The sequence below is a fragment of the Mus caroli genome, unplaced genomic scaffold, assembly GCF_978045245.1.
Source record: "Mus caroli unplaced genomic scaffold, Mus_caroli_1 scaffold_8, whole genome shotgun sequence".
In the NCBI taxonomy this organism is placed as follows: domain Eukaryota; kingdom Metazoa; phylum Chordata; class Mammalia; order Rodentia; family Muridae; genus Mus; species Mus caroli.
This window is the reverse complement of record NW_028227263.1, coordinates 4,411,865-4,470,871: the sequence shown is the minus strand read 5'-3', so window position 1 is coordinate 4,470,871 and position 59,007 is coordinate 4,411,865. Positions and strand designations below refer to the sequence as shown.

The 59,007-nt window shown below is 48.5% G+C and overlaps 4 protein-coding genes and 1 long non-coding RNA gene across 5 annotated transcripts; 2 read left to right on the top strand and 3 right to left on the bottom strand.

Annotated features, from left to right (window-relative positions):
- Positions 1-1,176: 1,176 nt before the first annotated feature.
- On the top strand, positions 1,177-23,722 carry Nlrp6 (NLR family pyrin domain containing 6). The gene is made up of 13 exons (XM_021168629.3): positions 1,177-1,231; positions 1,642-1,815; positions 2,396-2,488; positions 11,178-11,401; positions 12,892-13,111; positions 15,408-15,571; positions 17,404-17,675; positions 17,922-17,957; positions 18,164-19,916; positions 20,883-20,975; positions 21,945-22,115; positions 22,193-22,360; positions 22,962-23,722. The coding sequence occupies exons 7-13, from the start codon at positions 17,432-17,434 to the stop codon at positions 23,053-23,055; spliced, it is 2,559 nt and encodes an 852-aa protein (XP_021024288.2). The 5' UTR covers positions 1,177-1,231; positions 1,642-1,815; positions 2,396-2,488; positions 11,178-11,401; positions 12,892-13,111; positions 15,408-15,571; positions 17,404-17,431; the 3' UTR covers positions 23,056-23,722.
- On the bottom strand, positions 16,171-18,249 carry LOC147002825 (uncharacterized). The gene is made up of 2 exons (XR_015047795.1): positions 18,181-18,249; positions 16,171-18,078 (listed from the first exon to the last, which is right to left on the bottom strand). It is a non-coding gene; the product is annotated as an uncharacterized LOC147002825 (long non-coding RNA).
- A 15,342-nt stretch (positions 23,723-39,064) lies between the features above and the next one.
- Positions 39,065-45,156, top strand: Pgghg (protein-glucosylgalactosylhydroxylysine glucosidase). Its single transcript, XM_021168613.3, is given in 15 exon segments — positions 39,065-39,159; positions 39,809-40,089; positions 40,531-40,741; positions 40,822-41,257; positions 42,163-42,282; positions 42,469-42,600; positions 42,746-42,857; positions 42,963-43,035; positions 43,133-43,269; positions 43,391-43,524; positions 43,618-43,713; positions 43,836-43,933; positions 44,007-44,218; positions 44,294-44,341; positions 44,344-45,156. Coding segments are annotated over 14 exon segments (2,100 nt in total). The 5' UTR covers positions 39,065-39,159; positions 39,809-39,833; the 3' UTR covers positions 44,379-45,156.
- Positions 45,157-46,503: 1,347 nt separating this feature from the next.
- Positions 46,504-47,899, bottom strand: Ifitm5 (interferon induced transmembrane protein 5). Its single transcript, XM_021169091.3, has 2 exons — positions 47,526-47,899; positions 46,504-46,948 (listed from the first exon to the last, which is right to left on the bottom strand). The coding sequence occupies exons 1-2, from the start codon at positions 47,715-47,717 to the stop codon at positions 46,736-46,738; spliced, it is 405 nt and encodes a 134-aa protein (XP_021024750.1). The 5' UTR covers positions 47,718-47,899; the 3' UTR covers positions 46,504-46,735.
- Positions 47,900-52,602: 4,703 nt separating this feature from the next.
- LOC110298553 (interferon-induced transmembrane protein 2) lies at positions 52,603-53,771 on the bottom strand. The gene is made up of 2 exons (XM_021167874.3): positions 53,421-53,771; positions 52,603-52,940 (listed from the first exon to the last, which is right to left on the bottom strand). Exons 1-2 carry the CDS (start codon positions 53,664-53,666, stop codon positions 52,752-52,754), a joined length of 435 nt encoding a protein of 144 aa, XP_021023533.1. The 5' UTR covers positions 53,667-53,771; the 3' UTR covers positions 52,603-52,751.
- Positions 53,772-59,007: the final 5,236 nt, after the last annotated feature.

Sequence of the window (59,007 nt, the reverse complement as noted above, 5' to 3'; positions counted from 1 at the left end):
CATGAGGATGCTAGCCTAGGATGCAAGACATCCTGTTCCCAAAACCTATAAAACAGCAGCCAGCGAGATGGAGGGCGTTCAGTCCCTACTAAGAAGCGCCATGACAGAGGGAGGAAACAGACACCCACAGTTATACCCTGACCTCCACAGGTTATGCTATGGCTTGTGCATGCCCCCCAACTAAGTAAGTGTGATGGTTTGTATACTCTTGGACCAGGGAGTGGCACCATTTGGAGATGTGGCCTTGTTGGAATAGGTGTGTCACTGTGGGTATGGGCTTTAGACCCTCACCCTAGTTGCCTGGAAGTCAGTCTTCCACTAGCAGCCTTCAAATGAAGACGTAGAACTCTCAGCTCTGCCTGCGCCATGCCTGCCTGGATGCTGCCATGCTCCCACCTTGTTGATAATGGACTGAACCTCTGAACCTGTAAGCCAACCCCCAAATAAATGTTGGTTTTTTTTAATAAGACTTGCCCTGGTCATGGTGTCTGTTCACAGCAGTAAAACCCTAAGACAGTAAATAAATAAATAAATAAATAAATAAATAAATAAATAAATTTTAAAAGATAAATTCAAACACTAAAAAGGATTTAAAATTTGGGTGCCCAGCACTCAGGAGGCGGAGGCAGGTGGATTTCTGCGTTCGAGGCCAACCTGGTCTACAGAGTGAGTTCCAGGACAGCCAGGGCTACACAGAGAAGCCTTGTCTCAAAAACAAAAAGAAAAAAAATTAAAGCAGCTCTTATCCAGGGCATAGTTTTTCTCTGCTGCCTGGCTCGCTCTGCCGCAGTGTATCTAATAAGCTGCAGTGTATCTAATAAGCTGCCCCGGTCTGGCTCTGGTAATCTCATTCTGCTACAGTGTTATCTAATAAGCAGCTGTGCCTTCTGTCTCTGGTAACTGTATTCCCAGCCTGTCATTAGCCTGTTTAGCGAGGGTTCTCAGCACAGCACTTCTAACCCTTGTACATTGTATGCTATGGTTCCCTTTCATGATGGACAAACTGACTCAAGCTCACTCCACAGGCATGTGCCCTATGGACCTGCCACAGGGCTTCAAAACCCCGTCTGTTTTGTTAATGTAATGGTTAACTTTATGTGTCAACTTGACTGGACTCTGAAGTCAAGCTATTTGGTCAAACATTATTCTTGATATCTTTCCAAGACTGTTTTGGGGGTGAGATTAACAGGCAAGTTGGTGAGCTTTGGTGAAGCAAACAGCCTTACATGATGTGAGTAGTCCTTGTGCCCAGTTGAAGCCATGAGTAAAACAAAGTCTGACGTAGCCTTGAGCAAGAGAGAACTCTACCTCCAGACAACTTCGGGGGCAGGTGCAAAGTTAGCGCTGCCCTGGGTCTCTAGCTGCCAGCTTCCCCAACAGGCTCCAGGCGCCCCAAGCCCCACAATCAAGGAATCCAGTTTCTAAAATTAACCTACCTCTCTCTTTTCCCCTCCCTCCTCCCGCTCTTCCTCACTCTTCCTCCCGCTAGTTCTGTGGCCCTGCAGACCCCTGACTGAACTAACAGAGTTGGGGAGAATGAGCTGTAAAAAGGGGAGCTTTTCTGTCCTTTCACTTTGCACTGAAGCCCCATCCATCCTCCCTTTCTGCTTGCCATGGTAAATGGTGTCCAACGTATCACAGATGCACTGTGCACTGGAGAGGCAGAGCATCCTGCCTTCCACAGCCGTGCACACCGAGGTACCAGGGAACACCAGGAACTGGTGAGTTCCTGTGCAGCAAGTGGCCACCCACCCAGCGACTCGACATGATGTGCTTATCAAAATCTCTGTTTCTGTGGGCCAGAGCCAAATCCAGGTAAGCTGGGTCCCTCCTTGGGTCCACCGAGTGATTCACAGTATCTGCCACACTGTGTATCCTGCCAGGCCTAAGGTCCGCTTCCCAGCAGAGCCCTCGCTGTTGACACACTAAAATGAGCCCCGTTTCCTAGCAGGATATTGACAGACATCCTTACTGGTAAGGTTGTCTGGGAATTTCAGTGAAAGGACCAGCCATGTGTGACTCCAGGTGGTGCTAGATCAAGCTGAGCAAGTGAATCTCTCATACTTCAGATCCCTCAAGGTTCTTGAAAAGTTTGGGAGTTTGTTTGTTTGTTTGTTGTTTTTATTCTTGTTTTGTTTTGTTTTGTTTTTTGAGCAGGGTTTCTCTGTGTAGCTTTGGCTGTCCTGGAACTCACTCTGTAGACCAGGCTGACCTCGAATTCACAAAGATGCACCTGCTTCTGCCTCCAGGGCGCTGGAATCAAAGGCGAACGCCACCACTGCCCGGCCTTGTTTTGTTTTTAAAGACAGTTTTCGGCACACAGAGAAGCTGTAAGTTAGGACAGGTTTTTCTTGCCGTTGCCACCATTCTCATTGACACGTTATGCTGCACACAGCAGAGCCCCATCCTGAATGCCCAGCAGTGCCCACAGCAAGGAGAAGCATTCGATGTGTGACGACTCATCTCCTGCATCAGATATTCTCTAAAGGTTAGTGTTCTAAGTATGACCTTGAGGGTATTCTTGGATAAGATAAATATCCAAATCTGCAAAACAATGGCAGCTTCTGGAGCATCAGAAATATCAGCTGCAAGACGTGTGACAAATGCACAAAATATTCCAGAGAAAAGTAAATGAAGCCATAAATAGTTGTGTTCATGAACTTTAAAAAATGTGATTTTTTTTTTACCACTGCCAGTTCCCATAGATTATACCATGGCTTAGTGAGTGCAATTCTAAGACAATCCGTGGGAGTTTCAAAGTGGGTTCTCAGACAAACATGGGGAGGACTGAGGCAGGCTTGGACACGCACAGAATCAGACAACGAAGGTATGGGTTTCTTATGTTAGCTTTTCATATCATTTATTAAGATAATTTCTAATTTCATATGTATACTTAAAACTGATACATACAGGGCTGAGGAGATGGCTCAGCGGTAAAGAGCACTGACTGCTCTTAGAAAGCAGTTTTAACTCAGACTGGTCCTGAGTTCAAATCCCAACAACCACATGGTGGCTCCGTAATGATATCTGGTGCCCTCTTTTGGGGTGTCTGAAGACAGCTACAGTGTTCTTACATATAATAAATAAATAAATCTTTAAAAACAAAAACTGATACAAACAGCTACTGCTTATAAGATTCGAAATGTCTCCATTTTGGGGCTGCAGAGATGGCTAAGTGGGTACCGCACTTGTTTGCTGTGGCAGAGGACCCAGGTTGTGTTCCCAGCACCCTCACAATGGCAACTCCAGTTCCATGTCCTTCTGTCCTCTGATGGCAACTTGCACACATGCAGTACACACAAATACATGCAAGCCACACAACCATAAATCCATCTTTAAAAATGTCTTTTGATTTAAAATGTCAGGCTCAGCTTCTTGCCCCTGCCACCTTTTGCCAGCCAGTCTTGCCACTGCTCCCAGCCATAAGGCCAAATAAACTGTGTTAACAAACAACAAAGTTAAATGTCACAGGGGCAAATTCATCCTCCCCTGGCTGTTGGAACCACTAGTCTCGCTTGTGCAACAACACAGCTTTTGTTCCTACAGCCCACAGTGACTGTGCCTGTAAACAAAACAAAACAGGAGGTGTAGTGGAGCTGAGAGTGACAGGACAACCAGGTTTCCAACCTTGTCCCCCTAAGTGCTATCTGAGACATGAGCCAAGGAAGAGTCAGGAGGTGCTGAGAGTCTCTTTGAGGAACAGAAATAATAGGATGCTCTGAGGGGAGGAGAAATCCACCTCTTTGCTGCAAATATCCCTAACCCTAACCTCATAAAATGAAGCCTGCAACCCAGGAATTCTCCTTTGCAGGAATTCTCCCTGCAGGAGGCGCTGTCGAACCTTGGAGCGTGTCTGACCTTGGAGATCACCAGCAGAACATGGAGTGTGGGCAGGGTTCAAAGAAGTCTGAGTTCAGAGTGCAAGAGTGTGTGTGCCCAAGTGCTGGGGGAACTGCAGGGCGCGCTGCAGGAGAAGGCAAATCACAGGGTACAGGCGCAGAGGCTGAGAGCGCTCCGCAAAGTTCACACAGATGGCATAGTCTGTGACCGACAGCTACAGGTCCTTGCGGTGACAGTGACAGAAACAGGGCTCTCTCTGCACAGAGGCACTACTGCAGGAGAGCGGTGTGAGAGGACTTGATAGACTGGACGGGCAGAAACACAGATGCTGTTCCAAAGAGTGGAGGTCACCAGTGCGCTTGCGGCGGGGAGGGGACGGCAGTGGGAGGATGGAGGCGGTGTTAGTGAGGGTGAAAGCACGAAGCTTGTTTTTGCCATTTTTTTTTTTTTTAAAGATTTATTTATTTATTATATGTAAGTACACTGTAGCTGTCTTCAGACATTCCAGAAGAGGGCGCCAGATCTCGTTGTGGATGGTTGTGAGCCACCATGTGGTTGCTGGGATCCGAACTCTGGACCTTCGGAAGAACAGTCGGGTGCTCTTACCCACTGAGCCATCTCACCAGCCCCTGTTTTTGCCATTTTAAGTGTACAGTTCAATGGCGTTAACAGCACCCAAAATATTGTTCAGTCATTACTACTATTTATTAAACTCTTATTACCCCAAACAGAAACCCCTTACCCATAAAGTAATAGCTTCAGGTTCTCTCGGTTTTCTGTCACGCCTTTGTTTTGTTTTGGTTGATGCTGTTGTTTGTGGGTTTTGGTTGTCGATGTTTGCTTGCTTGAGATGAGGGCCTACTATGTACCCTAGACTGGCCTCAGATGCACTCTTTAGTCCAGGCTGGCCTCTAAATCAAAGAGATTCTCAGATCTCAACCTCTTGCTACTTCCTCTCTGAGTGTGTCTGTTCTGTGTGCTTCACTTCTGGAGAGTCATCGATTTCTACATCTGCTCCTTTGTCCTTGACTCGCTCAAGGTTTGCCCTGAATCCCTTGACTTTTGAGGCGGAACGATATCCCCGTTGGTCCTGACCTTTTCTGACAATCTGTTCCTTTGTGATAAGCAGTTTGGATTCAGTGAGTGTAGCTCCTCACTCAGAAACTACAAGGATATGAATTCCTAGTTTCATTTCTTTTCAACAATCACAGACTTACCACAGTGGCTGCATCTGGTTTCTGTGAGTTTGACATCTTCTTCTTTTCTTTTCTTCTTTTTTTCTATTTGTGCTTTATTTTATATTATTCTATTTTGAGACCAGGTCTCTTTGTTCTGTAACTTGCTGTGTAGATCAGGCTGGACTCAACTTTACAGGGATCTGCCTGCTTCTGCCTCTTCCCTCTGACCCCTTCTCCTGGCCCCTGGCCCCTTCTCCTGCTTCCCTGTGATGGGATTCATGGCATACATCACCATGCCCTACTGTTTTTTTTTTTTTTTCAATGATGGTCTTCCTCCAGTAGATATGTCCATTAGAGTCTGTTGCCTTTTTCTTTTTCACCATTTAAATAATACTTCATGAGGGCCCAGAGAGATGGCTCAGCAGTTAAGAGTACTAGCTACTCTTCCAAAGGACCTGACTTTGATTTCCAGCACCCATTTCTCTGCTCAAAAATGTCTATAACTCCAGTTCCAGAGGTTCAGAAGCGCTCTCCTGGCTTTCTTGGGTATAAGAGCTTTTGTCCCCACCGGCAAGAACACGCTCAGGACAACTGGAATCTTCTGCGGCAAAAGCTTTATTGCTTACTTCTTCAGGAGCCAGTGGAGAAGAGAGGGAAAATGGCGAAGCCCCGTCCCTTTTATGGAGGATTGTCCTCCGCCTAGGTCGTGTCGCTCCCTGATTGGCTGCAGCCCATGACCGGAGTTGTCGTCACGGGGAAGGCAGAGCACATGGAATGGAAAACTACCCCAGCACATGCGCAGCTTGCTTGTTTACTACTTAGAACATGGGTGTAAGCGCCATCTTGTAATGGCGAATGTGAGGGCAACTCCCCACACTTGGGTACCAGGAACACACAAGGTACACAGGCTTACATGTAGGCAAAACAATCAAAACACACAGTAATAATAATAATAATAATTTAAAGAGCACACACTGCTCAGAATTTTAATTTTTATTTATTGTTTGCTTGCTTAAGTGTATGTGCAGACTAGTGTTTTGTCAACTTGACACCACTAGAATCATTTGTAATGAGGGAACCTCAACTGAGAAAATGTTCCCCCTCTGGATTGGCCTGTGGGCCAGTTTTTGACTGGGATTGATGGAAGGCCCAGCCCTTGGTGGATTGTGCCAGTCCTAGGCAGATAGCCCTGAGCTGTAAGAGCAGACTGAGCAAGTCATGGGAAGCAAGCCAGCAAGAAGCATCCCTTGGTGGCTTCTGCTCTAGATCTCACTTACAGCTCACTGCTTTGAGCTCCTGCCCTGCCTTCCCCAGTTACAGAGAATGACCTGAGAGGTTTTTTTTTGTTTTGTTTTGGTTTGGTTTTGGTTTTTTGAGACAGGGTGTAGCTCTGGCTGTCCTGGAACTCACTCTGTAGACCAGGCTGACCTCGAACTCAAAAATCTGCCTGCCTCTGCCTCCCAAGAGCTGGGACTAAAGGCGTGCGCCACCACTGCCTGGCTGACATGAGAGTTTTAAGATGAAATAAACTCTTTACTCCAAGTTGTTTTTGGTCATGGTGTTTTATCCCAGGAATAGAAACCCTAACTAAAACAGTATATAACAGTTTTGTCCAAATGTGCACAAGTGTCCTGCATTGAATGCCTGGTGCCCTTGGAGGTCAGAAGAGGGCATCGACCCCTCTAGAACTAAAGTTACAGGTGATGTAAGCCACGACGTGGGTGTGGGAAACAACACCGGGTCCTCTCCAAGAGGAACAAGTGCTATTAACTCCTGAGCCATCTCTCCAATCCCCTTTCACCAATTTTTTAAGTTGGGTTGTTGGGGGAGGGGTTGATACTGACTGGGAGGCATTATTCATGTCTTCTGGGTATTAATCTCATGGCAAGTGGATGGATTCAAAGTTTTCTTTTTCTCCTGGGCTTTCTTGTCTTTCCAGTGTCCTCTTATGCGCCGTGTTTTTTATTCTGATGAAATACCTTCTGTGTACCAGTTACTTTTCTATTACTGTTAAAACACCATGACCAAGGCAACTTATAAAAGAAAGCGCTTAGTGGGGGGCTTGCATGGAGTTCAGAGAGTCCATGACCATCATGGCAGGGATCATGGCAGCAGGCAGGCAAGAATGGCTCTGGAGCAGTAGCTAAGACCTTACATCCGATCTACAGGCAAAGGGGTGGGACAGGTGGGGTGAGAGAAGAAAGAGCACTAACTGGGAATGATGTGGGCTTGTGGAACCCTGGAGCACACTGTCCTCGACACACCTCCTCCAAGATGCAAACATCCATGCATCTGAGCCTGTGGAGGCCATTCTCATTCAAACCATCACTTTACTAATCTTGAGACAGGGTCTCCTGAAGTCAGGTCTAGCCTTGAACTTGCTATGTAGCTGTAGGGTGATCTTGAACTCTCGTTCCCTTATTGCATCCTCCCACTGAGGAGATAGTTCAGTGGGCATTAATTACATTTAAAATATTATAAAAACATATTCTTAAATTCTTATCAGCACAGAGAGCCTTTACTATCAAGCAATAACTTCAGTTCAGATAACTCATATTTTAAAGTTATTATTATCATTATTTATATGTACATGAATGTGCATCCTTATGTCACACACATGTGTGGGAGACGGAGAAAAACACCTTATGTGGCTTTGGGGCATCCAGCTCAGGCTGTGTGACTGACTACCTCTGTTATCTACTGAGATTCTCATGGGCCATTTACCAATGCTGTAACTACTGGGTCTGAGAATTTACTGTCAAATCCAGACAAGATCTTCCTGTGTTCTTTACTAAGGGTTCTGTGGTTTTAAATATTGACTACAGGGCATTGGTCTATGCTGAGCTGATTTCTATGGTGTGGGCTGAGGGACACTTTCATTCAGGAACAGATCTCAGCTGCTTCAGTGTTCCTTCTTTCAAATTCACAATCAAAGAGAGGAACTGCCATGACTCCAGCCCAGGCAGGTCAGGAGAACCTCACAAGTCACAGATCAGCCAATGAACAGCAGAACCCCACATCAGATCTAGCTGCCCACTCAGCAGTATTGAAGGGAAACTTGGGTGTAGGAGCCAGAGACCTCTAGGGATGAGGTGGGTGTGAGCAGAGAGGAATGAAGGGAGCGCCTTGGCGAACACGGGAAGACACAGCTTTAAGGTGGGAAGAGACGTGTAAGGCTGGGTGCTTGCCACCTTCACACTGCAGTCAGAGTGCCATCCTGAGATGAGATGCCCACAAGACCCCAGGGGGTGGAGGACAAGGCAGAGGCCCTGAACACTGAACTCTGTGATGAAGGGGAGGCTGGCGTTTGTCCCTTGGGGTGGTCTCCCTGTATAATAGAAAAGAGTCCCCATAATTTTAGCAGCTCAGAGATCCTCATTCCTGCTGTATATAACATGGGGAACGGTTGGTTCCCTCACCTCAAGGAAAGGCTCTGTGTACCCTGAGGGCATTCTGCCCTGGTGTTACCAGGCTACCTGTTCCCACCCTTTGTCCTAAGACATAAAAGGGACTGGTCCAGGGCACTTTAAAGGAAGCTCTCTTCTGTTCACCTGCTAAGGCAAACAAGGGAGGTCTGTTCTCAGAAGCTTCAAATCTGGCTCCCTTGAAAACAAACACCTCCCATGACCCCGACCCACAGACAGTGCCAGTTGATGGAAGTGCTTTGTGGCAATGGTACTTATTCATTCAGCCTTGAGGAGGGTTCAGGGTCCTTGCCAACCTACACTAAGTGAAAGGCAGGCATGGACTTGCTCCTGCCCTCTGAACGTGATAACAATTGACTTTATGGCCCTGTTCTCCCAGTGGGACAGCACAATTACTGTACCCAAGGTCTTGGTTTCAGCCTTCAGTTAGACATGCAACAGGGGCACTAGGGAGAACACTCAAGCTAATAATTGACCAGACTGTGTGTGTACTGCTCCTTTTGTATTCTTTATTCATTGGTGGTGCTTGGGGCAGGATCCAGGGTCTTGGGCACGTACAGCATGCAATCTACCAAGGAGCTACATTTGATTATAGTAAATTACATTAGCAGGAGTTTCCCCCAGTCTTAGAGAAAAATAAACTCTTATCACTTACAGGATAGAGGTACAGCTGAAAATTATTATCTGAAGTATCCCCAGATTTCGAAAGCAAATACTGGGGGTTGGGGATTTAGCTCAGTGGTAGAGCAAGCGCAAGGCCCTGGGTTCGGTCCTCTGCTCTGGACAAAAAAAAAAAAGAAAGAAAAATAGAAAGCAAATACTGCATGCTTTCTCTTCTGTGGATCCTGACTCTAACTTGTCTGTGTGTGTGTCTGTGTGTGTGTGTCTGTGTGTGTGTGTGTGATGAGGGAACTAAAGTAGAGGTCAAGATACTGGAAAGTGGACCATGAGAGGGAGAAAAGCAATCCTAAGGAAGAGAAGAATATGGGCAGGGGGAGGAGGGGGTAAAAACAAAATAACAGACCACATGACACAAAGGCAGAGTCAGTGAAGGAGGAGCAGCGGAATGGGGCAGGCAGAGACGAACATCAGCAAAAACAAAGGAATCCTATAATGAAACTCATGGCCTCCTACATATTTTTAAAAAGATTTACTTATTTTCAGTTTAAGAGTTTAGGTGTGAGGTATGTGTGTGTACCCATGCCTGGACGACAGGGGAGGCCATCAGGTCTCCTGGAGCTGGGGTTATAGGCAGCTGCAAGCCACCATGCAGGTTCTGAGAACTGAACCTGGGTCCTCTGCAAGAGCAACCATTGCTCTTACTTAACCACTGAGCAATCTCTTCTCGCCCCTCTTACATTTTTTTTAAACCAGCAAAACATAAAAAGGTTCTGAACCAGCAAGATGGCTGCGTGGGTAAAGGCCACTGTGGCCTGATTACCTGAATCCAGTTGCCAGAACTCACGTGTACACAGAGAAAACTGACTCCTGCATGTTATCCTTTGACCTCTGCCTGCACACTGTGGGGTGTGTGCTCACACCACCACACTCACATGGGCACACAAACACTCTCACAAATAAATAATAAAAACACACTTTGCCCATCTTGCTCACATCTAGGTTCACAGCTCCGTGTCAGGAAGGCGCATTCACAGGGCAGTGCGGCCATTGCCACCATCCACCTCAGAACTTGCCTCAGAACTCTTCAAAAGCTGAACTCTGTCCTCATTAAGCATGGGCCGCCCCACCCCACACCTAGCCTCCCAGCCCCTGGCACCCAATCTCAGTTTCTGTTTTGTAGCTCTGAGGATTCCAGGAAACTTCTAGAATAACTCTACAGTACTTGTCCTGCATCTGGATTGTGCCCTCAGTGTGCTATCCTCAAGGCCCATCAGGGTTGAAGCATGGGTTCCTTCTTTCTAATGTTGTCCTTTATTTTACCTCATTTTTTACTGATTTTACTCATTTAGCCGTGCTAGGGTTCACAGGATCAAATCCAGGCGTGTGCTAGGCAAGTGATTTACCACAGAGCTATAGCTCAGACCAAGGTTGTCTGAAGACATTAGGTCCTCTCATTGAGGCTACTTGGCAGCCCTTGTCTGGTCGGAGAGAGGACAGAGACAGTCTGAAGAGACATGAAAGTGAGCTCTGAGGACAAGGATTTTCTTGGGGGACATTCTCTGGCCTGGAAAGATGCTTGGATGCAGGGACCACGATGCCCCAAGGCTGAAACCTGGACCAAGGGTTCTAGAGGAGGTCATAACCTTTTCCATGAGACTATTCAGAATATGTGGGTCTCCCTGAAGCAACCTCCAGGATGCTGCCTCTCAAACTGGCACTCTACTCCTGAGCTGGGGAGCACACCTCCAGCAACACTCAGGCTAGAACCCATGTGGACTCCCCAGAGTGGAATCCATGGGGCCATCGAGTATGTTCAAGAGCGACAAGAGTCAGAAATGTGACATTTTGAGAGACAGGTTTGTGATGGAGCCAGCCTTGTGACACTTAGGCTGGCACATCTCTGGTAGGCCAGGAGTGATTCGGTCCCAAGGCAAGCAGAAGCAACCTGTGTGAATCTTGCTTGTGCCCTACATGGAAAGGCGGCCATGCCCCTCTCCTCCCTTTTTCTCTACTGGCTTGAGGCTTGGTCCCCAGAAGAGGGAGCTGCCCCAGATGGACACAGCTAGTACCTGACCCTGTGCTGCTCAGGCCCAATTGTTTGGCTTAATCTCAGGCGACAGAGCTGTCACCGAGCGGAGCTGGCAGTCCAGCTGCAGATCTGTAGGTCTGCTGCATGGAGACTGAGTCTTCCCAGGCCTTCTGTGATCACTGGATTTCGTCATGGGAAACCCTCATGTAACTGCAAACCGGACACAGTCTTCTGAAACCATCAGGAGAGCGTGCCTCGCCTGCTGTCAAGTCGCTTCATCCTTCCATGGAAGCTAAGACCACACTGAGGTGAGGCCCTCCCTGCATCCAGACACTAACACCACAGCCAGAGGTCCTCACCCTGGCCTCCTTTTCCGAGGTGCCTGCATCTACTCCACCTTCATCTTGTAGTGCGTCAGTAACGGGCAGAGGGTGAGATCCTTGCCCTGTCTTAAAGCAAACTTTAAAATTTAAAGTAATTTACATTTAAATTACTTAAATAAGTAAATTTTTAAAAAACAAAACAAAAGAGGTAGAGATACAGTAAGCAGTGGCACACTCCAGGTAGCACACACAAGGCTCTGGGTTCTATCGTCAGAACTCAAAGGCAAGGACCCACAATGAAACTGTAACAGCTGGGGTCAATGCTCAGCCACTTTAGCCTGGCTTATTCGCAAAAGCCCCGGTCAGCATCAACATGGGGAGCCTCACCTGCACCACAAGAGCAGATAGACCAGGTAGCCCGAGGTTCACGTGCTGGAGCCTCACCAGAAGACAGCCCTGCCCTCCATACCAAGGCTGCCTCAGCTGAGGGAAAGAACACAGACGCGAAGGAAAGGAGAATCTGAGGTGTCTCAATGACAACATGGACCTTAGGCTTTGACTAAATCTCTTTTGTTAACACAATACAAAGCTGGTTCTCTGCTTTCAAATCTTTCACTGGGCAGGGGTGGCACATGCCTTTAATCCAAGCACTTGGGAGGCAGAGGCAGGCAGATTTCTGAGTTTGAGACCAGCGTGGTCTACAGTGTGGATTCCAGGACAACCAGGGCTACACAGAGAAACCCTTTCTCAAAAACTCAAAAAAAAAAAAATCTTTGCAAATATGTAACTTACAAGCTATAAACATTCCATTTTCTGTGAAGAACTCCGTGTGGGTTTGGTTGCTATTGAACATTGCAAGAGCTGAGCCCTCCCTTCTGGAGCCCTGGCTGGCTTGGAACTACGTAGACCAGTCTGACTTTGGACCCAGAGAGACCCTCTTCCCTCTACCTCCTAAGATGGGATTAAAGGCATGCACCACCACACCCAACAACATTTTGACATTTGAAGAAATGTTTTAGAAAATCGTTTTCTAAGATGGCTGGGCCATTTCCCACAACAACCAGAACTCTGTGAGAACATGGATTTCCTCACACGCCTGCCATCATGTCTTACTGTCTACCAGTCTGTCTTTCTCTCTTCTCCTCCTCCTCCTCTTCTACCTCTTCTTCCTCTCCCTCTGTTTTAAGACAGGGTTTTACTGTGTGCTGTGAAGGTCAGAGACAAACCTTTTCTTACTTTCAGTTTCTCAGGCGAATGTTCCAGTTTGTTAACACTGAGCAGGATGTTAACTATAGGTGTCTCCCAGATATTCTTCACCAAGCTGGGGAAGTTCCATTTTATACATACTCTACAAAAAAAAATGTTTTATTTGTTTGTTTTTAAGTAAGAACACTTGTTAAGTTTTCACTTTGTTTTGGACAGAGTTTTACCATGTACCAAAGGCCAGCCTCAAACTTTCCATTTTTATCTTTCAGCTTCCTGAAAACTGACAGTACGCGTCCAGCCTCAAATTCCTTCCTGCCTCTGTGGATGCCATCACGGGATGCAATGGGCTTAATGGATATCTGATGTGAAACCTACTTTGTTGTTAGAGGAAAAACTTGATTGTAGTATATACTTTATTTACACAAGGTGGACCCGACTTATTGGTTAACGGAAGACCTGCACCTGCGTCTGTGTTCCCACGATATAGAGGTCTACGGTTAACCAGTCTTGAGATCTCTGTTACGTCTGCACATTAAGGCATTAGTGGCTTCCTTGGGTGCTTTAGGAAACGTTTCTTCTCTCATATTTAGAGAACTCTTTTGTTGCTGGTGGTGGTGATGGCCTAGGTTTTTTGTTAGTTCGGTTTGGTTTGGTTTTTGAGACAGGATTTATCTGTGTAACAGCTCTAGCTGTCTTAGAACTTGCTCTGTAGACCAAGCTGGCCTCAAAGTCACAGAGATCCACCTGTCTTTACCTTCTGAGTGCTGGCACTAAAGGCACATGCCTCCACACACACAGAATTTAGAGACTTCTATTCTCTCCTTCAAATGTTTCACAGAGTTCATCAGAAACAATAGGAGCCCATGCTTATGTTTGCAAAGTCACAAGGTATTGCCTGATTTTGTTTATCAATGGATAAAAGCTATATTAGTAACTTTTTCATTGCTGTGCTAAAATACCATGATCCAGGCAACTTACAGAAGAAAGGGTTTATTATTTATTAGGGGCATATGGTTCCAGAGAATCCATAATGGAGCCATAATGTTGGGGACAGCAGGTAGCAGACATGTCAGCTGAAGCTGGAAACTAAGAGCTCACATTTTAAACTGCAAGCACAAAGCAGAGAAAGCCAACTCAGAATAGTTCTTAAAACCTATCCCCGGTCACATACTTCCTCCCTCAAGTATCCTGCCTAAAGAGGGCTGCCAAATGTGGCTAAGCAGTGAAAAACTAAAAAGCATGGAGGACATCTTATCAAACCACCTCTTGTCTGGGTTTGGAAGATTTTATTCTTCAAAACACTGGCACATAGCCAGGCTTGGTGGTGCTTGTCTTTAATCCTAGCCCTTGGGAGCAGAGATAGGTGGATCTCTTGTGTTCAATGCCAGCCTGTTCTACATAGCAAGGTTCAGACCAACCAGGGCTCATGGTGGAACCCTGTCTCAAAACAAGGAGGAGAAGGAGGAGGAAAAGGAAGAGGAGGGAGAGGGGGAGGGGGAGGGGAGGGGAGGGGAGGGGGAGGGGGGAAAGGGAGGGGGAGGGGGAGGGGGAGGGGAGGGGGAGGGGGAGGGGGAGGGGGGAGGGGGAGGGGGAGAGGGAGGGGAAGGGGGGAGGGGGAGGGGGAGAGGGAGGGGAAGGGGAGGGGGAGGGGGAGGGGAGGGGAGGGGGAGGGGGAGAGGGAGGGGGAGAGGGAGGGGAAGGGGAGGGGAGGGGGAGGGGGAGGGGAGGGGAGGGGGAGAGGGAGGGGGAGAGGGAGGGGAGGAGGAGGAGAAGAAGGAGGAGAATGGCACATTTTGATAAATTTATAGACAGAGAGTTGTTCAGAGTGCTCCCTGAATAGTCTTTAGTTCATGGAATCAATTGTGATTAACTCTTTCCAGGTCTAATACTAGTAACTTATATCTTACCTCCTTTTCCCTCCTCTGTTTGGCTAGGATTTTATGATATTCCCAAAGAGTTAGCTTGATTTTTTTTTTCAGCTTGATTTTTATTGATTTCTTACTGTCAGTTTCCTTGATTTCTATTCTGATTTTTATTCTTTTCTTTTTTCCCTAATTACTTTGAACTTAATTTGCCTTTGCTCTTCCAGTTTCTTTTTTAAAACCATTATTATTTTATGTGTATGGTCATATTTGTATGTGTGTGCCTGGTGCCCACAGAGATCAGGAGAAGGTCAGTTGGGTCCCCTGGAACTGTCTTTCCACGGCTTAACGTTATCAGCAATCCTGAGAATGCATGGGGCACAAAGTTCAGAGGGTTCCTCTAAAGCAGATGAGTTGTCTAGCCACCACCTTGGGGTCCCAGGTCCCAGACTCCCGTGGCAGATGCCCAAGAGCCAAATCGGTGCTGGCCTTCAGTCTCAAGACTGTAGTCTCAGTCTCTCTGACAACAGGAAAGAACATTTGAACGACAGTGGTAAGGGCTGGTGAGGGTGAAAGAGAATTGGAGCTGAGTCAGGTTTAGAAACCCAGCATTCTCTGTAAACCAGAAAACAGGACTTCTAAGGAACCATGTGGGAAAGCCACCTAGCGAATGTCACCATGACACTTCATATCTTGTGGGTTATCACGCCTTTTTAAAAAAAAAGTGGATTCTGGGGACTGAAACTCTGTTCCTCAAACTTATGCTAGACTCACAATGAAACTGCTGTACAGACAGAGCCATCTCCCCGGACCTTATACGTCAAGCCACGTAAAGTGAATACCATAAGTGTTTCTTCTTCTTTTTTTTTTTTTTAATTTATCTTGTGTCTATGTGTATTTTGCTTGCATGGATGTCTGTGTAGCCTGTGCATTCCCGGTGTCTGCAGAGGCCAGAAGAGTTCACATCTCCTGGAACTGGACTTACAGATAGTTTTGCACACCATGCTGATGCTAGAAATTGAACCTGGGTCTCCTGGAAGAACAGTCCATGTTTTAACTGCTGAGCCATTTCTCCAACCTCCTATGAGTGAGTGCTTTACTTCAAGAACAAGAAATAGAGGCATAGAGGCTAAACAAACTGTACAAGGTCACACAGATGTTGAGTAGTGTACTTGAGACCAGCTTGGCTTTGTATTTCTTCCCTTCTTCCTTTTTATGTAGACGTGTGTGTTTTACACACACACACACACACACACACACACACACACGCACACACCTGTATAGGAGTTGGATAGCCTGAAGCTAAAGTCATAAGTGGTTGATAGCTACTTCGTGTGGGATCAGGAAACCAGAGTCAGTCTCTTTGTGAGAGACAGATAACCCTAAGTGTTATCTATCTCTCCAGCCTCCCTCTATCCCTATCACCTTGAAACATTTGATATTTGAGAGCACGGTGGCACGCATTCCACAGATTGGGTGTGGAGGCCAGAGGACAACTTCGTGGACTTGTTCTCTTCCCACTTTTCTGTGGGTTCCAGAGTTAGAACTCGAGCTGCCAGGCAAGGCCCTTTACCCTCTGAGCCATCTCACTGGCCCTGGCCTCACATTTTCCACCTTCAATAATGATGACAAGGAGACAAAGAAGTCTTGTTTTCCAGAATTTATAAAAATAAATAAACACATCCATGCCTGTGTGAACTGTGTCTTCATGGGCTTTATTTAGTCTACGACAAACAGTCACTTAAGTACATTAACTTAGTCATGTGGAGGTGTATACACGTGCCTTTACACACGTCCGTGCCAGCCACACAGTGAAACTCCATATCCCTGTAGTCACTTGCAGGGCCTAGGGTCAGAAACATCCGATCTCTGCCCTAGAGCTGGATGTGGGAGGATTAACTGACTGCAGAGCTGAGGACCTGGTTCCCTTTCTCTATCCACCCTTATCCCTGCCCACAGGCACCTGCCCCCTTGATTTTCACACCTTGTGTGCAAAATTTAAAGCACCTTAAGGCCATTTCTGAAGACCTGGTTGTGAGTCAGCTATTTAATCTGAACCACCTCACAGCTGCATAGGATGCCACACCCAGGAGGAGGAGTATTGATAGAATAAAATAGAAGAAAACCAAAGGTCGATAGTCCAGCACATATATGATGTTACAACCCGTGCTTAACTTGGGAGCCTCTTGACTGTCAGCAAGAGTACACCTGAGCTAGAATGAACAAGACTGAGAAACACACACACACACACACAGAATGAGACCAGTTTAACCCAGGAAGGATCACCTCTGCTCCCAGCTTCTGCATCTGAGAGTTAGATCCTGAGATAAGACTCCATGGATGCCGCTGGAGTCTCCTGCTCCAGGTGAGTGTGGTTTCCAGAGAGAACTTTCAAGTTAAGTGGGCTCACCTCTAGAGCAGGTCTTGTGCTGGAATTCCAAAGCCATCTTCTATGCCCACCCTGCAAACCAGGGCACTTAAGAGTGTGCTCCCCACAAGGGACTCAGACTCAGTCCCTGGTGTAGGTGGTCCAGAAAAGGCTCACCAAAGTGTGCTATGTATGAGCTTGGAGCAGAGAATTCAGGAAGCCTACCAGGGCCTGGCCTGTCTGAGTTGAGCAGAGCTGGAGCCCTATCAGAGGATGTGACAAGGGAGAGCACAGACCCATGTAGGGAAGCTAACTGGCTTTATCTCGTGTGGCCAGAAAGGAAAGACGCAGGAAGACTAGCCATGGAGTGATCCACTTCACCACAGTCAGTAATTTAAGGTGAAGCCTTGGAACACCCGGTGGGTCTCTACAATGTATTGCCCTGGGGCTCCATGTGGAGAATGTGCAATGTGTGACCTGGGGTGCTTTGGAGGTTCAGGGACAGGTCCTATTCAGGTCGCATCAGTGATGATAACCCTTCTCATCCCCAGCGTGGATGCAGTGGCAAGGGAGCTGCTTATGGCTACACTGGAGGAGCTGAGCCAGGAGCAGCTGAAGCGCTTCCGCCACAAGCTACGGGATGCGCCCCTGGATGGCCGCAGCATCCCGTGGGGGCGACTGGAACGTTCAGACGCTGTGGACCTTGTCGACAAGCTCATTGAGTTCTATGAGCCAGTGCCAGCTGTAGAAATGACCCGGCAGGTCCTGAAGAGGTCGGATATTCGAGATGTGGCCTCGCGACTTAAACAGCAGCAGCTGCAGAGTAAGCTGGGCAGAGTAGGATGGGGCTGAATCCCGTGGCTCGGCCTTAATCCTCCCAGCTCTCCTTGGGAAGATCAACTTTGTCCACTCTACCACTTCCTGAGACTCCCCTTCCCGGAAACCAGCCCAAAGTTTCATTCGCGGGGGGGGGGGGGGGGGCTGGGGCGGGTAGTTCCATAAGCTCCCATGGAAATGCCTTGCCTCATCTCTCATGCTCAGAGAGCCTCATGTCGGGTTTGCCTTCCAGAGCTCGGCCCCACCTCGGTGCTTCTCTCCGTGTCAGGTATGTTCGGTCGGGCACACAGGTGAAACGTCCTATTGGACTCCTTATAGAGCCCAAGTTTCCTGGACGCTGCTTGGGGATCCTTGGGTGTGAGATGGCTGGAGAAGGAAGCTATAGCACACTAGAGGAAAGGGAGCCCAGATTTAGAAAGGCAGAGCGTTGCTTTCATAGTGGCGGCAAGCCCATCCCTGTCTTTCGCGTTCCAGCGTTCAAGAAGAAGTACCGGGAGCACGTGCTACGACAGCATGCTAAGGTGAAGGAGAGGAATGCTCGCTCTGTGAAGATCAACAAGCGCTTCACCAAGCTGCTCATCGCTCCGGGGACCGGCGCTGTGGAGGACGAGCTGCTGGGGCCGTTGGGGGAGCCGGAGCCCGAACGCGCTCGGCGCTCGGACACGCACACTTTTAATCGGCTCTTCCGGGGAAATGAGGAAGAGAGCTCGCAGCCGCTGACCGTGGTGCTGCAGGGCCCGGCAGGCATCGGCAAAACCATGGCCGCCAAGAAAATCCTCTATGACTGGGCAGCAGGTAAGCTATACCACAGCCAGGTGGACTTTGCCTTCTTCATGCCGTGCGGCGAGCTGCTGGAGCGGCCGGGTACGCGCAGCTTGGCGGACCTGGTGCTGGACCAGTGCCCGGACCGCGCTTGGCCAGTGAAGCGGATACTGGCACAACCCAATCGCCTACTGTTCATCCTGGACGGTGCAGATGAACTGCCTACTTTAGCATCCTCAGAGGCCACTCCCTGCAAAGACCCTATGGAGGCTACAAGTGGCTTGAGAGTGCTGAGCGGGCTGCTGAGCCAGGAGTTGTTACCAGGAGCTCGCTTGCTGGTGACTACACGCAATGCCGCTACCGGGAGGCTGCAGGGCAGATTGTGCTCTCCACAGTGCGCAGAAATACGCGGCTTCTCAGACAAAGACAAAAAAAAGTATTTCTTCAAGTTCTTCCGGGACGAGAGGAAGGCAGAGCGCGCTTACCGCTTCGTGAAAGAGAACGAGACGCTGTTTGCACTGTGCTTTGTGCCCTTCGTGTGCTGGATCGTGTGCACAGTGCTGCAGCAGCAGCTAGAGCTGGGCCGGGATCTCTCTCGTACCTCCAAGACCACTACTTCTGTGTACCTGCTCTTCATCACCAGCATGCTGAAGTCTGCAGGCACCAATGGACCCCGGGTTCAGGGAGAGCTGCGAACGCTGTGTCGCCTGGCCCGGGAGGGCATCCTGGATCATCATAAAGCACAATTCTCAGAAGAGGACCTGGAGAAATTGAAGCTTCGGGGTTCCCAAGTTCAGACAATATTTCTCAACAAGAAGGAGATACCAGGAGTGCTAAAAACTGAGGTCACCTACCAGTTCATTGACCAGAGCTTCCAGGAGTTCTTGGCTGCGTTGTCATACCTACTAGAAGCTGAGCGAACTCCAGGGACGCCCGCAGGTGGTGTGCAGAAGCTCCTGAACTCTGACGCGGAGCTACGTGGTCATCTTGCACTGACCACCCGATTCCTCTTTGGCCTGCTAAATACAGAGGGGATTCGTGACATTGGAAACCATTTTGGCTGTGTGGTGCCAGATCATGTGAAAAAGGACACCCTGCAGTGGGTACAAGGACAGAGCCACCCCAAGGGGCCACCAGCAGGGGCAAAAAAGAATGCTGAGCTGGAGGACATCGAGGAAGCAGAGGAGGAGGAGGAGGAGGAGGAAGAGGAGGATCTCAATTTTGGACTGGAGCTGCTGTACTGCCTGTATGAGACACAGGACGAGGATTTTGTTCGACAGGCTCTCAGCAGCCTTCCAGAGATAGTACTGGAGCGAGTTAGGTTGACCCGTATGGACCTTGAGGTTCTGAATTACTGCGTGCAGTGCTGCCCAGATGGTCAGGCTCTGAGACTGGTGAGCTGTGGGCTGGTGGCGGCAAAGGAGAAGAAGAAGAAGAAGAAGAGCCTGGTGAAGCGGCTGAAGGGGTGAGTCTAGAGGGTAAGGTTGTCCTCACTGATGCTATTTGTGTCCACACACTGCCTATTAGGCTGGGAAGCGGTCCACACCTGATAACCCAAATGGCAGAGCGGACCTCAGGACTGCTTTACCCATTCCTTGCAAGGCAGCTGTCTCTATTCCTCATCAAGTGACCTCACCATGACCACATTTTTAAAATTTTGTTTATTTATTCATTTATTTATTTAATGTGAATGAGTACACTGTAGCTGTCTTCAGACACACCAGAAGAGAGCATCAGACCCCATTACAGATGGTTGTGAGCCACCATGTAGTTGCTGGGAATTGAACTCAGGACCTCTGGAAGAGCAGTCGGTGCTCTTAACCACTGAGCCATCTCTCCAGCCCACCATGACAACTTTTAACCATCCAGATCAAGGCAACCCTCCAAGCTCCGCCAATATAGTTCCATGAAGCAGCCTAGCCCCATCTCTGATGCACTTTCTCATACATTCTGGAATATGTCATGTCCTCTATTTGCTGAGCCTTGTACCTGCTGTTCCCTCCATCCCAACACTATTTGCTGTCTGTCTTCAAAGCCCACTCTGGCTCCACCACTTGGGTCCAACTACTGGCCCCAAGGTGCCCTCATTGACCACATTATTCCATATCCTCTTCCCTGCCCATCCTCCACCTGATCCTAGGTTCCTACGCCAACATGGGCATTTGCTTTCTATGAATTCAGCTGTACTCAGTACTTGTCCCAAGGCTCACCTACTGTTGAGAGTATACACCAGGATAACGGCAGGACCTGGTCCTAGGGACCTGCAGCCCACACATGGGTTTTGTTCAAATTTGTTGGGGAGGGGATGCAAGGAAAGCAAGGGATGTGGGATAACTGATAGTTCTAGAACCTCAGGACCTTAGGTAGGAAGGATTGAGGCCTTTACAAGGTTGAGCGTTACAGACATCAACCTTGTTCTTTCTCTCTACAGCTCTCAAAGCACCAAGAAACAACCCCCAGTCTCCTTGCTGCGTCCACTCTGTGAGACAATGACTACCCCGAAATGTCATCTGAGTGTTCTGATGTGAGTCGCTGTTCTCCAGCATGGAAGGGATTTACACCGGGGTGGCCTGTACAGAGACAGAATTTGCCTTCTAGGGAAGGCTAAGGACATAGGCCTACCTGGGTTCCACCACTATTAGGGGCTGCAAGGGAAGGACTGGTGCTAGACCTCGTGGGAGTCAGAGCGCAGCACAGCCTTTGGGGACCGACTGAGAAAGCAACAGTGGTTTTCTTCTGAAGGCAGCTGCCAAGTGCTGATGGACATGGCCTGGGCATCCCTCTGTAGGAAAGCGTTCAGGGAGATTAGCAGCTGGTGCACCCCGCCTCTCTGTGCCTTTCAGCAAGTCAGTCTGCCCATGTGTTGGTTTCCTCCCTGTAAGATACCCAGATGATCCGAGCTCAGAGGACTGAAGCTTCACGGGTAGAGTTCTTAGGATATGCTAGGTTTCTATTACGTTAGCTATCACCCGCATTCAGAGAGTAAGAAGAGTTCTAGGAACTGATAGAGGCAGGCCATGGTGAAGCAGATAGTCAGGCATACATCAATAGAGGATGAGGAAGAAAACTGGCTTCATGGGAGTCAGGGTCCAACAACATGAAAATGAAACGAAAGGAGCCAAAAAGACAGTCACATTTGGCCCAGGAATTCTACTAGAAAACCAGATACACAGAGGGGCTCCCGTCATGATTTGTAATAGGAAAAAAAAAAAATCAGAAACAGCAGAGCAGTTCAGCCACTGGGGATGACTGCTTAGCCACTGGGGATGACTGATCAGCCACTGGGGATGACTGCTCAGCCACTGGATGACTGCTCAGCTATTGGGGATGACTGATCAGCCACTGGGAACGACAGACAGCCCATCCAAACCAAATTATGAAAACTGTATATTTCTAGACTGAACACCAGGCTACCAGAGAATAGGTAGTTTGTTCCACTGGAGGTAGAGAAATGACCAGTCTTGCAACCAATCTACATGCTTCTTGCCCACAGCTTGTCACACTGCAAACTCCCTGATGCAGTTTGTCGAGACCTTTCTGAGGCCCTGAAGGTAGCTCCTGCCCTAAGGGAGTTGGGCCTCCTCCAGAGCCGGCTCACCAACACAGGCCTGCGTTTACTGTGCGAAGGCCTGGCTTGGCCCAAGTGCCAGGTGAAGACACTCAGGTGAGGCCTGGTTTTGAAGGGATGGGGGTGGGGAACCATTACCTCCAGCAACCTCTGAGGTCAGCTCTTCCCCACAGGATACAGCTGCCTGACCTCCAAGAGGTGGTCAATTACTTGGTCATCGTGCTCCAGCAGAGCCCAGTCCTGACCACTCTGGACCTCAGTGGCTGTCAGCTGCCTGGCGTCATAGTGGAACCTCTGTGTGCAGCCCTGAAGCACCCTAAATGCTGCCTAAAGACCCTCAGGTAAAGGCAGGGGGAGGCATGGTACTGAGGACATAGCCTGTGAACCCTAGGTGGGAACAGGTGCTTAGGAGTCCTCTCTGAGTGAGATCTCAAACATGATGGAACTCACACACAAATCTGGGTGCCCAGCCTATAAAGACTTACCTTCTGTGGGCCTATCCAAAGCTCTAGGTCTCAAACAACTATCCCTCAGCTGTGGAGACAGTCTGAGCCCTCTCCTATATTCCCTCAAAGAGCCTCCACTTGTGTGTGTGTGTGTGTGTGTTTGGTTTTTCCAGACAGGGTTTCTCTGTATAGCACTGGCTGTCCTGGCACTCACTCTGTAGACCAGGCTGGCCTCAAACTCAGAAATCCACCTGCCTCTGCCTCCCGAGTGCTGGGATTAAAAGGCATGTGCCACCGCTGCCCTGCAAGCCTCCACTTTTAATAGATTCCAACTGACTGTCTTCTGGTACTTGTTAAATCCTAATCAGGCAGCTCCAATCAAGACACTCTCACCTCCAGCCCTGGGTTCCCCCCACCCCATGCGCACCTCCCCCAGCCAATTGGCCTTTGCCCCTGATCGACCCTTGTCCCTTCTGTCTTTCGCATGTGGCTGCAGTCTGACCTCTGTGGAGCTGAGTGAGAACTCACTGAGGGATCTTCAGGCTGTGAAGACATCAAAGCCAGATCTGTCCATCATATATTCAAAATAAGGCACACCTCACCGGCCTCGGAAGGGTGAGGCAGTGTCTTCTGAGGCCCTGGAGTCCAGAACACGATGGAAGATGCTGTAGCCAAAGTCCCTCTGAATATGACCTCCCCATTCAAAAGCAAGAAGATGCCAGCTTCTCCCTCCAGGCAAGTCTTTCAAGCCAAGAAGCCACAGAAGGGCAAGCAAAAGACCCAGGTAGATACAGGCCCTTGATAGCTCCTGATAGACCTGGCACATGCCCTGCCCTGGACACTCTGCGGTTGGTCTTCCCTCAGTCCCACAACCAGCAATGCCTTCCTTTCTGAGCCTACCATTCTGTCCCTTGACGATAATCCCAACAGTAATAGAAGCATTCAGCAACTGAGCGTGTTGTTGAGTGTTGTCACTCATGTGTGATCTGGCCCCCAGCTGTCATATGAGTGAACATAGGTTCCCAGAGTTCTGCCCTCTGTAGGCAGAAGATAGGTGGATTACCATTGCCATCTGGAATGTTGGGAGCTGGCTTTTGGGAGGATGCCGTCCCTGAAACCTTAGGCCTTTAGTCAGGAGGGATCCACTTGCTGCCTGAGAGATACAGGAAAGGAGCCAGAAGAGTGACAGTTTCCACTGATGGTGGGAGCTAGCACAGCACAGTGAATCTCTCCCAACATAATAAATTTTCTTTTGGATTCCCTTTTGTTGATCTCTGTAACACTTGTCAAGGTACCAAAGTAGGTGTTAACATCATCTTCCCTATAAGCACAAATACAAGCCAAGGTTAATCCGCAGTCCACCACTGAAGAAACAGGGTTGGCATACTGGCCTGAGCACAGAAAGTCTTCAAGAAAGGCTTGGCCTTCAGAGCTGGGGCGAGCCATGAATACCCCAGACCTGAGTCTTCTCTGCCCAGGACTGCTGGCTCAGAGCACTCTGCAGTGAGCCCCTTTACTTCCCAGGGGAAATTCCCTCCACAATCCCACAATCCCAATAAATGCATCCCTTCATCCTTCCAAACCTCCTGTTTTTGTTCCTTTTCCATTACTGTGATAAAATACCGTGATCTGAAACAACTCACAGAATCCAGAGTGGACTTTAGCTGACAGTTCCGAGGGATAAGGGGTCAGCATAGCTGAGAAGTAAGGTAACAAAACAACTGGAGCAGAAGCTGAGGGTTCACATCTTGAATTGCAGGCACAGAGCAAAGAATGGAGTGGGAATGGACATGTCTTCAAGCTCTCAAAGCCACCTCCAGTGACAAACTTTCTCTAAGCAAGCCAGGCCCTCTAAGCCTCCCCAAACAGTGCCATCAACTGAAAATTAAGTGTGCAAATATTTTGGTAGTTTGAATGAGAAGCCCCCCCATAGGCTCAAATATTTGAACGCCTACTTCCCAGTTGGTGGAACTGTTTGGGAAGGATTAGAAAGTGTGCTGTTAGAGACATGTCATTGGAGCTAGGGCAGAGGTTGAGCTGTCAAAAGCCTATGCCAGGCCCACCTTTGCTTTCTGTCTACCTCCGACTTGCAAATCAGAAGTGAGGTCTAAGCTACAGCTACAGCGCCATGCCTGCTGCTATACCACTCGCTACTCGCCATGATGATCATGGACTGATCCTCAGAAAGTCTAAGCAAGGCCCAATTAAATGTTTTCTTCTGCCGGGCGTGGTGGCGCACGCCTTTAATCCCAGCACTCGGGAGGCAGAGGCAGGCGGATTTCTGAGTTCGAGGCCAGCCTGGTCTACAGAGTGAGTGCCAGGACAGCCAGGGCTACATAGAGAAACCCTGTCTTGAAAAAACCAAAAAAAAAAAAAAAATGTTTTCTTCTATAACCTGTCTTGGTCATGGTGCCTCTTCACTGCAGTAGAACAGTAGCTAATACAAATATGCAAGCCCACATGGGACATCTGTCGTTAAAAGCACCTCGTGGCTCCAGAAGGGTAAGAATCCTTGATGGGAAAGCAGGGTAGCAGTTGGCAGGCTTGGCCACGGGAACAGGAAGCTGAGAGCTCACATCTTCAAAGGCAAGCATGAAGCAGAGAGAAGAAACTGAGAGTAGGGAAAGAACGCAATCTCCCAAAACCTTCCTCCATACTGTTTCGTCAAGGATGCCCCCACTAAGCCTACCTCAAGCAACACCTCGACACTCTTCATTCAAACCACGATGTTCCACTCCCTGGCCCCCTGTTGCGGCCGGCCAGCAGCTCGCAACGAACGGTTCAACTGAGATGGCAACTCGAGCTGAAAGAGAGGAACTAGACGGGGCGAAAGAAGAAACGGAGCCAAGACAGTTTCATTCTGATCAAAGCTCCCTTTTACTTGTTCTGACACTCAGTTATAAAGGAAGGGGGAAGGGACCCGATTCCCGCCAAATAGTCTCGGGGTCCAGTAGCAGGGTGAGCACGTGTGTGGCTCCAAACAGCAAAGCGGCTCGGTCCAGCAGTGGGCGTGGCAGAACGAATGAGCAGGAAACTCCACCCCTGAGCAAGCAGGTTCCAGGCTGGGGGAGGGGAGACTATAGCCCCCTTAAACACATTATTATGTGAAATACATTTAGTCCAACTTCAAAAGGCTCTATAGACCTTCATAGTCTCACCACTGTCTAAAAGTCTAAAGTCTCTTCTGAGACTCAAGGCAGTCTCTTAATTAGTCCCCTGCAAAATCAGAAAGCAAATTACAAACTTCTCAACATAGATTGGCACAGAATACACCTTACTATTGCAAGAGGAAAGAATCTGGCATAGTGACAAAATATTAGGCCAAAACAAAACCATCACTCAGCAGGGAAAACATCAAAATTCAGTGTCTGGGACTAAAGTTTTGGTTTTTTTTTTTTTAATTGAATTTTAGGACCTCTGCTCGCTCCGGTTGGCCCGCTTGCTCTGGCCCAAAGATTTATTTATTATTATACATAACTACACTGTAGCTGTCTTCAGATGCACCAGAAGAGGGTGATCAGATCTCATTACAGGTGTTGTGAGCCACCATGTGGTTGCTGGGATTCGAACTCACAACCTTCGGGAGAGCAGATGGTGCTCTTACCCGCTGAGCCATCTCGCCAGCCTGGGACTAAAGTTTTAAGGAACTTACATTGTTTTGAGGCTGGGCATGGTGGTGCACGCCTTTAATCCCAGCACTCAGGAGGCAGAAGCAGGCGGATTTCTGAGTTTGAGGCCAGCCTGGTCTACAAAGTGAGCTCCAGGACAGCCAGGGCTACACAGAGAAACCCTGTCTCAGAAAAAAAAAAAAAAAAAAAAAAAAACATTGTTTTGCCCCTCCGGTTTTGTGGCCTGCAACATGTGTCTCTCCATTGGGCTGGTTAGACTTGCTGTATGCAGCTTTCCTTGGTAGATGTCTCTCAACTTTAGATCGCCAACATCTTGAGATCTCCTCTGCAACCCAGGCCTCACTTTTATAGCTTCACAAAATGTTCTCTCACTGTCCCTTTGTAGGGAATTCCTTGCCACATGTTGCCCAGCCATGGTGTCTCTCTGAAACTACTGAGTAAGAATTCATGATCCCTGGGACCAGAGAGATGGCTCAGCAGTTAGGAACATTTGCTGCTATCCCAGAGGACCCAGGTTCATTTCTTGGCACCCATATGGCAGCTCACAACTGGCCTGTAACTCTTTTTCCATATGATCCAGTGTGCTCTCTCTCTCTCTCTCTCTCTCTCTCTCTCTCTCTCTCTCTCTCTCTCTCCTCTGTAGGCACCAGGCACACACATGGTGCACAGACATATGTGCAGGCAAAACATCCGTTCATACTAAATAAAAATTTAAAATTATAAAAAAGAATTCACGACCCCCTTTACATGTGCATCCTTCTTGTTCAACTACATGAAGTGCTACATGGACAACTGCCAGGATTGGCCTGGATCACATTCACAGATATTGTTTGTTTGTTTTAAGTTAAATTGCTTTTTGGGAACACAAAACTCATTAGTTGGGAGCTTCGCTGGATAAGGTCTTGTCCTAAATGTACCCTCTCTATGTTCCAGGGCAGAGTAGTTCTCTCCTTTCCCCCCTCCCCTTCTCCCTCTTGCTCTGGCCCCTCGCTGGCTCCAGGCCCATAGTGTGGTTGCTAGGATTTGAACTCATGGCCTCCAGAAGAGCAGTCAGGGCTCTTAACCACTGAGCCATCTCTTCAGCCTGCGTGGTCCTCTCTTTAATAGCACTTCTTTAACAATTATAGTCTCAGACAGGTGGTGTGGCACATACCTTTAAAATCTCAGGATTCAGGAGGCAGAAGCAGGCAATCTCTGTGGGTTCAGTGTCAGCCTTGGTCTAAAGAGGGAGTTCCCGAAGAGCCAGGGCTATCCAGAGAAAACTTGTCTTGAAAAGCCAAAATCAAACAACAACAACGCCGGGCGTGGTGGCGCACGCCTTTAATCCCAGCACTTGGGAGGCAGAGGCAGGCGGATTTCTGAGTTCGAGGCCAGCCTGGTCTACAAAGTGAGTGCCAGGACAGCCAGGGCTACACAGAGAAACCCTGTCTCGAAAAACAAAAACAAACAAACAACAACAACTAACAATTACAGCTTCTCTTCCCTAGGTACATCAGGCTTCTCAGTGTTTCCGCGCAAACCGTATGTATTGTAATTACTTTTGCCCACCTGCTCTTTTCCACGGTAGACCTGCATAAGCGCTATCAGTAACAACCACGCACAGATGCAATATTATCTTGTCTCAAATTTTTCCTCCAGAAAATTAAGGCCATTGCTTCAAAATTTAACCTCAGACAAGTTCTTAGGACAAGAGCAGAGAAGGCAGCTAGATTTTTTTTTTCTTTGCCAAAAATATGGCAAAAATGTTTTCTGCCCAGTTGGCAACATTGTTCCCCTCTGAAATCTCTTGAGCTGGGCCTCTACAATCTAAATTGTTCTCAGCACTGTTCTCAGACCCCTCACAGGGTCTGACTAGAATGACTCTTTTTTTTTTTTTTTTTAAAACAGTGGGAGCCAGGACCATGGCTGGTTCCTTGCAGGCATTCTGACCCAGAGGGGAGGGCTCGTTTGCCACCTGTCAATCATCAGCCATTCTGGCTCCCAGGCCTCTGCTTTTTTTTTTTTTTTTTTTTTTTTTTTTTTTTAAGATCTATTTATTTATTATATGTAAGTACACTGTAGCTGTCTTCAGACACTCCAGAAGAGGGCGCCAGATCTTGTTACGGATGGTTGTGAGCCACCATGTGGTTGCTGGGATTTGAACTCTGGACCTTTGGAAGAGCAGTCGGGTGCTCTTACCCACTGAGCCATCTCACCAGCCCTAGAATGACTCTTTAAGCGCCACTTACAACATTCAGCCACTTTTCTAGGCCAGACGAGTCTTCCACATCCCAGAACCTAACACAGTCAAGTTCTCTGAAGAAAAACCCTCTCCCTGGTACCAACTTCTATATTAGTTACTTTTCTGCTGCTGTGATTAAACAAACAAACAAGCAAACCAGCAACAGAAAACAACCACAAAAACATAATCAAAGGCAACCGAAGGAGGGCAGGGCTTATTTTTGTTTATTGTTCCAGAGGAATAAGAGTTCATCATGGCAGGGCAGCATAGCAGCAGTTGGCAGGCACAGTGGTGGGAACGGGATGCTGAGAGCTAAATAAATCTTCTGCAGCAAGCATGAATCAGAGAGTGCAAATTGGAGGTAGTGCAAGGATATACTCTCTCAGAGCCCACCCCCAGTGACACACTTCTTCTGGCAAGGCTGCAAGGCTGCACGGCTGCACGGCTGCACCGCCTGCACTTTCTCAGTACCGCTAACTGGGGACCAAGTGTCCAAACAACTGAATCTATGGGGGAAATTCCCAATTAATACCACCACACCTGTCTTCCTGGGCCTGGTGTTCCTGACCTAGAATAGAGGCAGACAAAAAGCACAGAGGTGGTATTATGAATTTCATTCAGTAAAGATAAACATATAATATGTAGATGTGCATGATGTATATGTGACACATAAAATATGGCAAATATCTATATTATACCATGTCATAAATGGCATTTATTAACTCTGTCGATCAGTTCTTAATATGTCCTCAGGGGGCGTTTCACTTGGCCACATTCCCCTGGTGCATCATGTGTAATGGAGACCTCCTGTTCAGTCTGCCTTCCTTCTCCTTCTCCCTCTTTCTCCCTTTCCTCATGATCCCTACCTACCTGCAGCCCCAGATTAGCCCCCAACAATACAGAAACAAAATATAGTAAATATATAGGATATAATACACAAAATGTCTGTATGAAACACAAAATAAATGAGTGTGTGATATAGCAAGTATATGTTCAATACACAAGCAAGTTTCAGTGTGACACACAGGCAGATGTGATAGATTAATACATAAATACATGCAGGGAGACTGGGAAAATTAAAACGGCACGGAATGTTGTAGGATATTTGATCACACTGTCAACCCTGAGATTGTGTTATTTACTGAAAAAAAAAAAACCTGTTTCTAACTGTGATGTGGCTCAGCCTTAGAACACACCTTTAATCCCAAACAACAAAGATAAAGTTAATTTGTAGAAGGAAACACACATGTTTGAAAGTGATGTCTAATTGAGTGGCAGACAAACTGATGGATCAGAGAAAGATTTGACCGAATAGGATATGCCCAACTCTCGCGAGAAGACAAAGGAAAGAGAAGCTACTTAAGAGGCAGTGCATAAGAGAGAGGTCAGTTTTACCAGGAGAGTTTTACAGAGAAAGGCTGCAGAGAGAGAACAAGCTAGACACAGGTGAGGAGGACAAAAGGAGTCAGAGAATGAGAAGGAGCCAGGTTAGAACATATTGTCAAAGTTATTATGAGGCCATGCAAAGCAATTCAGGAGAGGCCACGAAAGAGAAGCCAGATTGAATCGGTGAGTGTGGAGAGGAGTTTGAGTCAGAACAGCTGAGTTGAGCCATTCAGCCAGAGCCAGAAAGAACTAGGACAGGGTTAGTCTCAGCAGCAAGGCTTAGAGGCTGAAAACATTCTAGACCTACAATAGATGGTACGGTACGGAGGCTAGAAGCTTCCAGGACTAGGCCTGGGTTAACAGACAGGGAGGAGTGAGCCTTGGAGATGACAAATAGAGGAAATAAAAGTTACTTTTACAATGAAAAGGGAAAGAGAGGCCGGGCATGGTGGCCCAAGCCTTTAATCTCAGCACTTGGGAGGCAGAGGCAGGTGAATTTCTGAGTTAACTTTTTTTTCAGCCTAGCTGTAGCCTTTGAGCAATGTAATTTCAAAAGCTACAAAATCATACATAGCTATTGCTAGTGTTAACTGAGAATTTGGAGTTCCTGTTCCTGAGTTCTTAGTCTCCTTAAAAATAGACTCTGAAGGAAGCTAGAGAACAATTTGGCTAGGAATTTGAGAGAAAAATCGACAGGGCAAGTCAGGGTTCTTCAGAGGAACAGAACATACAGAATGAATGTTAGAATGAATATATATAATGAATATATTCATTTTATATATATTATAGATAGAATATGTTATATATTAATTATAATTATTGTATATATGTTTATTTATTTATGTGTTTATTTATTAGAGTAACCACCTATCTATACCTTCCCAAATAGTCACACCAACTGTTCAAATACCCAAGTCTATAAGGCACACATTCCTCATTAAAACAACCACATCTTTCTTTCTGGAGCTGTTGTTCTGTCTCTAGCAAAGAGACAGATATAAGTATATAGATGACATACAAATATCATCCAGTGAATATGTGATATATAAATATATAGTAGGTAAACATATAGTATGTTATTTAAGAATGATACAGGTTCCTGTATCATATAGGTATTTACCATGAGTTGTGTAAGCCTGTATCAAATAGGTATTTACCATGTGTTATGTATCATGACTGTGGTCCAGCTAGTTCAGCAATGGCTATCTCCTAAAGGAGAGGCCAGGACTCTGGTCATTGTTCAGCCCTTGAGGTTGCATGTCTCAGCTGGTCTCAGCTGGTTTCAGTCCCAAGTTTGGCAGAAGGTATGGTTCAGATTTAAGGTGGATCTTCTTCATCAAATATCCCAGATTCAGGATGGGTCTTCCACATCAAAGGATTCAGTCAAGAAATCCCTTCACAGTCATACCCAACTGCTTGGGTTTTAGTTGATTCCAGATTAATCAAGTTGACAACCAAGATTAGCTATCACAGTGGGCAGGCTGTAAATCTTACAGGAAAAGGGAGATGGAGAAAAGAGAATAAGTCAATCTTTTTTGTCTTAGGGTCAACGAAAGCTGGCGGGTTCAGTCATGGAGGTCAGCAAGTAGCAGAAAGCAATGGGGATTCGAATGGGGAAGGTAGGAGATGGATGACTTCAGCAAAAGAGTGGGCACATCCAGAGGGGCAGGAGCCATAATGGGACAAGCTAATAACTAGCAGGTGATCTTCCTGAAATGGTCTGCCTCGGATTATTATATAATCTGCGACAGGTGAGCCCTCATTAAACAAAGCTGTGAGGGACTAATTTTAGGAAAAATTCCTGCTATTATTATGTTTTTCCTGTTATTAGTAAACATATATAACAATCACTAAATAATAGCACACCCCCTTGGAAGCAGATCTCTGCAGATCCATGGAGATGTACTATCTTGTAGTGATGCTATATAGACAAATAAATGACTTAAGTCTTAATGATGATCCTATAAGAATTCCTAAAATTATATCTGTGATTCTGTGATTATTAAGCTCTTTTATTAATGGGACTGCTATTAGGTCCTTTTCAGATAGTCAAAGCTGCCATGAGAACTCTGCCAATCTCCCAAGTGTCACCAGTTAATTGCTCTTAGAGAGTATCTAGACTTTCCCTACTCAGAGCACATTCCAAGAGATTGTAAAACAATTAACCAAAGGTCATTAAAAGGCAACTAACAACTTATTGTAGGTGCGAGGACAGAAGATAAAATACCGACTGGGTTTATCTATACAAAACTTCACTAATAAGTTAGTTATGGTCTTAAACCTTCAGTGAACCTGTGGAGCTGAGACAGGTGATGGATGTTTAGCCAGATAATTACTCCTAATGGATATGCATGTAAACATTTGCTGCTGTAAACTTCTACTTCAATTTATGATTTGATTTTTTGTGTGAACTTGTGATGAACTTTGTAACATGTGATCATGTATTCTGAAAGATGTATAAGTACTGAGGACAAAGAGATCACGGGGGAACTAAGATTAATGGAAAGCTAAGATCAATAGAGGAGACTTTTTTCCCTTTCCCCACTTAGACTGGAATCTTTTCCCTTCACCCACTTAGGATCTTTCTGCTTTCCCCCTTAGATAGCTTTCATAGGAAACTTTTTACAACTTGGTAATAAACTCTATAATCACTTCTTATCTGAGTGTCTTCTTAGGTGTCTTCTCTTCCTGTGACTTCCGACTAGAAGGCTGAAAGTTAGAGCCCAGCATTTTCTGCTGATATAGAACAAAGGTCGCATTGCTTAATCCTCCCCTGTTAGGCTACAGATGTCAACCACCTAAGCCAGCAGTCTTTTAACCTCAGAAAGAACAAGAAAGTTTTTAGGACTTTTTAGAAGTCTTATCATCAGCATTTCAGTATAATTAGGGAGCTAGAAAGCCCCGAGACCCTCAGACTTTAAAGCCATCACCAGAGTCCTACTCTGTCACTCCACCGCTACCCTGGCCCGGCCCGGGAGGCTCCCAGCAGGAGAGAGTTTATTTTAAAAGGCCAGTGAGTAGCCGGGCGTGGTGGCGCACGCCTTTAATCCCAGCACTGGGGAGGCAGAGGCAGGTGGATTTCTGAGTTCGAGGCCAGCCTGGTCTACAAAGTGAGTGCCAGGACAGCCAGGGCTACACAGAGAAACCTTGTCTCGAAAAAACCAAAAAAAAAAAAAAAAAAAAAAAAAAGGGCTGGTGAGATGGCTCAGTGGGTAAGAGCACCCGACTGCTCTTCCGAAGGTCCAGAGTTCAAATCCCAGCAACCACATGGTGGCTCACAACCATCCGCAGCGAGATTTGGCGCCCTCTTCTGGAGTGTCTGAAGACAGCTACAGTGTACTTACATATAATAAATAAATAAATCTTTAAAAAAAAATAAAATAAATAAAAGGCCAGTGAGCCCACTTGGTGGGAAAAGCACTTGCTGCCACGTCTTCCTGTCCGAGTTAGATCCCTGGAACCCACATGGAGGAAGAATTGGACCAACTCCCTCAGGTTGACTTCCCGATACATAAAAGCACATAAGTGCATACCCCGCCCCAACACACACTAAATAAATACAGTACGAATTTTGGTTTCTTTAAAAACCCAGTTATGTTCCATGAACATGGTTTTGTTTTAACCCCAGGTGTGGGACAATGGCTGCTTCACAGCAGGTGACCAGGGTTGCTCTTGTACACTAGGACAGGCGTGATTTTTTTCCCAGCTGCAGAGAGTTTATGTTTGGAATTCTGGGAACTTTTGAGAGGGTACAAATGCCTGAGCTGGAGGCCAGAGGTGCTCTGAGGAGGCTGCAGAGGCTGGTTCCTGTTGTCGCTCTTTGGCAAGGGATCATGATTAAAGAGATGAGAAGAAGACGTTGTCGATATCCTGACGAGAAGGCTAGGCTGGGCACCCCTAGTCAGCAGGAAGAAGTCTAAAGAGGTCTAGGCACCTTTCCCCTCTAACCTTTTTCTCCTACCTGTGCTGGGGATTGGAAGGATGGTAGATATAAGAACCCAATAAAGTAGCCAAAAAAAAAAAAACAGTGCCAACAAATAAATAACTATAGTAAAAATATTAAAAAATCCCGTGTGGGGTTTCTACCCACCTCTGACCATTTATGTTCCCAGATGAAAGACACACACAGCCTTTATATTTTTAAATATTCCTTGGGCAGCACAATAACGAGGCAGCGGCCCACCCTCATGCTGTTATAATCTGCCTTCCTAGCAATAACCCCGAATTATCACTTACTATGTTTCATTGTTCCATCTGAGCTGCTCTTAGCTCCAATTGGCTAGCCCATGTGGCCATGGTCTCTCGGCCTTTAGCCTACGGCAGCTCAGGCTCTCCCTCCTGTACATTCTTCTTCTGTGGCTGCTTCCTTCTTTTCTCTCTTCTCCCCTCCTCATGGTCTACTCTTCCTAAGCCCAAGAAAATCTCCTCCCCACCTACATCTCTTCTCCCCAACTATGGGCTGTCCGCATCTTTATTCACCAATCAGAATTCACTTTGGGGCAGGGTCCCAGGAGCTACATGCAAACTCCAGGTTTTGGGAGACCACACTTAGCATTACAATAGACAGTAAAAGACAAAGCCTCAACAAATAAGTATACAAATTTTTAATAAAAACGAGGACAGCAAATTGGCTCAGTGGGTAAAGGAGCTTGCTACCAAGACTGGTGCCTCTGAGTTTGATCCCGGAACCCACACAGTGGAAGGAGAGAACTGACTCATGAAAGCTGTCCTCTTGTTAGAATAACAACCTCCTGGCCAAGAGAATTGAATCTACATCCATGGTGGAGACCAAGTATTCTGGTTGGGTGTGTTATTCTTCTGCCAGGCCCAAGGACAGCAGCAGGCTCATCTTAAGCTAGGAGACTGAACAAATACGTCATGCAATGGGATACTGAACTCTTCCTTCACAGAATCCCTGTCCCCAATGACATAGCTTAGAGCCATGTCAACCCAATCTTCTGAATTATTGAAAAAAGTATAGTGACTTTTTTTTCTTTCTTCTACCTCTATTTTTTGTTTGTTTTTTGAGACACAGTTTGTTTTCTGTGTAGTCCTAGCTGTCCTGGAACCTGCTCTGTAGACCGGCCTGGCCTCGAACTCACAAAGATTCACCTGCCTCTGCCTCCCAAGTGCTGGGATTAAAGGCGTGCACCACCACTGCCCAGCTTCTTCTCTTTATGTTTTCCTTAATACTCTGGGCTTCTTCGATATTTGGACTTTCTCTAAAGCCTCCCTCCTCCCCTGCCACATGGCTGCTTGTTAGCATGGCTTCTCCCCTTCTCTTCTCCAACCTCCTCCTTTGGATAGTTGCTGAGGTTTGCCGCTGGCCTGACCTGGAATTTTCTTTTAAATTCTAGTAAAAGTGTCCTTGAGCTTCCATTTCTGTCTATTCTTAGATTCTTTTACTACTGAGACCAAAAAAACACAAAATCTGGGACTGGAGAGATAGCACAGATGTTAAGGGTCCATGGTACAATGGCAGAGGACCCAGCTTCAGTTCCTAGAACCCATCTGATGACTCACAAGCATCTGTAACTCCAATTCCAGAGGACTCAACGCCTTCTTCCGGCCTCTGCAGGCACCAGGCATGAAAGTGGTGCACAGACGCACATCAGGCAAAACACTCAGACACATAAAGTAAAATAGAAATAAACTTTTAACCGGGCATGGTGGCTCATGCCTTTAGTCCCAGCACTCGGGAGGCAAAGGCAGGCGGATTTCTGAGTTCGAGGCCAGCCTGGTCTACAAAGTGAGTTCCAGGACAGCCAGAGCTATACAGAGAAACCCTGTCTCGAAAAACTGGAAAAAAAAAAAGAAAGAAAGAAAGAAAGAAAGAAAGAAAGAAAGAAAGAAAGAAAGAAAGAAAGAAAGAAGCTTTTAAAAAATGTTAAAAAGGGGCTGGTGAGATGGCTCAGTGGGTAAGAGCACCCGACTGCTCTTCCGAAGGTCCAGAGTTCAAATCCCAGCAACCACATGGTGGCTCACAACCATCCGTAACGAGATCTGGCGCCCTCTTCTGGAGTGTCTGAAGACAGCTACAGTGTACTTACATATAATAAATAAATAAAAAAAAATAATCCACATCATGGATTTAAAAAAAAATGTTAAAAAGAACCCCAAAAAGGGACCCTGATTTCCCCCTGTATCACTCTGACCTCTACTGAAGCACTGTGGCACATACACATAAACAAAAATAAAATCGGGAAGAGACATGACCCAGAGGCAAGAGCACTTGCTGCTCTTCCAGAAGATCTTGGTTTGGGTTTGATTCGCAGCATCTTCAGTGTGGCTAACAAGCACCTGTTTCTCCAGTCCCAGAGAATCTAGTGCCCTCTTCTGCCCTCCATGGGTACTGAACACACATAGGGAACAGACATCCATGCAGTCATAACATTCATACCCATAAAATAAAATCTCAGAAAAAAAAAAAAAAACAGAAATCTCTTCCGACCAGGAACCCCATAACTACCACAAGTAGCACAGACCCAGGTAAGAGCCGGTCTCATCCCTCATCAAATGTGAGGATGCAGGAAAGAGACTCAGTGAAGCCCCAGGCTGAAAGGGGAAAGTTTATTCCACACAACCAAGGCTATCGCTTGGGAAAGCAGAGAATGGGGTGGGAGAGGCATATATATCTAGAGTTATAAGAGGGGAGCCTGTGATCTGAGGTGACTTTGAAGTGTATAACAAGTACTTTGTGAGTAGGAACTGAGGGACCCTCGAAGCTAGCATAGACTGTAATATGCTAATAGGGACCACAAGCATATGTTTATGGAACAGTCAGAGGTCCTTTTTATCCAAGTAAGGAGTCCCTTTAGCAAGCAAGGACTATATTGGCTTTTGTCTATGTGCCAGACTTTGGGAAATGGAATTTCTTGGCACCTGACAAGAGGAGGACATTTTGGAAAGCCACAACTTGTCAAAATGCAGAGGGTAACTGCTGGATGGACAGCCCCAACGGATATATTTATAGCATAACTCCTGCACTTAAGGCTCAAGATACATCAAGGAACAGGGCCAGGGAGGGGCTTGTAAGAGCCTGATGACCAAGCCATCTGCTGTGAAATTATGCATTCCTGTTGTGTTGGGGAAGCTACACCCAGGAAATCTCAACAATACAGATGCCTAAAGACTGCACAATTTCAACAACTGAAGTATATATAATGCCAGGAGCTGGTATATAGTGGGCCCATGCCAAGGTATGCCCGTGTGTAATTATGCCATGCAACAGATCTGGTATAAAAGAGGTTTACTGGGGAAAGGAAGAGGAGTGAGGACCTGGAGCAGGGGTAGAGGCAGACAAGTGGACAGGCAGACAGACCAGGGCAGAGCCATGGGGGAGGGGGCAGGGGGCGCAGGGAGGGACAGAAAGGAGAGAGGGAGGGGAGGGAGAGGGGAGGGGAGGGGGGAGGGCGAGAGGGAGACGGAGAGGGGGAGACGGAGAGGGGGAGACGGAGAGGGAGAGGGAGGAGGAGAGTGAGGGAGAGCAAGAGAGCAGTCCTGTCACCTAGCAGCGCTGGCCTTTGCTAGGTCCCTGGGAGGAGCCTAGTGGAAGCCAGCTAGCTAGGGAAAGCTCATGGGGCCCCTCCCCTAGATGAAGAGCTACAATCAATTAACTATTGCAGGAGGGAGAATTAGTCTTCCCCAGGGATGAGCCTCTTTTAGACCTGGGGGAGGAGGAGGGGGGAGGGATGGAAACAAACAATTCCTGAGTGTCTGATTAAAGCAAGCTGTATTTACAACTGGCCAGCTGGCTGTCTCTCCTAAAGTCAGGATTTCAGAGAGCAGCCCCTCACTGGCTTTTGAGGTTCCTTTTATGGAGAAAGGTTGGGGCTGATAGAAAACAGATGTCAGGATAATTGGCTGTTAGAAAGGAGGCAATAAAAATAAGTGCAAGAAAACATCACGTGGAAAGGGAGTCATCAAGGTATCTAGGAAGACATTTTCATAAGGCAAAAGGATAACCGTATCACAGGTTCGGGAGTTTAGCAAGGCAAAGGGGTGGGCACACATGATGGAGTCACAAGTTCAGCACAGGTTGGAAAACAAGGTTTGCAGGATGCATTAGGCTTAAGAAACAGAAACGGATTCTTGTGGGAGACTTAATAACAATGTGTAACAATGTGGCTCTTTAACATCAACCTGGCACCTGTTCTGGTTTACACCTCCTATTGGTGTTCCAGTACCAAGTGGCCAGCCCCATAAACATATACTCACTCAAATGCAGCCCCATAAACATATACTCAAATGCAACACTGAACAGACTCAAAGGTGGTGTTTATCTATTTATTCCTTATATGTATATGTAACAACAAGAGTCCCAGGGGTTGGAGAGATGGCTCAGTGGTTAAGAGCACTGGCTGTTCTTCTGGAGGTCCTGAGTTCAATTCCCAACAACCACATGGTGGCTTACAATCATCTGCAATAAGTTCTGATGTCCTCTTCTAACATGGAAGTGAACGTGCAGATAGAGCACTCATTTACATAAAAACACACATTTAAAAAGAAAAAAGAAAAAAGAAACTCTTCAAAAAAAATACTCGCTCCCACCCACAGAGCCTTCTTACACCCGGATCCCCGCACTGAGTGGAGAGGGCAGCAGTGAGTTACAAAAACAGCCCACACTCTTCTCCAACCCTCCCTCACCTGTGCCTGGCAATGGTGGCGCACTCCTTTAATCCCAGCACTTGGGAGGTAGAGGCAGTTGGATTTCTGAGTTTGAGGCCAGCCTGGTCTACAGAGTGAGTTCCAGGACAGCCAGGACTACACAGAGAAACCCTGTCTGGAACCCCCCCCTCCCAAAAAAAGAGAGATCCTGTGAATGTGGGTGGGACATACATGGGAGGAGTAGGAGGAAATGGTGTAACTATATTTTAATTAAATCAAAATAAATAAATACTGCTCAGTGTAGTGTGCACATCTTTAACCCTAACACTGAGGAGGCAGAAGTAGGTTGGAGCTCTGTGAGTTTGAGGACAGCTGGGTTTGCATACCAAGTTCCAGGCCAACCACTCAAAAATAGGATAAAACATAAAAATGAAATTATTTCCCTAAATAGGAAAGGTCCCGTGAGCTAAGAGGAAAGTCTGAAAAGCATTCGGCTGTGGAACTTTTACACAGCACCCACCTCTTTCAGGTTTGCATGAGGTAGGCTTTTCTTACACGCGTCCTGTTCCTTAAATAGCCAGGGTCCTTTCTAGTCACTAAACGTCACTGTAGAGTGGGATCTCAGGTCTATCCCAGCCTTGCATACATCTTAGAGCCAAAGCTCAACTAACCCCTAGTCCTATTGCGTGGTCTCTTCCCCAAAACCATGACAGTTTCCCAGGTCCCGCCTAAACTCAGACCCGCCCACCTGCCACGCGGCAGGGCCGCTTCTTCTTCCTGCCGCCGGGGGCAGCTCGCACCCACAGAGCCTTCTTACACCCGGATCCCCGCACTGAGTGGAGAGGGCAGGGGTGAGTTACAAAAAGAGCCCACACTCTTCTCCAACCCGCCCTCACCCTCTTTCACCGAGTACTCTGAACTCTTTTTCGTCCCTTTATTCCCTAGTCTCTCTTCCCGACAACCCGCGATCGACCCCCCTCTCCGCACCCCACCCCTACACGGGCTTCCTCTTTCCATTTCCCGGGCAAGTCCCGCTACTCCCCAGTTGCGGACCCACCCCACCCCACCCCATCGTCATCATCCACCCCATCCGGTTCCTCCTCCCCAATCCCAACGCCTCTGCTTGCTGTCCCTCTCCAAATCTCCGGGTTCCTCTTCCTCCACCGTCCGACCTCACCCTCCCTGAGGATTTAGGGCCCGCGCAGAACTCCCTGATTCCTTCCTCAGCAGTTCTTACTTCAGGAAGCTGGCTCAGGAGCTCACAAGAGGGAGGTCGGCGGTGGGTGCTGAGGGAACTTGTTTACAGATTCAGTTGAGTTCCTGGCAGTCTTCTTAATTTAAGAATGTTCTTGGTACCCGCAACCCTTACTTAGGGTAGCTACCCAGCTAGGCCCCTACTCCCCTCACCAACGCCTGTGGGGATTGGCCAAGTTTGAGGGTTTACTGTCAGTGTGCATGCGGAGGGAAGTCCAGCTAGTCACTGTTAACTGTCTCCTCCAGGCCGTCTGGACTGAGGCAGCTTTCCATGGACTGCTCTGAAGATGACCCGACCATATTCAGTGCCCACTGTCTGCCCAGTGACCCCAGGCTCTGGGCCACTGTAACGAACTCATACCTAGGTACACGTGTGTATCGTGACACCATCCATATAAATGGTGTATACAATGGAGCTGGCGGGGACACTCACCGGGCCATTCTGCCCAGCCCCCTCAATGTCCAGCTGGAGGCCCCTGCAGGGACAGAACAGCTGACAGAGACCTTTACCCTGGACACCAACACAGGTTAGCTGTCACCAACCCGTGCCAACCTATCGCTCTGGGGGAGAGGGACTCCTCACTTATCCATGAAGCTGGGAAAGGGGCCGCAACCACCAGTGTGTGCCTCAGGCCCGTAACCTTGGCACTGGTACCAGGAAGGTTGAGGCAGGAAGAGGGAGAGTTGGAGCTCAGCCGCCAGTACACTTTAAGACGCATCTCAAAAATATGTAAACAAATGGCCTTTAATTTAAGGAAGAAGAAGAAGAAGAAGAAAAAAAAAACATGAAAAAGCCGCCTCCCAAAATGAGGCCTCTGTGGTTGGTCTTGCTTTCTTTTCATCTGGGTGGGCCCACTCCACAGTGGGGAGAGGCAGCCTGAGGTCTGAAGGACCCCACTCCCAGCCCAGGAAGGTAATGGTACTCTGTGGTATTAAGAGTGTGACTGCCTTTCCCCAACCCTCCCTAGGTTCCTTCCTCCACACCCTGGAAGGCCCCAGCTTCCGGGCTTCCCAGCGGATCTATGCTCACCGTGTGTTACCCCATGTCCTGGTCTTCAGCGTGTCCATTGCACGCTTGACCACAGGGAACAAGTCCATCACAGTGCCGTTACAGGCAGACTTCTCCCCAGAAAGCCCAGACCTGGACCTGCATGTGGGGCCTGACTTCCAGGGACTCCGGTAAGAATTACACTGGGTAAATCTAGGTAGCCCAGAAAGCAGAGTGAGTCCTTTCTTAAGACTCAGCTATGCCCTTGCAGGTACCTGCATGGTCACATACTTAACCCTGAGCAGCCTGGAGAGCCACAGCAGGAAGTGCATATGCTATGGATGCCTGTCCCCCCAGCCTTGACCCTTGGGGAAGAGGAGAAGGACAGGACCTGGGAGTTTCTGACTGTTGTGGGTAGCAGCCAGGCTGAAGCCCAGGACTGCTTTGCTGAGGCCCTACAGCTGCAGACCAGGGGTGTTCTGTATACAATCCATGCAGACTCCTGGGGCCAGCTCTGGGCAGGCTGTGGCCTGGATGTGGCTGGGCCCCTGGCCCTACGCCAGGCCCTTCGTGGCTCTCTCTATTACCTGTTCAGTGAGCTTCCCCAGCCTGGCACTCAAGGATTCATCAGCCATGGGCTTAGCCCCGGAGGCCTCTCCAATGGGAGTCAGGAAGAATGCTACTGGGGCCATATCTTCTGGGATCAGGTACATCCTACCCTGCACTGGTTACACAGGGGGAGTTGCATGCAAAGATTCTGGGCATTGCCTTTGCACTACCTGAGATCAAGACCAAACATGGGAGCTCTAGATAGGAGGGCTTCCTGGAAGAGGTGATTTCTCAGAAGAAAGGTGTGTGGGAATGTGGTAGAAAAGAGTGATCCAGGTTAGAGCAACAGAAGGCGCAAAGGCTGAGGGTCTGCAACATTTGAAGGCAGAGAAGGAGCCTCACAGCTGGCTAAGACCACCAGAGCCTCAGAGTGAGCCGGGTGCAAGCCTGGAGCTTACTAAAGGACTGGGAAAACCATAGAAGAATGATACAAGGAGAGATACAGTCTGGGAAGATCTGGGACTGTCAGGAGCAGCTGGGTGCGGGGAAGCAAGGGCTGGAGAAGGCAGTGCTGAGGTGGTAGCCTATGGAGATCAGCAGCCACTGCGTGAGGGAATAGCGAGAGGGAAGGCTCGAGGCCACTCCCGTCTGACACCTTGTGAAGTCTGCACAGTGGCCCATTTGACAGATGAAGTCAAAGAAAGCTGAGGTCAGGCAGCCAGAGAGCAAGCTCTCCCTAGAGACCTGATGCAAACTAGTGCCCGTGAGCTTCTCCTGATACTGTCCGGATTGAGGACCAGACCTCTGGGCTGTCTAGGCTGAAAAGATAGCGCTGGAGTGGGCAAGCTGGGGAGGCCCCAGGTGGGTGTGGGTGAGCATGAAATGAGGGGCCCAGGGAGAGGCAAAGGGATAGCCAGAGGGTAGGGATGGAGGAAGCCCCCAGCTGCCTGCTTGGCTGTATGTTGGTTGGAAGCCTTGGCAGGGTTGAATGTGGGCAGTCCGTAAGAGTAAGGGAGGGAGAAGGTATGGACTCCTGTTTATCCTCAAATGGTTCATCCCTCAGGACATCTGGATGTTCCCAAATATTTTGATGTTCCACCCAGAAGCCGCCAGGGCCATCCTAGAGTACCGAGTCCGTACACTGGGAGGAGCCCTGAAGAATGCCCAGAACCTGGGCTACCAGGTAATGAATGGGGCCTGGGTACCATCCCATAAGCCCCTGCCCCAAGGTCTTCCCAGTGCCATTCAGTGCCCATGAGAGCCCCATACCTCCTCTTTCCTTTCCTCCACAAAGGATTGCCCCTCTGGTAGGACTGGACCGCCTCCTCCCCAAATCAAGACCTGACCATCCCATCCTCTTTCTTCACAGGGAGCCAAGTTTGCCTGGGAGAGTGCAAGCACTGGCCTGGAGGTCTGCCCTGAGGACATTTATGGAACTCAAGAGATCCATATCAATGGGGCTGTGGTCTTGGCCTTTCAGCTGTATTACTACTACACTCAGGTGAGGCACTGTCTCGCACCTCACCTCAGGCCACACTCCACCCCAGGACCCTAGGAAGCTGTGTGAAGAGGGACTTTGGAAGCCAGGCACAGTGGCCCTCTTCCGTGGGTCGTGCCTGGCCTTTTGCCCTGTTCTCATTCTCCAGGACTTGAAGCTCTTCCAAGAGGATGGTGGCTGGGATGTGGTCAGTTCTGTGGCTGAGTTTTGGTGCAGCCGTGTAGAATGGAGCTCCCAGGACAAGATGTACCACCTGAAAGGTGAGGACCCGGGGGCATAGTGCCCAGCTCACCATGGGCTTACCATGGAACGACAAGTCCTGAGCCCCTGCACTAACTGTCATGTGGCCCTGTGTGACCGACCAGGAGTCATGCCCCCTGATGAGTACCATTCAGGAGTCAACAACTCTGTCTACACCAATGTCCTGGTCCAAAACAGGTCAGACATATAACTTGCCCTTCACTTACCCATAGCCTCAGCATGGCTGACAAGGCCCAGTCAGAAGCCATGCAACTGTGGTTTGTCCCCTCACCAGCCTGCACTTCGCTGCTGCTTTGGCCAAGGACTTGGGTTTGCCTATCGGCAAACAGTGGCTGGAGGTGGCTGATAGGATCAAGATACCATTTGACTCTGAGCAGAACTTCCACCCTGAGTTTGATGGCTATGAGCGTGGTGAGTGGTACTGACTCTTGTAAAGGCCCTTGCTTGGTCAGCTCCCCCACCCCCACTCACCCTGGCACACTCTCATCTCTTTGACCAATAACCTATCCTGCTACCCCTTCCCCCAAATCAGGAGAAGAGGTGAAGCAGGCAGATGTTGTGCTCCTGGGGTACCCAGTCCCCTTTCCCCTGACACCTGACATCCGAAGGAAAAACTTGGAGACTTATGAGGCTGTGACATCCCCCCGGGGCCCTGCCATGACCTGGGTGAGGAGCCTGCCGGGTCGTCTTGCCCCATGGTCCTCACCTGCCTTCCCACGTGGTGGGTCTAACCACTTCCTATTTGAATTCTGATCTCAGAGCATGTTTGCTGTGGGCTGGATGGAACTGAGGGACCCCTCAAGGGCTCAGGTTCATCTGAGCAGGAGTTTTGCCAATGTCACTGAGCCCTTCAAGGTCAGTCTCACTCCTACCCACCACCCACTGCCTCGATCTTCTCCCACTGTGGTAGTCTCAGCAGGGTAAGGCTTGACCCTAGGGTAATAGCCTCAGGTGACAGCCACCCTCTCTGCCTGCAGGTGTGGACGGAGAATGCAGACGGGTCTGGTGCAGTGAACTTCTTGACAGGCATGGGGGGCTTCCTGCAGGCAGCACTCTTCGGGTGCACAGGATTCAGGTGAGTGTGGTGACCAGAGACTAGCCGTGAATTCCCACTTGTCCCAACCCTCTTCACACAGCTCTCCCCACAGGATCACTGAGGCAGGTGTGACCTTTGACCCCCTGTGTCCAGACCTGGTGTCCAGAGTATCTGTCTCTGGTATCTCCTACCTGGGGAACAAACTTAACTTCGCCTTTTCCAAGGACTCAGTGACACTTGAGGTCACAGCCCGTGCAGAGCCCTGGGCACCCCCACTAGAAGCTGAGCTGTGGCCATCGCTGGCCCGCCTTCCCCTGATACCAGGTAGGGAAAAGCCTTTGGGCATGTGACCCAGATGTCTTGGTCCATGTCCTCAAGGATTAACCCTCTCTCTTGCAGGACAGAAGGTCTCCTTTTCCCACTCAGCTGGCCGGATACAAAGGTCATCCTCATAGCTGCCCAGAAATTCTTCAGTGTTTCCTGATAGGAGTTTTGGCATTGGAAGTCCCTTTCAGTACCTCTGGGACACTCTTTTGCCTTCAACTGCATCCCCAACCTCACAACCTCTCAGTCTGGATCCAGCCCTGAACCAGTAAGGTTACAGGGTGTTCCTTCTGTCCCTTCCCCTCCTCACCCTCTCTCCAGTCTTGGGCTCTCTAGAGCCTCACAGATCCTTTGTTTGGGGCTGACCGCAGCACCACCCCCCCTTATCTCCCCATCTTACTGTCTCTCTAGGCCTTAACTTCCTGTTCACACCTCTGTTCTCTGGGAAACTCTGGTCAGCAGGCTAGGTGGGAAGTGGCCAGTGGCTTTGCTCAGAAGTGAGTCACACAGTCAGGGGCTTAGCTACAGGAGTTTCTTGTGGCAGGCAGTTGACACCAGGTAGGGCTAGCCAAGTGCTCTGAGGGTTTGTGGCTTTGAACTTCCTAGTCTTTGATTCCTTTCTGATGTCAGATGGTATCTAGCGTACTGGGCTAGGGTGAGAGCTGTCCTTAACCACTCAGCCTGTGAAAAGGAAGGCAGTGTTATCACAGGACAAGGTAGATGAAGTCAGACTGGCGACCAGAGGGAATGGAGTCAGATGGACAGGGTTCCAGGCCATGGTCTTGGCCATCAGTGCTGAGCAGCTGCGTGACCTTCGCTTCCATTCTTAGTGTTTATCCAGAACAAGGTTCATAGCGTAGGACCACGATCCTGGTAAACCCTGTACTCCTGTACCAAGCCAACTTGGCCAATTAAAGTCAGTGCTGGCAAAGGCTGAAGTCAGAGTGTGTGATGGATTCATGTCCCTCTGCACCGGGGGGCTGAATGCTGATCTGATTTCAAAGCTTAGGGACAACGTGGGGCTCTTGTGTCTGTCTCCCTTCACCTTCTTTATGTTGGGCCAGGAGCTACCCTGGCAGAAGTGGATGCTCATCTGTTGCCTCAAAGACAGGACTGGGCATGGGCATTGACAGGTTGCTTGGTGGCACTGCGCTCAATAGAGGTAGCCCAGCACCTGGGTGTGCGTTCTACCTGTGTGTATGTGGTCACTTCTGTGCGTGTGGTATGGTAAGCTTCTGGGGTCGTGGAGGGTGACAGAGCTGGGCACAGCTGATCGGGTCTAGCCTAGCAGTCTGGGGCAAGGGAAGCTGCTGCTTCCACCTCACTGACTCAACCACACGCTGTTCTTAGGGCTGGGGGCACAAACCAGGCAATCCCTCATTATAGATGGTGTCTGGCAAAATATCCCGTGTTTGGGGACATCTACTCAGGAACACACAAGTCCCTGTAGCCAGCAGGAGTTGACCTTCTCGTGAACTAGACCAGGGGCTCACAGTCAGCACACTGTCTCCATCTTTATCTAAGCACACTGTCCTTGTCTCTGCTCCATAACAGGACTAGTAACCCGCAGTAGCTTCCTCCCCAGCCCCAAACACACGCAGGTCAGCAAAAGGTCTTATCTCTTAGGCTTGGCTCAGAACACTGTCAGTAGCTCGGAACTCCTCAAGGTCGGCTGTTGGCTACAGGCATGGAACAGGATGCAGGACTGCCTAAAGTCTCTTAAGTCGGACAGCTAGGCAGAGACCTCCGTGGAAGCCAAGGGCATGTGACACACAGAGAAGAGAAGTGACTTGAGAATATTCACTTAGTGCCACTGCCTGTCTGCCTCTGACCATGTGTGAGTGGAAGAAAATGAGGGAAGCAGGCTGTAAATGTCTGTGTGTCTGTGTGGATCATGTTGCTGTCCTCTGTGAGTCCAGTATCCAGTCCCGCATAGGAAATGGCCCCTGTCTGCCTTCCGCACAGTCCAAGAAGACCACTGTGGCAGATGAGGAGTCAGGGCACACCCTCACATATTCTCGGACACAGCCCATCAAACCACAGGGCAGTGGGAATCAAAGGCCTGCATTCCCGAACTTCATCCTAAAATACTTAGGCTCCTCCACCCCAGAAGCCACAGGCCGCTAAGCAAAAGCAGTCGGACAGCCAAGCTAACAGAATAAGATGACTGGGGTTGGCCAGATGAGTTGGTGCTGGGGCTCCCTACACAACTACCACCAGGAAAGGAAGAGCCCACACATTTCTGGAATCTGCCACTTTTAATTGTGAACAGAGGCTCGGCCTGGTAAGTGGGGAAAGGGACAAAGCCAGGCACTGAGGACCCTCTAGGTTATAGGTTAAGTCTGAGGGATCTGAGCAGGTCAGCATCGAATACACCTCGTGGACAAGAGGGTGGCCTCTGAGGTCACAGCTGGGCAGGGATCGAGGTGCTATAGTAGGCTATAACTCCCAGGAGCTGGTGTTGGGCACAGCTGACTTGACATGGTTGTCCTCGGCTCAGGGACAGGCTCGGAACTCTTAGTTATAGTCCTCCTCATCAAACTTGGTGCTGAAGAAAGCTGCAGAGTCTTTGGCTAGCTTGGACAGGTGCAAGGCGCCAGTCACCACCAGTCCCAGGAGCAGCAATGGGGGCACCAATGTCCACATTGCAGCCAGGATGTTGTAGCACTTGGCTTTGGAGCCAAACTGCCTTGCAGCCTCCAGGTTCCCAGCCATCTTCTGGTCTCGGGCCTGCAGGGCAGCACCAGAACCAAGATGTTAACATGTTCATGGTGTCTAGAGGACCTCCCCTCCCCCCAGAGCAACTGTAGAGCACAGGCTAAACTCTAAATCTTGAAGGAGGACTCTGGCTCGAGAAGACATATCCCTGGGCTGGACCTAGTCCCTTCACAGGCACAGTTTGGCCTTTGGCAGGGTCCTAACCAGATAGTCTCAGCATAAATAAAGGCTGCAGATAGAGATTCAGTGGCCATTCTGGGTCAGCAGCACCCTCTGAGAGCCTCCTGTGGGAGAGGAGTCCTATGGGAAACCAAGAACTCAGTGCTATTCAGGAACTACAGTGGGAATTCCTCTATGGGCAACCTTTAAGGACTTTGCCCTTTGAGGGAGACTATATAGCCAGGCCTTCCTTTCCTGTGAACAGTGCATACACCCCTTAACAGTCCCCAAACTTGGTGAAGTACTGTGGCTATGCCAACAGACACCCTCATATACTTTTCTTTTGAACACTACCCCCTCCTTCCCCGACTCCACATCACCTCCCCCCACGCCACACTCATTCTCCCATCCCAGAAGCCTTGAAGCCAACCTTGACAGAGTGGACCAGCGCCAGGAATCCAAGGCAGCACAGATTCAGGTACATCGTGCTAAAGACAGACCAGAGCATGTGGTCTCGTGGTGTAGGGCCAGGTGTTCCCATGGAGAGGGCTGTGTGGGCTGCAGCATCAGCCTTGCGGGATGATGGAGCCCGGGGGTCCTCACGGGGATATGAAGTGTCCATGGGTTCCAGCGCCGTGTCTTCCTAGCTGAGACTTGTCCTCTCTCTGAGCACCAGGCCTGCTTATAGCCCCTTGCTACCCTCCCTGGCTGGCCAGCTCCACCCGCTATATATATCACAAATTACAGCCTCAGCCTGCCAAATAGAGTGGCCCGCCCTTGCACCCCAGCGTCCCCCGCCCCTCTCAAAAGACCCCATCAAAGGCCCCTGCGCCACATGGGCAATGGCTGTAGACCACCCACCAGAGTCCCCCTGCTCTCTCTACTTCACAAAAGGCTGTCCCAAGGACACTGGCTGCAAACAGTTCCATGGTGGACACTAGGGCTGAGAAAATATGGGGCTGCATCAGTTTCAGGGAACAGCCAGAACTCTCTCCTCAGGTGTGGCTGTCCAGCAGCCATGGGTGAACTGGGTGACCTGAGAGGGGGGCTGGAGATGAAAAGGAATGGGGTGAGAGAGAAGGATGAAGCCAAGACAAAGTTTCTGATCAAGTCTCCAAGTTTAATTTTCATCACTGCGTTTACAGAGGGAAAGCCCACAGACCCCATGCTTTGTTTCAGCTGGATTATGTTGCAGAGCTAGCTCAGTGGGCAGTCCACTCCTGTAGGAAATTGCAAATGGAGTGAGGCCAAGGCTAGGCTGTAAAACCATTGTGAGTCGGTTTAGCCTACTCAAGGCTGGGGGTAGGGCACACTCAGGATCAGAGCTGCATATTCCCGCCAGAACTCAGACTCTAGGCTTTGACCACAGCCCCTGCAGACATGCATAAATGGGTCCGCAGATACGTAACTGCTAGAGATAAAGGCTAAGAAGAAGACAGCAGGCAGAGAGGAATAATGAAGGAGACTGGCCCCCTTCCCACTGCACACTGTAGGAGGCTCCTCCCCACTCCCTGTAACGGGCACTCTGCTGCTCCTGGGCAAGTCGATCCTCTTCAGTCTCCTTAGCTGTTAGTCCTGCCTTTCCCAGTCCTAAAAATGTGAGTGGAATCGTTTCCTTGAGGGCTCAGATACTTGCATGTGCCAAGAACTCAATGCATGTCCGGCAGGAAGTCTAACTCCAGGCTCGCATGCCAAGAGCCTCCTCCGTAAAGGGGACCTCAGTGTCTTCCCAGCTCAGATCCTGAGCAAGAGCTAAATCCTCCTTCACACCACCACTGCCCAGCCTCCCTCAGCCGCTCCTGCTCACGCTCACTCGGATCAATAAACAAGCGAGCAGTGCAGGGCCCTCGGGATGGTACATGAACATGGAGGGAGGACCCCTGACCTGATGTAAGGAGGCTGCAGTGGGCAGGGAGGATGACAGGGACCTAGTCAGAGCATCTGGCTCCCAGATGACTTTTTCCAAGGCCCCTTGTCATTTGATCTCCTCCAGTCTGAGGACAGATGGGTAATATTTGGAGCCCAGACCCATACCTGCTGCACTAAGTGCCCATACATCAGTGCCTTGGTCTTCACCATCTGTGTAGGTACTGTTTCTGCCCCTTCTGTTAATCTCAGAGACCTCTTTTTAAAAATATTTTTATATTTTTAATTATATATATGAGGGCGGGGTGTGTATGTACCTATGAGTGCAGATGCCCACAGAGGTAGTGTTGAATTTCTAGAGCTGCAGTTACAGGTGAGCCACCGGAAGTGGATACTAGTAATCAACCTGGGTCCTCTGTAAGAGTAGCATATACTCATAACTGCTGAGCCATCTGCCCAGCCCTCCTTACAGAGGACAGGTCTGCCCTCTGTCCTGCCCTAGCTTCCTCTTGAGGTGAGTTAGAGAAGGCACAAGGAGAACAAGAGCAAGCTGTCGTGGTGGGGCTGACAAACTCAGACCTGGCTTCCCCCAGGACATGTGACTACTCAGGAAAACATGACCATCCCAGACTAAGCAGATGAGCTCCACCTAGCCTTTGCTTCATTATAACCGTATCTTCATAGCCTCAGAATTATAAAATCTCTCACTCCCATTATGCCTGAGGACAAAGGAGGGATGGGACTGTACTGGAGAAAAAAAAAAAAAAAAAAAAAAAACAAAACCCTGACATCTCAGGGATTTCCCTCCTATTACCCCACCTTAACTCGTGACTAATCAATTCATTTCCCCCAATAAAGGTTTAGCCATAGGCCAAGAACGGTGGCACACACCTTTAATCCCACTACCCAGAGGCAGAGCATGTGGATCTCTGTGGGTTTGTGGCCAGTGTAGTCCACATAGTTCTAGACCAGACCCCTGCCTTAAAAGAGAGGGAGAGAGAGAGGAGGGGGAGAAAGAGAGGGAGGGAGGAAGGGAATGAGGGAGGAGGGGGAGGGAGGGAACGAGGAGGAGAGAGAGAATATAAATTTTCAAAAACCCAGCAGTTGAAACTATCCAGAAGCCTCCTCCCAGCCTTTGATTACATCCCTCTACCCAAAGTGTAACTTCTTCCCAGTGCTCTTCCGGTTCCTGACGGTGCCAAGAACCTAGAAACACTGAGGTCTCAGCCATGTATCTTGAGAGCTCCCCAGTCTTCACTCACCAGCAGCAGATGCTCCACAGATGCGACACCCCCTGACACCTAGACCCTTACTGCATCACAGATATTACACTTACACATCTGTCCAGTGAGACTTTGTAAAACACATCTGGTTCTAAGTGTGGTGTATCAACCTCTACTGTTACCTCCACCACTGTCCTGTTGCTATCTGACTGAGGGGAGGAGGACCCATTTTCTGGCCTCCTGCTTGGGGCAGATGGAACCATTGTGAGAGTAAGGGAGCACTGAGGTCTACTTTAAGAATACACTGTGTAGGGCTGGTGAGATGGCTCAGTGGGTAAGAGCACCCGACTGCTCTTCCGAAGGTCCAGAGTTCAAATCCCAGCAACCACATGGTGGCTCACAACCACCCGAAATGAGATCTGATGCCCTCTTCTGGTGTGTCTGAAGACAGCTACAGTGTACTTACATATAGTAAATAAATAAATCTTTAAAAAAAAAAAAGAATACACTGTGTCTAAATTTTCTAGGCTCTAGAGCACCCTGTCTGACTCTTGGGGAATGAGAACAGGGCTGGCCCTGAGAGATGGATGGGCCCTGGCACCTTCAGAAGCAGTTGATGACACCCTGGTCCTTGTCTATCCTCTGGCCCATGACATGCTTTCTGTCCCCTGAGCATTGCCCACTCTTCTATGGGGCTGGTTGTAGAATCATCCAGTAGCAGGTTGGCAGAGCAACATCCTCAGCTCTAGGTCCACTGCAGAAGCCAAATATCAAGACTCGTGACATGGTGACAGATAGGACAGACCCCGAAGTCTCAGGACCGAATCCCTGAACTCGAACTCGAGTATCTGTTCTTCCTCATGGTGGAGGAACTGCCCTGGGCCCAATAAAGTTCCTAGGCCTCTGGACACCCAGGGTATTAGGATAATAGCAGATGAGTTCTCTTCCCAAGAGGTTCCCGAGGCTTCAGGAAGGTCTTGAGGTCATGTTCTGTTTAATTCCTTCCTGTGGACTGTAACCCTCCGTCCGAATGCACAGCCTGTCCTAAGTCTTCCTGCTGATCCACCACCCAGTTCCCCTGGTCCCTTCCTGCCATGCGTGCATCCATGAGAATGAAAAGCACCCCTCCTCCTGGAAACTCTCACCAACTCGGAATCAAGAATCCCAACATAATTAACATTTTCTGAAACCTGCCATTTTCTAGAGATCTCACCAGAGACTCTCTGCAAAGCCCAAGCAGCTCCTGGTTTTCCCTTATCAGGGTGGTCCCCATCCAAAGTCCCTGCAGTCACTCTATAGCCTCGGCTACGGAACGAGGAGAGAATAGTTTCTTAGCACCCTGTTAAGCAATGAGATTCTAAAATGCTTCCCCAAATCCTATATACAGTCATCCCTAAAACACTTAGCAGTGACCCCTCAGAAGCCCACACTCCTACTCCTGGGTGTGCTTTATATTTTACCATGGGCACTATTTTGAATAAGCTCCAACTTCTGCCTACAATTTGGGAAATTCTCTTATGTCAAAAGCACGTTGAGATTTCTAAAAGATTAAAGGAACTCCCCAAACTGGCATGACATAGAAAGAAGCTGACCCCCTTCCTGGCAGCTGCTCTTACTTCCTGTTAAAAACCATACTTCTAATAAAAAACAAACACCACAGGCCTTCCCCTTGCTGAAGCCGCACAGGGCCTTCACCTGCACCTCTACGGTAGGGATCACTGTGCCACGCCCAGGATTTTAGATACATTCAAATCATCATGGTGGTTAGGGGAGCAAGGAGCATTTGGACAGGACCCAAATCCTGCAGACACTGGAAGCCCAGTCTGACTTTTTGGTGCCAGCCTTGGGTAAGCAGAAAGAAGTATCCTTTAGAAGAAACTCCAGGGATGCACGGCATGTTAGCGGGGTGCCCAGGCAGACAGCCTCACCCCCAGGAGAGGTGGAACCTGGGAGCTGTGAGGCCAGCAGAACTGTCAGTTAGGTCCTCCTACGAGAAACCTTCATAAGCCTGAGTGTGGGGAAGTAAACAGTGAGGGCAGCAAACTTCACAGCACCCAACTTTTGTGTGCGGGCCAGCTCAGGAGCCTGAAGTCATATCCAAGAGGCCACCACAAAATGAGGACACATCTTGGCTAGGATTTCTTTTCCCTAAAAGTAAAGGACTCCGGGTGTCTTTCACTCCTAGACCGGAGCCTCCTTTGCCCAAAGTTCTGCACCCTTCCAGGGACCCCCGGGAGCATGGCCTCAGCGTTTGATGATCCTCGGATCCCCTCTGCCTGGATCAGGCAAAAAACCACAGGTTGGCTGCTGCCCATATCTGGAGACCAGAAGCCTGACAAGTTAAGGACGCTTGCTCTCCTCAGACAAAAAGGATGCAGGGTGAGCTCGGTACAGAACCAGAGAACAGTGAGTCACAGCCAGAGTTGCCACCCCGTGCACTTTATTGAATCCACTGTGGACAGATAGGTGAAGGTAACATTTGCTTATGCGTAGGGTAAAGGGTCGAGGGTTGAGCCTGGGGGCGGGGCGGGGGGCGGGGCAGATGTGGACCGTGAAGCACAGGGCAGCTAGAATCCAGAATGGGGTGTTCTTTGTGCAAACGACTGAAAGACTACCACAGAGGTGGTAGAGAAAATAATGATGCAGATAATGACCATAAGGATGCTGAAGATCAGGGAGCTGATATTCAGGCACTTGGCAGTGGAGGCGTAGGCCTGGGCTCCAATCACATCGCCCACCATCTTCCTGTCCCTAGACTGAAGGAAATTAGATGTAAGGAGCCCTGGAGCTGGCCAGCTGAGAGCCAGGTGCTCTGGCTCCATTTCCCCAATGCTCCCTGCCCACTGTCTCACTTCCTCCCGTCAGGAAACCCTCCCCTCTTTTCACACACACACACAAACACAAACTATACAGTAGACTCCAGCATTCGCTGCATACCCCACTTTCCACACAGATTAAGGCCCCAGTCTAAAGGGTGAAGGGGTGGGGAAAGTCTGGCCCCAGAGTCCCCAGGCAGTTTCATCCTGTGACTATCAGAAAGTCTCCAACACCAGAGACAGACAGACAGCGCGCACGCACACACACACACACACACACACAGAGGAAGGGTGCACACACACTTTCTTACAGAAAGGACCCCACACTCACACCTTGGTGCCATCTGAGTAGATGGAGCTTCAGGCTCACACACACCTTCTTACACCACCATCCCCTCCCACCCCCTCTAGCACACTCACCTTCACAGAGTAGGCATAGGCAATGAAGCCCAGGCAGCAGGCGTTGAAGAAGAGTGTATTGAACAGGGACCAGACCACATGGTCAGGCACCGACACCTCTCTGGGCATGTTGATCACGGTGGTCCTCACAACAGCTGAGTTGTTGGGTTCCCCCAGCTCAGTCACCCCGTACTCCTCTTTGATTGTCTCATAGCTTGGAGGAAGTCCGGCATTGGTGGGCAAGAAGGCTTGAGAATTGTGGCTCATGGTACTGACTCTGGAACAATCGCCCCGTCTGGAGGATGGCTGCTGCTATCCTGGTTCTGTAGACCCGCCCTTTCTCTAGCAATTTCCTTTTCCTGTTGGTGGGTTAGTCTCCAGAGGGCCTTACTGTGGGGAATTGGCTGGATACTGAAGTGGGCGGTACTTAGGCCTTGAGTATCAAATTACTTCAGGACTAGTTGACTGTTAAGGTACCTCTGAATAAACTTCCAGGGGTCAAGACTTGTCCCAGGGCTAAAACTTGTCTGAAGGTCTCCACGTCCTGCTTACAGTAGGCATACTAGAACTTCCCCCAGATCTAGTCTCCCCAGCCCCCTGCTCTCACACCCCTGGTACACCCCTAACCCAGCCTCACTGTGAGGGCCTCCTCTAAAAAACCCCAAGCACACACACCCCTAAACTAATCTGTTACAGGTGGGGGCTGGGGAGATCTGCAACTCAATGTTTCTTTGGCTGTCAGTTGGGGAAGGAGGAGCCTTCCAGCACAGGGCCTGGATGCTCCTGGCTAGCTAGGGAAGGAAAATTCCAGTCACTTGGCTGCAGCCCGGGAGCTTATGGAAGGCAGATGTTTTCCTGCCAGTTGCGAAACAGCCATTGCTAAAATGAAGCCTGTAGGAGTACGGCAACACAGGGAACTCCATGTCTTTCCCGGCAGAAGCAGTGAGGGAGCTGAGCGTCTCAGAAACAAGGGACGTTCCCCGGTGGTGAAGGACACAAATCCTTTGACACTTGAACCCATTCAGTAACCTCCCATCCCCATCCCCAGCATCCAAATTTCATCCTACAGGGCAGAATGGAGCAAGGAGGAGATCAGTTAGCCTAACTCCAGAGCCCCTGTTCACCTCTAGATGTACAACCATCACTGTCGATCAGAGCCTCAAAAGCTGGAGCAGGTCACATGTCTGTAATCCCAGCACTTGGGAAATGTCAGCAGGAGAATCAGTTCAAGGTCCAGCCTGGGCCATACGAGATCTTGTCTTAAATAAATGAATAAAAAGTAGTAAGTAAAAATTTAAAAAAAAAAAATGAACGAAAGGGGGAATTAACATTTCTCCTAGAAGAGACACAATGGGTAACAGGCTCAGCATTCTTGCTCATTAGCAAAATGCAGATCAAAGCCCCAGCGGCACACTGCTCATACCCCTTAGGAACCACTGTAGTTTAGAAGCAAAGAAACCACACCACTGATGCTGCAGGCTTTGCAGGCAGTGGGCAGATCGAAACTACCCAGAATCCCACTTCTCGTGTGTGAGAGAACGAACACATGTCTATACGTATCCTGTATGCCTGTATCTCATGTCTACAGCAGCATTCCTAACGACAGGCAACAGACAGAGGTTAGATGTCTATTAACTGGCAAATGAAAAAAGAAAGCTCTGATAGATGCTAAACCTGAATAAGCCTTATGAACAGCTCTCAGGTCAGAAGTAGGTGAGCAGCCTCCAGGGGCTAAAGGGAAAGAGGATGGGGTAAGGTGTTTTTGTTATGGTTTGGTTTGGTGGTGGGGCGGGGGGTTGTTCTTGGTTTTGTGTGTGTGTGTGTGTGTGAGATGAAAATCATTTTAGGGGAAAAGTCAGAGGTGATAAGGTATGGCTCTGTTCCTAGTGAGCCCTGTGCATGTCCTCTCTGTCTCATCTCTGAGTGAATCTCACTTTTGAATGAAAGTACACCATAGGCTCACACTTTTGGATGCTTGGTCTCCAGTTAGGAGAACTGTTTGGGAAGGATCGGGAGGTGTGGCCTTGTTGGAGAAGATGTGTCACTGGGGATGGGCTTTGAGGTTTCAAAAGCTCATATCAGGCCCAATCTCTCTCTCTCTCTCTCTCTCTCTCTCTCTCTCTCTCTCTCTCTCTCTCTCTCTCGAGGTTTCAAAAGCTCATATCAGGCCCAATCTCTCTCTCTATCTCTCTCTATCTCTGTGTGTGTGTGTGTGTCTCCCCCTCTCCCCTGCCCCGTATGTGTGTCTGTGTGTTGTGTGTGGATCACAATGTTAAGCTTTCCAGCTATAGCTTCAATACCATGTCTGCCTTCTTTCTGCCATGATGATCATGGGCTAACTCTCTACGACTGTAAGCAAACTTCTTCTAATTAAATGTTTTCTTTTCTGAGCGTTGCCTTGGTCATGGTGTCTTTTCACAGCAATAGAACAGTAACTAAGACACTGATCTTTCCCAAATCCAATCCAAATAGGCTAATTTAGCTAGGATCTCTCCCACCTTCATTAAAGAACTCAAAAGTCTCACTGTGGCATTGACCTAACCTAGAAAAGTCTCATATCTGAGCTTTAGCACCATTCAGGAACTAAGAGTCTCACCCTCAGAATGCCTTTATAGCCAGGCTAGCTTCCGTGGCAGGGCCGGATGGGGAGCTTTGAAGATTGTACATTTTATAAGACAAGCCTCTCCAGCTATTGGACAAAAACTAGATCAAGAGCCTCCAATGACATTCTGCCCTTTAAGGTCTCAACTTGAAGACCTTCCACGGCTAAGTCTCAGAACATAGAATCAACAAGTACCAGTGTTAGTGCTCTGGATTACACGAGGCGATTGATCAAAGACAGAACTACAGGATGAATTTAGGCTTCTCGGTAGCCAGCTGGGGAATCGGCCTCTCGGGGACTGAAATTCAGACCCTTTTTGCAGAGCCTCTTGATTGTTACACAAAAAGACACCTTTAGCAAGTCAATTTCTCCACACCAAAACTTCTTATCTGATCTAGGAGTTGTTTTGAGAGAACCTTCACCTTAAACAATTCTCTGGTTTTGCCTGGAGTGTCTGGATACCAAGTTATTGCAAAGGTCCTGAGAATCCTTCAACGGAACCACCCCATAAAATCTCAGATAACCATCACTGACAAAAGCCTACCTCAGACAGAGCCTAGATAGGAGAGCTCTGCTAAAATTCTGCTACATGCCAGGCTCTCAACAAACTTCAGCACTAGCTATAAGATTTATCGAACTTTTCATTCTGCTCCCTCTGCCAGATCCCAACCCTGAGGCTTCTCTAGGACACTCCTGTGTATAAAGCGCAAAGCTTTGCCTGCTGGGTCACACCTATAAGATTCCACACTTTCCCAGCCCAAGGCTGCAGGGCTCCCAGATGGTAGCAGTTTGATCAGGACAGGACAGGACAGAGGCTTTCAGGGTATGCTGAAGGGAGACTCACTGAGGTCACAGAGGCTGAAAATTAATTCCAAGTTAGCCTCTAAAAGCGGAATTCATTGTTCTGACGAGAGTTCTCCAGCTGGGGGCAGGAGTGACTTAAAATTTACACGGGCTTCCGTGTGATCTATGACCTTGCAGCAATCTAAAGAGAAAATGAGAAAAGATGCCCCTGGGGTGCTGCCTTAATATTCAACATCTTGACTCCAACCTAGTTTATACTCCAGCTTGACTATTACCAGAGGCAAGACCCATTTTAAAACAAAACCAGGAATATTCCGTCAGTTTGGGTGGGAACAATCAAAACAGTTTGCCTTCCAACCCCACACACCCACAGCCACAATACACTCCTCAGGGAACCCAACCGACTTAGATTAGGATTTACAGTCAGCCCCAAGCATCTCAAAAAAAAAAAAAAACTATTGTTCCCTGACTCCTCCCAATAGCTGGAGAGGCTCTGCTTATGAAAGAAACCAATCACCGGATGCTAATTAAGCAGGGGACAAAAGGCAGAGCCTAATTAAAGTAACAAGAAAGAATTTATAGGAGGTAAGAGAGTTTAAACCTTCTTAGAAAAGCTACCCAGGTCTGTACTATATTTTGGTTAAGATACTCCAGGGTTTTGATGTTTACTCTGGTTTAAGAGAGACATTTCTCTATGCCTCTGTGCTGACTAGTCTTTAATATCAATTTGAAACAAGCTAGGGTTATCTGCAAAGAAGGAAAAAAATTTTTTAAAAAATGCTTGCATAAGATTGGCGGGTGGATGAGCCTGTGAGGCGCTTTCTTGGTTGATGATTGATATGGAAGGACCCAGTTCATTGTGGTCACTGTCACCCCTGAGAAGGTGGGCCTAGAGGGTATAAGATAGCAGGCTGAGCAAGCCTTGGGGAGCTAGCCAGCAAGCAGCCCTCCTCCATGGCCTCTGCATCAGCTCTTGCCTTCAGCTTCCTGCCTTAAGTTCCTGTCCTGACTCCTGCAAGTGAAATAAACCCTTCCCTCACCCAATTGCTTTTGGGCATGGGTGTTTGACTCTAGCAATAGAAACTCTAACTAAGACAATCTTGCCAGGCGTGGTGGCACACGCCTTTAATTCCAGCACTCAGGAGGCAGAGGCAGGTGGATTTCTGAGTTTGAGGCCAGCCTGGTCTACAGAGTGAGTTCCAGGACAGCCAGGGCTACACAGAGAAACCCTGTCTTGAAAAAAACAAAACAAAACAAACACAAAACAGATGGGTGATTGCTGGGAATTGAACTCAAGACCTCTGGAAGAACAGTCATTGCTCTTAACCACTGAGTCATCTCTCCAGCCCCAATGTTCTTTTTTTTTTTTTTTTTTTTCCCGGTTTTTCGAGACAGGGTTTCTCTGTATAGCCCTGGCTGTCCTGGAACTCACTTTGTAGACCAGGCTGGCCTCGAACTCAGAAATCCGCCTGCCTCTGCCTCCCGAGTGCTGGGATCAAAGGCGTGTGCCACCATGCCCCCCTTGTCTTTTACTTTGATTGCTTGTTGGAAAGTTGAATCTTATCACAATAGGTGAATTTAGTAATACCCTACAGTTTAACAGTTAAGAACACCTGGAAGCCTTTCAGATTGGCTAAAAAGTTCATCTGAATAAGGTTCCCTGTCTAAACCAATTCATGATGAGACATCTGGGCAATAGCTGATACATTTTTATACAATATTATGGATTATTTTGATTTCTTATACTCCCCATCTAGGGCTTTAAAAGCCAAGCAAGGGCTAGGTGTGGTGGCACTTTTAATCTCAGCCCTGGGGAGGCAGAAGAAGACAGATGTCTATGAGTTCGAGGCTAGCCTGCTCTACATATTGAATTCCAGGACAGCCAGGTCTACATAAAACAGGGGTTCTCAAATGCTACAACTCTTTATACAGTTTCTCATGTTGTGGTAATACCCAACCATAAAATTATTTTTATTGCAATTTCATAACAATAATTTTCCTACTTATGAATTGTAATGTAAATATCTGATGTGAAGATGGCCTTAGGAGACCCTTTGTGAAAGGTTCATTTGTCTCCCCAAGGGGTCACAACCCACAGGTTGAGAACCACTGACATAAAAAGACCCTCCCAAAAAATCTAAATAAATAAATAAATAAATAAATAAATAAATAAAGTCAAAATGGGGGGAATAGTAAAAAATT

What these genes read in the sequence shown, in the direction of transcription:
- Ifitm5 (XM_021169091.3), bottom strand. Translation starts at nt 47,717, where the DNA reads ATGGACACTTCATATCCCCGTGAGGACCCCCGGGCTCCATCATCCCGC. An exon ending in CGCTGGTCCACTCTGTCAAG is followed by an intron (nt 46,949 to 47,525) that starts GTTGGCTTCAAG and finishes GCTGCCCTGCAG; the next exon opens with GCCCGAGACCAGAAGATGGC.
- Nlrp6 (XM_021168629.3), top strand. Translation starts at nt 17,432, where the DNA reads ATGGCTACACTGGAGGAGCTGAGCCAGGAGCAGCTGAAGCGCTTCCGC. An exon ending in CTGGTGAAGCGGCTGAAGGG is followed by an intron (nt 19,917 to 20,882) that starts GTGAGTCTAGAG and finishes TTCTCTCTACAG; the next exon opens with CTCTCAAAGCACCAAGAAAC. An exon ending in TGCCAGGTGAAGACACTCAG is followed by an intron (nt 22,116 to 22,192) that starts GTGAGGCCTGGT and finishes TCTTCCCCACAG; the next exon opens with GATACAGCTGCCTGACCTCC.
- LOC110298553 (XM_021167874.3), bottom strand. Translation starts at nt 53,666, where the DNA reads ATGAGCCACAATTCTCAAGCCTTCTTGCCCACCAATGCCGGACTTCCT. An exon ending in CCTATGCCTACTCTGTGAAG is followed by an intron (nt 52,941 to 53,420) that starts GTGAGTGTGCTA and finishes AATTTCCTTCAG; the next exon opens with TCTAGGGACAGGAAGATGGT.